Here is a 62,504-nt window from a genome sequence, read left to right as displayed (position 1 = left end):
TTCAAGATTTTCATAGATTTGCTCGATCGATACTATTTTTAAAGCTTTAAATTTTATTATTAAAGATGAAAATATAAGCTATTACAAAGATTTCTAATATTGAAACCACACTTTTCACTACTATTTGAAGGTGTGATTTACTTTGATTGTTTAGAGCCTCGACTCTATACAAACTGCACTTTTTATCGAAAGAAATTGTATACAATGAGACCATTTACCTTTGGTATAGGGAGGGATGTCACAATTACTTATAATTATTCGATGTGAAATCTAATAGTTTGAAAAAATTTACTCTGAACTTTGAACTTGGTTAATAAGACAAATACAGCCATCTAATTTCACATCCAATGGTCAAGATCAATTGTGACCACCTTGTATCGAAAGTAAATAGTTCCATTATATACTTTCCCACGGTATAAATGCAACTTTATAGTAGCCTCATCTCAAAATTTGTTTTATGTTGTCTTATGGTGCTTCTATGGGGCTTGTGTATGAGTTGACCGGATTTGTTTAGATAAAAGAGTCATTAAGTCTGGCTCTAGCTAATCTGGTCCTACTCAAGCAAAACTCAACTAGGCCGTCGAGCGAGGCATGGCTCTATTGGGCTAATTGGCAAACACTATTAATACAATCCAGTCCCACTGAACCACTAATCTGATCAAGAAACAGAAGCTGGAAAATGCATTTTTCCGCGGCCTTCAATATTTTTGGATTCCATAATAAGATACCGTTCGGGCACCATGAAATCTTGCCCTCTAGGTGGACACTGAGGGCGTGTTTGACAACTGAAACATTTTGGAAGTGGAAGGTCTTAGTTTCGCCAACTATGCACTCGTGTTTGTTGCGCGAGACTAGAAATTTAAGCCTAGAAAGGTAGCTTTCTATGCTCATTAAAAATAACATTAATTGTGGAAGCTGCCCCTTCCATGCTACATGATGTAAGGCGTAGCTTCCACTTTTGCAAAGGGCAGAGTCCAAATTTTGGCCCTCGCGTCAAGAGGACACCGGCTCCATGGTTTGAAATGGAAGGAGCAGCTTCCTAAAAATGACTGACAGAAGAACTTGCTTTTAGGAAACGTGGAAGCCGGGCTTCCATCTTGTATTTTCCATCCATTCGTAACAAACATGTGGTACTATTTGGTAACTTGGGTCTCCCACAACCCAAAAATTCCACAAAAACAAACATGTTATTGGTGGACATGCTAAAATGTCTCCTCTCTCATCTCTGTAGTGATAAAGGAGCTCGCTTTGCACACAATTTCTATGTCAGCCTTTCATCCACAACATGTAACCCTTCCGAAGGTTCAGAATAAATACGCACTTGATTCATTTTTTAAAAATATTATATTATACAATTTTTAGGGTATAAATTAATTTTTTAAATAAATAATTTTTTTTTAAAATAAATAAATTATTTAAAAATATTGTGAATAAAATAATCAAAATACCCTTAAATGTATTTTTGTCAGTATTTTTTGTTAAAAATATTTTTTTATTGTTTTAGTTTACCACCCTCTACCCACCCCAACTTTTAGATAAATATAAGTGAAAAAACATAGAAAATCAAATAAAAATTATTTTGTAGCACTTGGATAAAGCTAAGTTCAATTTGAACAATTAAGAGGTGTTTGTGCATCTTTCAAGTGTCCATGGGACGTATACCATCCCATATCCTTTTTATGGTATTTTAATTATTTATATTACTATTTATATTACTATTATTTAAACTAAAAGTTAAGAACACCGGCCTTTTTATCAATAGGGGACCCATCTTAGGCCATTTAAGTGCCAAATTTGAGTATTCCAGGCCTTTTGCAATATTTACAAGATGTGAAACACTGCCTTTCTATAATTCGAACCCTAATTTTCTTTATTTTTGGAATTTGGAAGATTTCGAAATTGGGATGTTCAGCCCAAAAAGTGAAAGATATACGTCTGACTTCTTATTGTTCGAGGCCCAGTTTGGGTAATTTCGGAACCAAATTTGAGCCTTCTACAAGGTTTTATGAGATCTACAAGATCTAAAACAATTTATTTCAAAACAAAACCCCAAATTTTTTAAAGAAAAATATTTCAAAATTGTTTTTTGTGCGCCTTCTCAAGTTTCATTGATGAACGTACTATTCTAATAAACTTCTTTCACAAACTAATATATTTGCATTTACACGATTTTTCACCCTTTGTTTCCTGATCATTTTGTGTAGAGGATAAAAATTAAGATTTAGGCAAAAATAAAGGGAAAAATATATGTACAAAATAAAAGAGCAAAGCCCAAAAATTTACATGGCTCACAATTGCCTAAATCACGGTGCAGCAAAATTTTCCTCCACAACCACTACTGTGATGTATGAGTTGCATCATTTCTCTTTAATTGATAAAAAAGTTTGAAAGAATAGGTAATATTTCTCCTAGCGGCCAATATGCAGGTAATATTTCCCCTGACAGCCATTATGTGAAATCTGCACCGTCCAAATCAATGAACAACACATGGTGCAAATGTGTGCAGACTTGTATTCTTTGTATTATAACCACCTTAGTCATATAACTTGTCTACATGGAATGAAGGAGATGATGTAAATGTTATGGAGAAATCAATACGTACCGTTCATTGAGTTGTAGTGTGGCTCGAACCAGCTGTCATCACCGTTCAATCCATAACCACTAGGTTGATGAGCCTCAATAGACTATCTTGGTCATATTATAGTCAGCTCCATTGCTCCAACTATACTGCCTCGGTCATTTTAAAAAAAGTGTAGGGTACTTTAGGTACCTTATCGTCTAACCTCTATAAAATGGAACGAGTGTTTAGGGTTTTACCTCTGAGGCTCTGCAACCGAGTACCAGTAGAGAGAGAGGGAGAGCTTCATACGTAAAAATGGCGGTTCCTCTCCTAAACAAGAAGATCGTGAAGAAGAGGGTCAAGAAGTTTAAGAGGCCCCAGAGCGACCGCAAGATCTCTGTCAAGGTAAGCTCTGTTCTCCATTTTGTTCCCATCAACCTAGGGTTCTATGGTTTTCAGATTTAGGTCTTATGGTATTTCAGATGAAGGGTTTCATCATATTGTTACGTAGGGTTACAGCTACGGAGAACTGATATGTATGATCTCTATGGTTTTTAATTTCCTAGAACAGAGATTAGATTTTCGTGATTTTTCACTGAATGTGGAAAGCTATGTTTCTCTGAGTAGATGGTTATTTACAGGCGAAGTTGGTGAATTGATATATTAGGGCAGGGTTAGCTGGCTAGCTAAGTCGTTCAAGTGATTATCATGGGTGTTCTAATGTTTAATGTGTGAGCATGTGATTCTGCATAATTTTATTTTGGGAAACTAATAAATCTAGCTTTTGAACAATCTACATTATAATTATAGTTCCTATGATAATTTCTGGTGATCGTTTATTAGCTAAAATGACAAGGAGATTTCACATTTGAGAAGAAAACTAGGCCAAAGCTTCGATGACAAGAATAGCTAAGAAGAAAAGTTCAATTTCAGAATAAATTTCATGAGAGTTCAGAATAAATGTCATGAGAGTGCTGATTGGTTTAGGCATTTCCTCAAAAAATTTGGTGTAATTTCTCAGTGTTCTCTATTGAGAATATGTGAAATAGTGAATTTTGGCCAGATTTCTGATTACATCCAGATCTGTGAAAAATTGTGAGCAAACTTGTAAATTTGAATTGGGTAATTGTTTTCATTTGAGATGCTTATTGCTTGAAGTGATTTTTCCAGAAAAAGTGTAATTCTTCTGTGCAAAAGTTACTTGAGAGGATGGAAATAACTTGTCAATTTGATGTTTTGGTGACTTTTGAAGCTCACGGTTTTGCCTGTGAATTTAGAAAATGGTTTTGGTTTCATGCCTAATGATTGAGATGGATCTTTTGCTCTTGTCTGGAATTGCATTTTAAGATGGATTATAGAGGATGCAAATAGCTAAATAGGTAAGGAAAGCATTGGAGTCCTTTGATTCATTGGGATGATAACAAAGAAAACCTTCTGTTGAATCCATTTTGATGTGCAATGACAAATTGAATATTTAATTTTTTAATGTTGTGTCAATTAAAACAAAGCAAGAAAAGGAGACTCAAAAGTGAAAATTTTGGATTCTTCCATGGAACATTATTCGGCATGTAAAATTAATTCTATGCTATCATTGGCTTTTGAAAGACTTTCCTTGCACCTCCTCAATCATCTGTTCTTAACAATGGATGGTAGGGATGTGTGGTTCATTTGAGAGACTCTTAGCTGACTTCCATTGTCGGTATTGGATGCTTTGAAACCCAAATGATAGGACATGATATTTTCCCAGATATTTTTCTACATTTGGTTATATAACTTAAAAATTTTAGTTATGAGAGATTCGGCAATGTTGGGCATCAGTTTCTTATGAATCAGAATCCTATTTCCATTTTGTACTTGATGTTCTAATTTCTATGGTTGGAAATCCTGCGAACAGCTCCGCTTATATATATATTTGCATTTGTAACTTGTTTTCGCATTAGCAATATATATTTTGATTTTTCTTCCAAATATATGCATCCTAGCTTCTATTTTGCATTGCATGAATTTTAGGAAATTGTGAATGTTGAATTTAAGGGTCAAGTAAAATTGTCTGGTACTTTTTTAAAACCTATAAAAATGTTAGGTCAGCTTGCGTTTTTTTATGAACTCCAAGGTTGATCCTTGACCTCCCCCTAAGTAACCAGGGTTCTATGCTACTAGGCTAAATCCTAAGTGACGTGCATGGTTTATTCTACATTTAAATGCTTATTCTCCATTCGCTTAATCCTCTCTTAGGTATGTATTAAAGTAAGTCATAAGAACGCAAACCAGATGACCCATGATACTTGGGCCTGGAAATTGGCACGGCATCATCATCATTTTAGCCTTTTCCCAATTAATTGGGGTCGGCTAGGAAACTAGCACTGCAAATCTTTAAATTTGTACAATCGATCCTTTGGGGATGTAACTAAGTCTTTTAGTCAGTGTCTGTGACAACTGGATGAAGAGCAAAATCTAGGACCGTAAAGGCTTCTAAGATTTGTTTCTGTGATGATAAGGTTCACATGCTAAGCTGGGGCTCATGTATCTTTTATCTGGCCTTTGAACAATGTACCTTTCTTCTCCTGTGTTATTATATCATTGCATATTGATGCTTGTGCAACAAATAGTTTAATTTTTTTTCGGCCACTTGTTGCACTATAAGTTGTTCCAAGAAGGAGCCCATAGATTTGGGGTTTTAGTTGAGTATATTGTTACTTTTATGCCCTTTGTATGATGCGGTTTTTTATTTTTTTTGTGAAGTTTGTCCTTTTTTTTTTTAAACAAATTTGTTTTTGTTCACTTACATTCTGGACTACCTCTTATGGAATTCTGGCTGCTACCTGGTATTGTATTTTTATTTCTGTTTTCTAGATGGTAGATGTGAGTGCGTCATACAATTTACTTGCTCTCATCTTGAGCAGAAAGTCTTTTGATTTGCCTCGCATTTTATCTCTATATGTGAGTCGGCCATGTGATGTGTTGGCATGTGTTTCTTTATTTCTTTTATGAGTTGGAGTTTGAGCAACCTTTTCACTGCGAATGATTTTTAGGATACATCTTCAGCTAGTTCACCTTTTCTCTGAGATTGAAAAAGGTTCATTTATCTGGATAAGATAACCTTACATGGGAATTATTAAAAAAAAAAAAGAAGTGAACCTTAACATGGTATTGGGTCCTACAGGTAAAATTTTCATTGATCATATTGATTCACACATGAGCTGGAACCTTATGACCAGTATGATTTTGCTTGGGGATATAGCTTTAGCACATAGGCTTCTGGCTTATGCTGTATCCCTTCCCCTTTGAATTTCTAGCACGAATATTTTTGCATGTCCTCTTCTTTCCTTGGGAACTGGCTCGTGATGTATGACGTTCCTCTAATTTCTGGCAAGAATCTGTATTCATAGCTTCTTCTTTCCTTGGGAAACTACGAAAATGCTTGGGGCTCTAACATGGGGTTCTTCTTATATTGTTTGAGGTATGCTCATATCTTCTTGTCACATGCCTCTATGTCATTTTGGTCTTATAAGAGGCTTCAGCATCATATCTATGGACTATGAGTGGACTTTCTTAGTAGATCTTTTTGTGATATCATCACTCTCGAATATGAGAGGACTTTAACGCTTGAAATCACATACCCAATAGGACATTTTTCTTCTTCGAGGGCTCCATAATATATCCTGTTATTCGTGGTCCAGTTTGTGTGGTTGTCATAAAGGATCTCATGGCATTCTTATACCGCAATGTTAGATCTTGATATTATTTCTCGAAAATGAGAATTTCTGTCCTTTCTTGTGAATTGGAGATGTTGGTAACTGGAGGGTGAGATCTAATTTTGTTCTTCGACATTTGGATTTAACCTTCTATGTTTGGTGCAGTATTCACCAATAATGGCACTATAATTTGCAGATTTGCATGTGCCCCCTAAGCCTTGGTTACTATAATTTGCAGATTTGAATCTTCTATGGAATTTTTAGATCGATCTGTCAGAAGAGGTTGTTTGTGTCTTTTATGTGGAGTTGATTCTATAATGGATAAACTGAAAATATTTGCATAGTTTTTTAATATTTTATGTGCATTTGGAAGTGTTGAACTTCAACGTGTACGCATGCATTTTGTTCTGATAGGTTGCTTTTTGTTGCTATAGGAAAACTGGCGAAGGCCTAAGGGTATAGACTCTCGTGTCAGGAGGAAGTTCAAGGGAGTCACATTGATGCCGAACATTGGATACGGCTCAAACAAGAAGACAAGGCATTACCTTCCCAATGGTTTCAAGAAATTTGTGGTGCACAATGCCAATGAACTCGACCTCCTGTTGATGCATAACAGGTGCTTTGCTCTATTATTTATCTGGATAAAGATGTTTAGGTTTTGCTTTAGTGGAGAATCAACACAATAGACAGTTCGATCTGTTACTTATCTAAATAAAAATATTAGGGTTTGTTTTGTTTGTGAGTTGAGAGAGAGAGAGAGAGAGAGAGAGAGAGAGATTATATGCAGTTGTGTCTACAATTTTCTTCAACACCCTGCCCTGCGCACATGCCTAAACACAGAAGGATTTTTGCTTTTCTTATGTACTAATGCTTATGATTATGTTCAGGACTTTTTGTGCGGAGATTGCTCACAATGTGTCCACTTTAAAGAGGAAATCCATTGTGGAGAGGGCTGCTCAACTCGACATTGCAGTTACTAACAAGTTGGCAAGGTTGCGCAGCCAAGAAGACGAGTAGACGTGGTTTAGTCTCTTTCTTCTTGTTTTATTAGAGATTAGTTTTTTAATCCAACCAGATAGGCTTTTTGGGATAAGCTTTCCATTTTTTATAACTGAGACTTCTGGGAACTTTGAATTGTGTTGGGGATCTTGTGTTTGTTTTGTGTTTAATATTTCTGTTCATCATAAATTTACAAGTTTGAGGTTCCTTAATTATGAATGTGGATCTCTTAGCTTCATGCGCTTTATTTGTTATATCATCATGGATTTTCCTTGAGAGACTTTCAGGTATGTGAGTTATTACGGTTGGACCTACCACCAAATTGGTAAGGGCTTTGGTCTAGTGAAATCGGTGAAACACAATGGGTTGACCGGTTGGATTGGATTTTAAAAAAAAAGGAAAAGACAAATGAACATAGTAGTTTAACAATATAAAATGTATTGTAATTTTTTGTAACTTTATTTAATTGATTGAATCGTAACTCTATTTAATTAATTGAATCAGTTAAATCCGATTTGTCAAAATTGGTTAAATATTAATGTTTACTCTTACCGTATTGATTAAGGCATTGGTATGCTTTTCGATCGGTTGGACCTTTTGGTATGGTTTTGATAATTATGATGCGAAATATGCGATAGTTTTCAAGATGAAAGTGGACTATGTGGTCCGATTTGTTAGGTTTTTGTTAAAGTGTCTTGACAAAAATTAGATAAATTTGTGTTTGATATGTTTTAATAAGTCGGATTGATGTGGTTTTGTCCGGTTTGATGGGTTAAACAAATTTGAGAAATTGTTGCAGTAAATTTTTATGTTTTTAAATTTGTGTTATTATTAGTTATAAATTTTTTGAAATATGGTCCATTGACTATTAGTCCAATCTGTTGTAAGTGAACTTTAAATTGAACCCTTCACCCATTTGAAGGTCGATTCAGTGCCGATTAACATATTTATGGATTCTGCACTGTATGCTCATTCATAAATAAATGAAACAAATTAGACAGATGCAAATAAAAAATAAAAGTGATTGGTGGAAAACTTGTACTTGTGCATGTTCCTTTCAAGATTTCTGAAAACCATGCTCATGGATGGATCCCAAGTTTTTTCCTTCCGAGTATTAGCAGTTTTTCCTTCCCATTGACTATTAGTCCAATCGGTTGTAAGTGAACTTTAATTGAACCCTTCACCCATTTGAAGGTCGATTCAGTGCCGATTAACATATTTATGGATTCTGCACTGTATGCTCATTCATAAATAAATGAAACAAATTAGACAGATGCAAATAAAAAATAAAAGTGATTGGTGGAAAACTTGTACTTGTGCATGTTCCTTTCAAGATTTCTGAAAACCATGCCCATGGATGGATCCCAAGTTTTTCCTTCCGAGTATTAGCAGTTTTCTCGTTTATTTTGAAAAAGCTTGGTATTATTATTTCTGCAAAAAATGGATTTTGAGTCCTTAGAAATTCATGGAAATACTGTATCTTATAACTTACTATTAAGACATTCGTTTTCAATTGTTTATGGATATATAAGATTTGTATCAACTGGAGTTTCAAATCTGAGTCATAGGTTTTCGGTTTCCGGGCTTCATATGTACCACTGGAGTTTGGGCTTTTAAAATGCGATTCTATTTTTTGGGTTAGTAACTTATTATGATGGGGTAGACTTGCAGGTTTTTTAGGTTTTTAAAAAGTGGTTTATTATGGCGGGAAAGCACCTATCCAACACTACATTGAGACAAAAGAAATGGACTGTTGGGATCTAGGGAGATAAGGGGCCTTACCAGAGATAGGCAAGCTTTGTATACTTCCCCTACGGTATATAAATTATATATATTTTTTATCCAATAATTTGATCTGAATGAATGGTTGAGATGGACTCAATTACAAAGTCATGTACATTGTTTTATTTTTTATTTTTTCTATAAAAACTTTGATACCAAATTTTGAGCTTCCACTCCTCTTTCAAACTCGCACCTGCAAAAATATAAAAAAATTATTTTTGATAAAATAAAATGATCAAAATACCCTTGAAATGTGTAGGGGTATTTTGGTCATTTTATTTTAATAGGGATAATTTTTTTAGTATTTTTTAAGTGTGCCCCATTAAGAGTATAGCACATGCTAAATTTCATATTCATATGATTTGTAGAAAAAATTAAAAATAAAATACTCTAAAACATCAGATCTAGATCTAAATCAAATGGTCAATGGTTCACTTTCTCTAAATTGGATGGCTGGATGCGTGGGGAGTAAAACACTTATATACAATAGGGAAGTACATAAATCTTTCCCTTTAGAGATGGGTTAGTTGTAGATTTTTGGACGTGACAATCAAAATATTAAAGGTTTGTTTTTTAAAACCTCCTATGGTTATATCCAACTCAGGTCAGATCTGCAATTGACTTGGATTCTTGGGTCAGGGCTGGATGGATCTGGCTCTTGCATGCCCCAACGGGTTTGGATCTGGGTCCAGTGATCTTGAACCCAGCCAGGTATGGGTTTCGGTCTAGGTCCAAGTCTGGGTCCTCATCGACCGCATATACCATTCCCAATTCTATATAGATCCAATTATTGAGGAGGAAATAAAGAGAAGGTCAGAGGAGGAGATAAAAAGAAGGTCAAAAGGCGTGCAGGGGGATCACTTCTGTCAATAACCCACTTTCAAGTAAGTGGAGAAGGCTAAAAGCTTATATCTTTTGAAAGGAAAATGGTTTGAAAGGATTGCACTCATGATTAATCTAAAATTGGAATTTAAGCATCGCAAAATATTTTCATGATTATCTTGACTTAAACATTATGTTTGTAAAAAAATATATATTTAAAACTCTAAAAATAGTATATCATCTATTTCGCTATCTTCCATATATATATACTTATTTTTTAAATTTTCAATTTTATTTATAATATTAGAAATTGATTTTAAAGCCCTCGTGAGGATTTGGACCGCCAAAAGTGCTCTCCAGTCAAGAATTTATGGTGCGGCTTCATTTTGTTTTCATAAAGGCCAGGCCTCCTAGAAACTTAGATCCTTTTGAAATGGTTCTCTCCCCTATGTGGGCTCAGATTCCAAGTTTCCGACTCTCCCACTATAAACATTCCAAAAGTAGATGCTTTTGCAGGAGTAAATTGTCCATTTAGTCCCTTTCCGATGTAGGAACTCAAATTTTAATCTCATCCTTGAAACCATTCATGTATTTAGAGATCTACTTGAATCATTATTAGAGTTTAAAATTTTAAAATTAGAAATAAAAATATATTTCCAGACCATTTTAATAATTTTTGATATCAAAACTACATTTGCAACCTCATGCAAACCACACCTTTTAACAATCATAAAGTTGAACGAAATTCTCAGATCGAACGGTCGTAGAATTGTATGTATAGCTCTTTGGCATGTAAAAGTAAATATACAATCTGATCCCGCAGGCGTAATCTGTTGGCCCTCGAAAGAATCTATGGTTGCGTTTGTGACTTTGTGGTCTGGTCACTGGTGCCATTGTTCCTTCCCCTCTCTCCCCAGATGTGAATTGCTTGTCTGGAACGCGAACGCACACCTGTGCTACGAAAACCCATTTGCTCAATGTTTAGAGAGAGAGAAACCCAATTGCTCAATGTATTCATTTTAGAGAGAGAGAGATAGAGCATTATCTGTAAAGAGGAGGAGAAGCCATTTGAAGAAAGAGTTGGCAAAAATGAAGAGGAGGGTGGCGTTTGTTTTGGTAGATGGGATTGGTGATGTTTCATTGCCTCAATTTGGGCACAAAACTCCATTGCAAGCCGCACATTTACCCAATTTGGATGCAATATCTTCAGCAGGGGTTAATGGACTCATGGACCCTGTTGAACCAGGTCTTGCTTGTGGCAGTGACACTGCTCATCTCTCTCTTTTGGGTTATGACCCAAGAATCTATTACAGGGGTCGTGGAGCGTTCGAGTCCATGGGTGCTGGCTTGGCCATGTCACCTGGAGATATTGCCTTCAAGGTCAGCATCTTTCTCTCTCTCTCTCTCTCTCTCTCCTTTTAATTTGCTGTTAGTGCTTATAAAAGTGGCGCCTTTTTCTTCTCTGGTATGATTTAGGGGCCTTGTGTAAAATATCCATTATGAGTTGAAGTTGTGGTGCATAGGATGGAATTTCTGGAATTTAGTGAGTTGAAGATTTTGGGTTTGCTATTGTCTCTGTATTGCATTTACTCTCGATCTGTATGTTTATGCATACTTGGTTTTGATCCTACGCTTGCCATTTTCTTTCTCTCTCTCTCTCATTAGCTTATTAAAATGTCTATTTGCTTTTCTGTCACCTCTTCATCTTTGCGTATTTGCTTCTGTCACCTCTTCATCTATGCGTATTTGCTTTTCTGTCACCTCTTCATCTTGGGCTTGGTTAATACCGGTGAAATGGATATTTGTTTGTGATCCAAAAGAAAATGGAGGTTTTATTATTGTTATTCTTGTGGTTAGTTTCACTTTCTTAATAAAATCTTTTTTACTTATAAAAAAACAAATAATTATTGCTCTTGTTGCCTAGGTATGTGGGGGCATATGGAAAGAAGATCATTCATCAAATTTTTAGAAACAGGGAATTTGGAAGGAGATCGATGAATTATTACCCATTATATTCTAGTTTTGAGGAGAAATGTGGAGATCTTCTCAACTTGGACTAAAGGATAAATTTTTAGATAAAACTGAAGACTAAATAATTTTTCATGGATGGAAGCATTATATTGTTAATGTGCACAGCCATAAAGAAGTAATAAATGAATGGATTTAAGTTTCACGGGTGTCTTGTTCCTTTAAACTTAACTATCTCAATTTCTTTCTTTTCTTTATTGGCTATGGGTACTCTTGCTTCTATAAAGTTGATGAATAGCAAGCATAACTGGTCTTAAATATTAAACCCATTGGATGGACTGGATTGGTTAAATTTGGAGAATATCATTTGAGCAAGGTTTGTGCAACCTTTTCTCAAAGGTGCACTTAATAGATCAAAGTGACCACCACAAGTGCCATCATCCAGCCCGATTTTCCTTTTGGACTTCCAACTCTATCCATAAAACTTATCAGGCTTCTAACAATTTCATCATAAGCCACAATAAACTTCATAATCATACTCTTAAAACCATGGTTCTCCGTGTAGCCTCTAGGGCCTCTGATATCTAAGCTTTCTTTAAGAACACAAGGACAAGCCACTCCCTCTCTCTATATAGGTGATAGCATCTGCTTGAACTATCTCACCATTCACTAGGGCAATAAATTGCCCAATATTTTTGGTCCTATTTAACTAAACATGGAGCCTTTGAACTGTCCTTATAAGGTCACTAATAGTACAAAGATGGATCATTGTAGGTCACCTTTTAAGAAAGGCATCTTTCAATTCATCTATGATGACAGTCTGCCCTTTTTCATCTCCATTTTTCAAGGAGGCTTTAGAACAAGCAGTCTCTTTCCTATGTGAGCTCCCCCTCAACTTCCAATGATTCAATTGATTTATCTGTCGTACATACACAATTTATTCAACACCTCAAGTTCTCATCTCGTGTCATTGCTTCAATGGTCTGAGCAGCCAAAGAGTGATATATATCAGTTAGTTACTTGCCATTCCATATCAGTTTTGTATGCGTGCATGTGATTATATATTGGGTGCATAAGTATTTACTCTTGGTACCTAGTTGGAGAAACTTTAATTTGACCATAAGGATTGAATTCTTTTTCTTTATTATTTTAGAACCACTCTTCTTGCTAGTAGTACCGTTTTTTACTTCGGACCATTTTACCAAGAGGCTTCCAAGTTGTTATCCTCACTCTAACTCCATATATATCTGAAGCATAGTTTCAAAAAGCACTAGGTGGGTCCTGGGCGACCTGGGCGCCCAGCGCCTAGAACCTGGGCGGCCTGGGCCCCAGCGCCTAGAACCTGGGCGGCCTAGTTGAATCCAAATAATGATTCTGGCATTCTGTAGTTATGTCAGTATCAGTTATATGTATTGCAGTACATAATTCAAATTATACTATATATTATTTAGTATTTAGCACATACTCCATAAGCATAACCATAATCCATAAGTCGGTTCATACTCCATATCCAATTAAAACTTAAAATTTTCAAACTTACTTTGAGTTTGATTGCTCAATCTTCAAACTTCCAGCTCAAAGATGCTTCTAAATACTCAAAATCTTCTAAAAAAACCCCTAATAACTTTGCAAAACATCAAAAAGTAAATATCATACCAATGGGTGATGTTTTGATCAATTTTTGTTAACTTTGAGTAACCCTTCGATCCTAAAAAATTCACCACAATCTACTTTTTTGGGGGCTTTCTCTCTAAATTTGGCTCCAACAAGTTTTAGCTTTCAAATGAACCTAAAACCCTAATTTTTGACCCTTAAAAACAAAAAAAAAAAGATCGAAAATGCCCTCACCGAATGGTTTTTCCGCCCCTGGGCGGGGGCAGGCCTTGGGCGGCCGCCCAGGGATCGACCGCCCAGATTGGCCGCCTAGGCTTGGGCGATGTGCCCAGGCCTTCTTGACCGCCTAGGCAGCTGCCTAGGCGCTGGGCTGTCCGCTTTTTGAATCATTGATCCAAAGCCATTACTTATTTTTATATTCTGAATTTCCTATGTTAAGTAAATTCTTTATTTGTTTTAATCTTCTATTTCAAGTCATCGTTTTGGTAGTTTATATTGTGCCAAGCCCTTGCCATTTTATGGAAATCTTCTTATATGTATGTGTGTTACACGTGCACACACATAGATGGGATTCTAACCTGTTGATACCAGATATGAACTTTCATGTCCATTCTTCTTCTTCTTCTTTTTAATGTTTCTATAATGCATGGTGTGAACTTTGTATGTGAAGTTGTTCTTAGTGGGAGATTATTTGTTCATTTGCACCTAGTGATTAAAAAATTGCCGATCTTGATCCGGAATCACTGATGATCGTGCCGGTTGGCAATTAAATAGTTTATAATATATCATGTACACATTTTATAATATAGAGATGGAATGGCCTAGTTGGCTAGACATGTAGGCATTGAGTCATTGTGGCAAGTTTGAACCCCTAGCATCCCTATTTTCTTTGATGTACCTTCAACCTTTTCTTATTTTAACATTAACTTCCACATTTTTTTTATTAGCATACAACAAAGGAAGTGTGGCAGGAGGATTTGCACCTCCATAGTTTGGGCCGCAATCAGACTCTCTAGCCCCCACGGCAAGCACTTTAAAACACATATATTATATATTATATTATTATTTATTTGTTTTTTTGGTCTTTTTTTTGTCGGATCTCAAATCTGGACGATCTTGATTGGAATCGGTGGGTGGACGATCCACCTTTCTGTTTTTTAAACCACTGTTTACACCTAATAACACTATGATTATGTAGTTCTGTCATCATCTACACAGGAATGAAGTGGTACCTTGGTAATTTCTGGCCCATGCAAATAGTTGTGGAAACATTTTCATGGATCAATCATCTATGTTACAAATGCTGGTGCTATCGCACTGATATTACTAAAAATTTTGTTGGGTGGAATGACCAATTTGCCATATCTAAACGCAACTTGATATAGTGAGGGTGGGACGCCTTTGGTCTCGCAAACATATTTTTTATTTGCCATTCACAATTTATAGCAGTCGTTGCGTCTTATGTATGATGGAACATGTTTCATGTCCTAATTTTATTTAACCCTCCGTACATTTTGCACTGCAGTCAAATTTTGCTACTTTGGATGAGACCACGGACATCGTGACAAGTAGACGAGCAGATAGACATTTTGAGGAAGAGGGACCAGTACTTTGTGCAGCCTTGGATGGAATGAAGTTACCATCTTTTACTGAATATGAAATCCGAGTCAGGTACAGAATGAGCATTTGTCATATTTCAATTTGGCATTTCCTGACGTTGGTTTTTTTGGCTCCAATATTTATGTAAGTTCTATTTGTAAGAAATTAAATGTTTTTTTTTATAAAAAAAAATGAATATTTGGAGGTGCTATTTGTAAGAAATTAAAGGTTTTTTTTTTAAAAAAAATGAATATTTGGAGGTGCTATTTGTAAGAAATTAAAGGTTTTTTTTTTTTTAAAAAATGAATATTTGAAGGTGCTATACTGATTTTCTGCTCTTTTTTAATAATACATAATCATGGACATCAGTAAGATGGTCCAAAAGCTTTATTTCTAGAATACGATGAGAGATTAACAAAATTTATCCATGATTGCAGATATGCCACAGAACATAGATGTGGAGTGGTTGTTAAAGGGCCCAAATTGAGTGGAAATATATCTGGCACTGATCCCTTAAAGGACAACCGGTTGTTATTAAAAGTGACTCCTCTGGACGACACACAGGAAGCAAAGAATACTGCTGCTGTTGTCAATGAACTATCCCAGGAGATATCACGTATTTTGGTTTCTCACCCACTGAATGCAAAACGGGCCTCAGAAGGAAAGAGCATCGCAAATGTAGTCCTCTTACGTGGTTGTGGAATTCGAATTGAGGTCAATATATTTTGGCTTTTCTGAAACTTTAATGTCGAGATTTTCTGCAGGTTTTCAAATGGTACATAATCCATACCTTTGAATGTTATACATAACGGGCACTTACCAAGTATTCAAATGTTTGCTTTTGCCTGTTTACAAATGGTCATTCCCCTGACCATCTTTGGATTAGGACACATGGGGATCCCGAGTTTTTTATAGGTCCCAGTGTGTAGTGTTCCAAAACACCCATCTATTTAAAAAGGAAGAGGCACCTACCACTGATTCTTTTCAATGAATTCTTGCCAAGGAAAGGCTTTGTTGGAGTTGGTGTAAGTTATTTGTTATTCTGGATGGTCCTTTCAATATATTTATTTCTATAGTGATATTTTCCAAAATGTTGTCAAAGTGCCATGTTTCTTGGAAATTTTGCATTTATACCTGTCATTCTTGTTTGTAGTGGTCATTATTTTCATTTTCTATGCACTGAGGTTTGGTTGTAACATAGTAAGATGTCATTATATAGCCTCCAATTACGAAAAGTCTGAATTATATTAGAACTTTTCTGAATGAACCTTTTGAATATGTGGCAAACTGCTGGGGATCCTTTATTGTTGCCATAAAGCAATGTCAAGATAGGAACAAAAAGTTCTAATCCATAGTTTTGAAACAAAATCAAACTCCTAAATTTTTATCCAACTAGACATGGTTGTAACCCCTGTGGAATACTCACATTATGTAATTGGGAAATGGTTGATAGAATGTGGTTTATCCATATTTAACAAATACTGTGAGCTCCTATGCAAGGTGTTCCTCATCATGTTGATCGTTTACCTGCATAGTTCATTGATAGCCTTTAGAGGAAATCGTAAACCATAGTTACTGCTTATTAGTACTGATATATGCCATAGAGGGTGGGAGACATATATTGTTTTGGAAATTGATTGGATGAAATTTCTCAAAAATAGGGAGACCTTGATAAATTTTCCCTGCTTCATGAGGAACAATGCATGCCTAGAAACTCCTTCCTTTTTGTGGGAAACTTGTCTTGGAAAGAAGGTTAAGCATAGCTACGGGTGTGGCTACCTGTCAGTTTATACTGCAGATATGTGCTTGTCCCTAACCAATATGAAACAAATACATAATGCAAAATGCAAACACCCACCTCTCCATTCTCCTCCCAAAGGTTGCCCCTCAATGTGGTTAAAAATCAAATAGAAACAAGAAAGTAATAAGTGTAGGAAAATCATTAAAGAAGATACTAACAAAATAATCATTAAAGGAGATAAAATCATAAAATATTGTTAAAGTCATAATACACATATGGATACAATACTTGCACAGAGATAATATATTATGTTATATTGTGTGCCTAGTTTTTTTTTTTTAATGTTCATTATGTTACCACAAAAATTTGGATGTGAAATCCATGAATTGTAAACACCTAATCTTAAACAAGAAATGTCTGAAAACTTAATAAAATTTGAAAAGAAGTCATGAAAGGTAGAGAAATAAATTATAAATATGAAAAAAGGTAAAGATTGATTATTATTATACATGTGCGGCCTTGCGTGCATACTTGCATGAACTCTCATGCATGTGTAGAAAAAAAAAGATTAAGAGCTTTAGCATTACTGATTGCCAGGAAAAGAACTTTACACTAAGATGGTCGAAAAAGAAAAGAAAATTCAAATTAAAAAGCAAATAATTTGTGGTATACATATGAGATTATCTATGAAAACAAAATGCATACATATGAAATTTGTATACTGCCCCAGAAAAACGATTGCCTCACCCTGCAGGGAAGTTTGAGAGGTTTATCTTTTGTTTGTAGACACTTTATCTTCCAGTTAATTAATTTATGTTTTTCAATTATTCTTCTTTCCCTATAATTTGTAGTTTAGTCTAAGAAGGGTGAGGACCTTAAACTTTCTCTTAACCTGTCTCATGCCCGAGTAAAGGGGCTAGGTTGTGTTAGGTAGGCAGCCAACGTAAAACTTTGCCAAAACTTATCATGAATCCTGAACACTATAATTTGTGGTTATTTCCTTCTTTTTGCTGCCTAGTTTGATGTGATATTATTCTGATTGATTGAATCGTTGAACTGCTGATTCGCTAAGTTCGTGGGATCGGATGCAAAATTCACCTCTGTAAATCTCTTTGAAAAAAGATTTTGCCTGATTGATTGCACCGCAACTATCTTTAGTTTGTTTCTCTAACAAATTAATGTGATGATAAATTATGAATTGATGATATTGTCATGTTAATGAAAATATGTTTTTGACAAATGGTAATCAGCTTATTAGATAATATAAAATTACTTAATTTTGATAGATAAACAATGTATCTTATAGCCTTTTGGCCGAACGCTAAATCAATCTACCAAGCAGTAAGCACTCGGCCTTTCCTAGAGCTTGAAGACTTGCTTACCACGTCAGAATCAAGACCTCCGAGTTGGCGGGATATCCCTGTAAAGCACCCCCCCTGATGGATTAGACTGAAGATTTTTCCAATGGTATAATAGATATATAATAATAATAAAAAAGATGATGAAAATATGATAAGGGGGGTCATCTCTTGACAGAATTAGCTTGAAACAACTATAATAGAGTCCCAATCACTTCCAGTTTTGGCAACCCAGCCGATCTCAGAATTGGCTTCCTGATGTTTATGTGAGAAGGAACCACGATGTTCTCACAAATCTCAAAGATCTCCATCATAATATGTGCCACTTTCGAAGTGGCTGGCGCTTGAGGCCCATCTGATCTGATCACATTGACGTTGTCCCCTTCCACCAATAAAGGAGACCAACCATTTTGTTCCATGATGCAAAACCCTGTAAGAATGGCGTCTGCCTTCACCATAGTGGAATTGCTTCTGCCTTCACCATGGTAGAATCAGAGAAAAGGCCATGAAAATGTCAATATTGTCCTCCATAGTGATCCCTAAAGAGTCCTCTAGTGCTTGAATGACACCCTTAGAAAACCATCAAATTTCAGCTTTTCAGCTTTTGGTTGTCTTGTCTGTCTTTCTCCCTGGCTAGACTTCACCGATAGGATGAGATTACTTTCCTCCAACGACTTAATGAGTTGTCTTTTTAAGAATGTTGACATCTGAGCAAATCAGTGGCCATGAAATAGCCATTTGACATGGTGTTTTTTCAGGGCATCAAAAGAGGACTTTCATCCCTAGAAGCTTGGTTTTTTCATCTCCCTACTTCCAAAAACTGGCTAAGGAGGAGAGCATGGGAAGAGTCCTACCTCTCTTGGGAAGAGGAAGAAAGCTCCATTTTCATTTGAATCCAGCCACTGATTGAGGCCTTACCCATTGAAATCAGAAAGGCCCGACAGCCAAAGCACTTGCCACGGGGTGGATGGAGAGGTGGTCACTGACTCCTCATTTTCCTTGACATATGTGACATCTATTGAGAATATATACTTGCTGGTTTTGAAGGTGATCGATGGTTAGCAGAGAGATTTGTCAAAATTTTAGAGCTATTATTATTATTATTATTTATTTTTCTTAGGAATAGGAATTGCTTTAGGATAACTTAGGTGGGAGGATTTTTGTGCATGAGTTTTAGCAGGGGCCTGAGTTGTTACCCAGGAATGCCTATCTTTTGGTTTAGGAAATATCCTGTCTTTTAAGATAGGGTGCGGTTTGTATAAAAGCCTAGGCTCTAAGCAATCAAATTAGAGCCTACCTTCAAATAGTGTTGAGAAATGTGGTTTCAATATTGGAATGAAAATCTTTGTGATAGCCTTAAAATATATTTTCATCTTTATTTATAAAGTTTAAAGCTTCAAAAATAGTGTAGATAGACAATCTATGAAACTTGAAAATTGACAGTCCAAAAAAGCATTATAAAATACACTATTTTCAAAACTTGAAATTCATTTTTTTCTCATGGTCATGCATCTTGATATCGAGATGATCAATTTGAGGATATTTGGGCATCAAAACAACCTCTTCTATTGAAATTTTTTAGGTAGGCTCTTATTTGATTGTTTAGAGCCTCAGCTCTATATAAACTTTTCCCTTCAAGATAGGTAGGAATTATCTTTTAGAAAGAGAAGATAATATGAGATGTGGAGAGATAGATGGAGATAGAGACTTACGTGGGAGTTAGAGAGAAAGAGATAAGAGAGAGTTTATTTTTTGTGGGTTATTTTATTTATTTATTTATTTTCTTGTAAGTGTATCTAAAGAGAAGTAGTCCCTCGTTGTAGAAGCAGAGATTGGATTTGAGTAAAGAGTTGGTCTTGTGAAAAGATCTTTTTTTGGGGTGGATTCCCTTGTAGGCTTTGAGAGAAGGTGTATTAACTCAACCCTTTTTATTTTATATTTCTATTTTTCTGGTTTATTATTTCTTCCTGCATCAGTTAGCAAATATTTAAGCATGCTGGCTATTGAAATGCTAATGCTCATGAGCTGGGGCAGGGTCATATTTTGGTAATTGCCGTGTAGAAAGACCAAACTAAAAATCTTCCATTACTCCCCCATATCCAAGCCTTATGTTCCTCATTTGTTCTAGGAAAAGAAAACCCCTCAAGGATGCGTGTGAAGGACTGGTTCCGATCTGCGAGATCCGGATCACAATTTGTATCGATTAAACAAATCGTCGGAATACCCAAAGTGAGGCATTCTCTAATAGCCGTATATTCTTCTTGGTGATCAACGATGATTACAATATCGGGTAACCCCATCATATATTTGATCGCGCCCAGATATGTTTGCAAGTGAGATAATTGTCTGTTCAACATTGCTGATCTCTTTTCGGGAGATGATTAAATCGACCCATCTTTTGTTCTGCTCTCAAGTCCCTGAACTTATGAAGTCCTGTTTCTGTAGTGGACCAATTCTTTGACATACCACCAAGCCATTTTTTATTTACATAATGACACCGAGCCCTTGCAGCTGATGCTACTGAATCAGCTGCTTTATCTTTCGTACCTACTATTAAGAAGTGCTTTCCTATACTTGCTGCATCAAAAAATCAATCGCAGGCTTCTGATAAAGAACGAGCAGTTCTAGTAAGATTTGTAATATGAATACCTTTACGCTTTCCAGAGATATAAGGTGCCATTCTAGGATTCCATTTCCTAGTGCCATGGCCAAAATGAACCCCTGCTTCCATCATCTCTTCCCAATTGATGTCCCAAGAATAATCGTTAAAGTCACTTCTAAATATGTGGCAGTAGACGACGCTAATACCCACCTTTGAGAAGTACTCACAAGCTGGAGCGTGGGGTTGGGAGCCTTTGGAGCACACTAATAAATGATGTTACATTTATTTGTACTAGCTAATGGCCCGCGCATTGCGTGGTGCATGTCCATGTGTCAATTTTTCATTAGTGAAGCATGAAGTGTGTGAATGTCAAACGATTTACATATTACTTTTAATGGATTACTTTATATAGTTCAACAGTTGAACACTTACCTAAAGAAAAAGTTATTTTATGTTCTCTAATAACTTTTATTTAATCTGTAAATTTACTAATAACTTTTATTTAATCTGTAAATTTACTTAAAAATAATTTATTGATTGAAAAGGTTTCACTCCTCATTCCCTGTTGCCTCAGACATTTGAAGTCCATCTCATTTATCTTTGTAAATGAAGCTTAGCATTTTCATTGATCATAACAGTTGCCGTTAGTTGTTTTCTTGACATGGGGCGAACTTCATTCATAGCACTGCATAAGTAGAAAATTATGTTTCCACGGTAAGTTAATCTCATCAATATTTGTTTTTTGTCATGATTTCGCTTAGATGCATGTTGCAGGTTCCAGCATTTGAAGAGAAGCACGGGCTGTGGCCTTGCATGGTAGCCCCAACTAAAATCATTGCAGGGTTAGGGCTGTCTCTAGGAATCGATATTTTGGAAGCACCTGGAGCAACAGGAGATTATCGAACTCTCTTGACTTCAAAAGCTGTAGCTATTGCCAAAGCACTTACTGCTCCTTTGCAATCTCCCCCTCTTGTTTTTGTCCCAGGAGAGGATGATCATAAACCAGGTCGAGCCGATGGCTATGATTTCGGCTTCCTCCACATCAAGGTATTCCTTTTGATTCAAACTCTCTTCCCTCTCTCTCTGTCTCTCACTCAGACACACACACATATTTTCACAAGGGAAATTTGTCAAAAACCCGTAAGAGATGAAGTATTTAACATCTTTCCCAATTGCAACTATTCCAACTCAAGGCCATGTGTTTTTTTTATGGGTGTTTTGAAATTAAATCAAAAGACATGGGTAACGTGTTAAATTGCTCATCTCTTGTGAGGAATTTGCCCTTTTCCCAATCTCGAGTTTTTCCCCCATGTGCCTTTCATATGTTTCGTGCTCAATTCCTTTAGTGTTCTCCTTGCTATTCTTAGTGACACTTGAGTGGACCACTTGCTATTTCATTCGAGTGAATTGTCATACATAATGTCGGGTCCTTCTGTAGAATAAGAAGCATAAATGACCTCCCTAAATCGCTTTTATATCACTAAATATGACAATCAAAGTATCCTCCACTGTATTCAAGGATCTATGCTCTGTTATCAACCAAATGTAAACCACTTTGTATTCTTGTTCTTTGAGAACCTTCGTGATTTAGCGACCACCTTTCTGACCACTAGATCATCCATAGAAAGCCAATAACATTGTAGATCCGTACTGGACTTCCTCAGTAGGTTCCAATGCCGGAAGACATTCAGTTATAATAAGATCCAGTTTTATATGCACACTATTGGTCGAACAAGACATAATATTTTCATATTTGCCACTGAATGTGGAACGTTTTCATAGTCCACTCATCTGTTGTAGAAGAAATAAACTCCCACAAGGTATTCATAATGAGAGGGAACGATTTTGTTCATTTCTTCTTAATTCAATGAGACATGATTTCTCGAATTGTGCTGAGTTCTTACTGGAAACTATGAGGTGGCATGTTGCAGTACAAGGATTGACTGCATGACAATGGTTAAATCAATTCTCCCTACAGTTGCTACCTTCCGGCTTCCTCTGGTAGTATAGTTCATGAATACTGTCCTTGGTCTCCTTGGTTAGGAAATACTGTTTGTTATGAATATGTGAGATTTCCTTGTTTTCACTCTATAGTCCAACTGTGCAGGCGATAGACGACGCAGGCCATGACAAGGCAAGCCAGTTCAAGGCTCGAGCCATGGAAGTGGTCGACAAAGCCATTGGTCAGCTTGTCCGTCTTCTTTGGGAAGCCCAAAGAAAGGGTCACTGTTCATACTCTCTGTGTGTAACCGGTGACCACTCCACACCAGTTGAGTATGGAGACCACAGCTTCGAGCCTGTGCCCTTCTCTCTATGCAAGCTTGAGGATTTTGTGGATGCAAGGGGTGGTGAGGCTGTAGTTATGGGAGCTTCACTTGACCCATTTCCTCTCCCTTCAGTTGAAAGCTGTGTAGGTGGTAGGGAGAGAGAGTTCACTGTGGAGAAGAGAGAGAATGAGGTCAGGGCTTATGGGGGTGATTCTGTCAGTGAGTTTAGTGAGATTGCAGCAGCTAGGGGGTGTTTGGGACGTTTTCATGGGAGTGAGATGATGGGGATCATAAAGAGGCACCTCCAACATTGATACGTGTGTGTGTGAGAGAGAGAGAGAGAGAGAGAGAGTTGAAAAGAAAATAGGCGCTTTGAGGGGGAGAGACCAATTTCGAGAGGGAGATACTAATTGTATGTCCTTGCTTTGGTTAATGATATGAGAAATCGTTAAGCGGTAGTAGCTTTGCTACAGTGTACTCATGCGGAGTAAATCGCAAGGTCCCTCGAGGAAAACACCTCCTAAGAGGATTTGATCGGAAATTTAGGAATCACTTTGAGATACCATATGAGTAATTTCAAAAAAGAAAAATGATTAAAATTTTTAGTTCCTAAAAGATCATCCAAAGCCTGGATTATTTGTGCTCATTTCTCAGGGTGAATTTTTCTTTGCTTTTTGAAAGTAAGCAACTGATGACTTATTCACAAGAATAGATTCTCCTATAGGTTGAGGTTTGTATAAGGTGCCCACACTATGCTATGCAAGTAAGTTTTAAATTTTGTCAGAATATGTAGTTCTGATATTGGAAACTATATGGTGATAAAAAAAATGTATGGTCATCCTTAATTATGGAATTTATAATTTTAAATATAGTATAGATCAAGTAGATCAATAATCACTTGAAAATCTTAAAAGTAAACGGTCCAAATAAGTTACAAGATATATTATTATGGGGTTGCAATTTTTTTTTTTTTTTTTTTTTCAATATCTACAGGTTGAGATAATCAATAGCAAGATTTTCCAACTTCTTATAATAATAAAAAAAAAAAAACAGATTTTCCAACTTCTGAACGCTCTTTTCTATTGGATTCTTGTGATGCACTTTACTACTATAAGACTGCAACTTGCCACCTTATATAATAATTTTCCTTTCATGATCCTACATTCACTTTACTACCATAAGGCTGCAACTTGCCACCTTATATAATAATTTTCCTTTCATGATCCTACATTTTCCTGTATGGTCTTCTTGCATGTAGAAGCCCATGTGTGTATTTTAAAATCAATTTCTAGGATGCTCTTTCTTGGAAATGTACAATGCTTAATGATTTCTAGCAATGGATACTCAAATTGGGGAGAAATCCTTGTGCCATCCCCGACCTGAATAGTATTGATATTTAAATATTAAATAAATATAAATATATATCTTTAGTTATAATATTTAAATAAGGCAAAATTTTATATAGAGCTGAGGCTCTAACCAATCAAATTAGAGCCTACCTAAAAATTTTTGACATCAAGATGCATGGATGTAAGAAAAAAATGGATTTTAAGATTTAGAAATAGTGTATTTTGTAATGTATTTTTTGGACCGTCAATTTTCAAGATTTTCAAATTGTCATAGATTTGTCGATCGACACTATTTTTGAAGCTTAAACTTTATAAATAAAGATGAAAATATATTTTAAGGCTTTCACAAAGATTTCCAGTGTTGAAACCACATTTCTGAACACCATTTGAAGGTAGGCTCTAATTGATTGTTTAGAGCCTAGGCTCTATACAAACCACACCCTTTAATTAATGCATGTATATATTTAAAATATTTATGAAATATATTTAAATATTTGATTTTTGGATCCAGTCCGGTTCCGAACACAAACCCCGACTCAACATGTTGCCACTCCTATAGAGCTGGCACCGAGTTGGGCTCGAGCTAGGCTACCCTTAGCCTAAGCTTGCCCAGCCTAAACTAGGGCAATGGGGCCCCGGCCCCAACCAAATTGGGCCAGGCAGGATAGGACATGGCCGAATACATTCTTTTAAAAAAAGTTAAAAACTAATTGGAAAAACCAGAATAGGCAAGCCGGCCATGGTCCTGGCCCAAGCTTGTCTCGGCCCTTGTGGCCCAAGACCTTGTTTTATGGGGCTGAGGTGAACCGGTAGGGCTTCGCCACACAGGCCTTTGCCAGCTCAACCGCTATTGGTAGTATTTTGTTGATAACCAAGATCATGTTATTAAAATTATGGCAGTGAATAATGACGTATCAAGTTGGCACACCACTTCTTCAAGCACAAATAGAAAGGAATTTATTCCCACACTTGAAAAAGTGGCCATCCAAACATGGCCTATACTTCCCTTAATTTTTTGGGGTGTGTTTGTATAAGGCGGAGGCCCTAAACAATCAAAGTAATGTGCATCTTCAAATAGTGTCAAAAGTTGTTTTGGTACTAGAAATGTTTGTGATGGCTTGAAAATTTATTTTTATATTTAATCATAAAATTTAAAGCTCTAAAAATACTGTAGATCGAAAATATCTATGAACACTTGAAAATCTTAAAAATTGACGGTCTAGAAAATGCATTACAACATGCATATTTCCAAGAGTTGAAATCTATTTTTTCTCATGTCCATACATCTTGATGTCGAGATGATCGATTTCAGAATTTTTGGGCATTGAAACAACCTCTCCTAATGAATTTTTTGGGTACACCTTAATTCCCTTATATAAACTTTTTTCTGTCTTTTTACATAAGGCCATAAGGTTGGAAAAAGTATACAATGAGATAATTTACTTTTAAAACTAGATAATCACAATTAATCTTGACCATTGAATGTAAAATTACATGGCTTTATTTATTCTTTTAATGAAGTTCAAATTCAAAATATAATTTTTTGAACTTTGTGACACACATACTATCTGATTTCACATTAGATGGTTATAACTTATTTGTAACAAAGATAAATAATCTCACTAGTGTCAACGTGAGTGATACTTAACCGTATGGAAAAGAAGGCACGATTATCATACGAAACACATAGCAATCAAACAGAAATGGTGACGATAACCATCCAAAAGTTTAAAAATAAAGCAAAACGGAGGCAAAAAAATGACAAAATCACCCCATATAAAAGCATGGGAAAGGGAATTTAAAGGGCCGTTACTTGGCAAAATTGTTCCATAGGATTCCTTTTTCAACTGTTTCGAACAGATAGTAGTGCGAAATGAGAAAAAGAGTGTATGAAGATAGAAAGGAGGAAGGTGGTGGTGCTTTACCCTTTTCAAGGGTTTCCTACATTGGGGGAAAAAGCATTCACATAGAGAGAGGTATGATACTAGGGGAATACATCCCAATAATAAGAGAGAGAGGTATGGTAATAGTTGGGGTGGCAATGGATCCGGACTCGACCTAGGGATCCTACGGATATACTCGACAAGGGTTCAGGTATGGGTCTAAAACTTGGACCCGAACACTATTCGGGTTTGGGTCCGGGTCCGGTTGGACCTGACCCATATCCGTAAACTATTGGAGATAAAATACTTCAAGCCCTATTCATTTGGGTATATTAAGGATCAAATACAATAAGAATTCGTAGTCATCTTTAGCTATTAAGCGACAAATTAGATGACTTGAAATCTAATGGTAGGTGATTGTGACTTTGTTGCCAATAATATGAGTATATGATAGTTAAAAAAGAACACAAAAAAAAAAAAAAAAAAGGCTCAAAGTGATGGTGGCAATGGACCCAATCTGGGACCCAACGGGTACCGGTATGAGTCCAACTTTTGGAATGAAATACATTCGGGTATGGGTCCGGTCCAGCCAGATCGAACAGTACCCGACCTGTTGCCACCTAGGTAATAGGTAAACACATCCTAATGATGTTAGAGAGAGAGAGGGGTATGGTAATGGGTAAATAAATCCCAATAATCGTAGATAAAGAAAGAGAGTAGAGAGAGTCGATAGAGAAAGAGAGGTGTCGTAACAGGGGAGTATATCCGATGGGGTTTCTATAAAGCCTAGGCTTTATGAAAAAAAAAAAAAAAGTTTCATCTCAAATCTTTGTTCGGAAAGCACTTTCAGCAAAAGAAATCTCTATTATGGCTTTAAAATCAATTTCCAACACCAACAATAAAATTCGAAACTAAAAAAATAGTGCAGATCTTGCGGATTTGTGAACGCTTATTTTTAGGGCAAAATAGACTGTCTAGAAATTTTTTTACAATATACACTATTTTTAGAGATTAAAATCCTCTTTTTTTTTCCACAATCATAATGTTCAAACCAAGATGATTGATGAAAAGGTTTTCTAATGCTTTAATTCTAATTTTCAATGAATTATGAGACGAAGATTTATTTATTTTTGTGTAATTCAGTGGGAAAGACAAACCCCTCCCTTTTTTTTCAAGTAGATTAGGAGTTAGCTTTTTTGAAGGTGTTAGATGAAAGAAAGACCTATGTAATCTTTTGCTTGGGAAATACAATTTTTTTTTTTCTAAATAATAATCACCCCTTATAATTTTGGCAACAAGATCACTTGCAGATGATATTTTTATAAATAATAGAAATTCCAAAAATTAAATAACACATCAATAAAATAAATCTCAACTACTTGATGTCAATCATATAACCTAATACTATGCTTGATAATATAAAATAAAAAAACAAACAATTAAAAGAAAAGATGCTGGAGATTACCTTAACCGGGCTTTTTACACCCCACACCGAGTCACTACATCTAATGGTGTGGGATCAGCGGTCTAGCTTTAATCTCGAACCGAAAAAGCTAGTTTCGGCCAAACTAGGTAACCACCTTTAAATCTCTATAAAACCATAACTTCAAAATAATAAGGCTCAAACCCTAATTTTCTCGAACCTTAGATTAGATCTTGAGAGAGAGAGAATCTCTATGTTGGGGCGTGCACCGTAGGGTCTTGTTAGGAGAGAGAGAGTAGAGAGAGAAAATAAGAGAGTAGAGAGAGAGGGGCGTGGCCCCTAAGAGAGAGAGAGTTTATGGGAGAGAGAGGTATGTAAAGATGGGGGAGAGCACCCCTATTTATAGTGAATTTTAGGTCTAGGGTTTCTTTAGGGTTTCCTATAGTTTGTCTCTTTCTTGAGATCGAATATAGACCATTGATCAAGGTGACTTGTGAGGTGAGAGATCCGAGTCATCTATTCTATAGATGGACCATCAATATTATGGAAGGTGCATGAACCATTATCCTCATTTTCTTAATCCATTTTCCCATCAATATATTTAAATAAATTAAATTCATTAAAGATATAGTGCATACCATAAATTGCATATTCCATCTCATATTTTTTATAAAAATATTTCAATAATATCAAGTCAAGATATTTCTTCAATAATCAAGATAAGATATGGTCAATATTTCCTAATCAATATTTGGTCACATGCTACAAGATATAGTTACCATATTTAATAAACTTGAAGACAAAGCAACAAGACAAGGTATCTAAGGGTGGGGCGTGCTACCCATGTATGGTATGTGGGGCCCCACTTAATACCCACATGTTGGGCCCATGTCTACTATGGTCCCCTATATTTTTTTTTTAATAAATATTTTAAAATTAAACAAAATGAATTTTAAAACATTATAACTTTGTAAATTAATAAATTCATTTTTATAAGTCCAAAAATAAGAAATAAAATATCATATAATTTATAAAAATTCAAATAATAAATCTAAAATAATTTCATAATAAAATGAACACAATTAAATTAATATGATGGGAAGTGGATCCATATGGTTCAAGAATTCAATCAACAATTGCAGGGTATTCCACCTTCAATTGTGGACTACAGACCACACTTGTTTTATTGAACCGATCCAGTGTTTTTCATGACCTACAGTTCAAGCAGGGGCTCATTAACGGGTCACCAAAGTCTGGTCGATGAGCCAAAGAGTCGCAATCGCAGTCTGTGGATTACAGGTCCTCCGTTAGAGACAAGTCAAGATCACCACAATTTGATGCGACCACAGCTCTATGACGCATAGGAGTATCTCTCGCACATGCATATGCTTCACCCAAAGATGGATATCTAGCTTTCCAGAATGATCTATCTATATGCATGCCGTGTGATGGAATATGGATGAGGTTTTGGCCCCCTTCTCTGTAGGCCTACTATCACACACAAGGGTCACACAGTCCCTCGGCTTACTCATCTAGGCATAAGCTCCGACCTCATCAAGGGCTAACCAAAAACCCTTGGTTTATTTTTATGCCCAGGTACCTTGGATTTTCCAACTGACTAATCTAGATCGTCAAGCACAGTCCGGTATTTGTAAATATCATTTGCTTAGTATTGTCTTCAAGAGACCACACTCCCACTGAGTTTATGTTCCACTATAATAAATGTTTTTCATTACACACTCAAAAGGCCTTTAAAAGCCACATAAACCCAACATCTCCCACTTTGCCTTTGAAGGCCTTACATTCTCTCTTCCTCACTTTTTTTCATCCACATCTCCCTCACATGTTTTACAAAAACATTAGGGACAACTCCCTTAGTCAGAGGGTCTGCAATCATCAAATATGTAGATATGTAGCTGATCGTGATCTCTTTCAATTTCACCTCATTTCTCATGTGATAGAAGTCTGGCGTGATATGGTTATAATTCTTGTGAAACCGAGGCTCCTTAGAGACACAAATAGCCACCGTGTTGTCGCAGAAAATTCGTACCGCCTCACAACGTATAGGATGGAAATTAAGTTGATTAAGAAACTTCTTAATCCACACAGCCTTCCTGGTTGCTAGACCGCATGCTACATACTTGGATTCCATCCTTGTTTATTTGACTTCCAAGAGACCGCACCCCCTCCAAGCATAAACACATACCCAGATGTATACTTCGCATCATCTGGATCCTCGAGATAGCTTGCATCTGAATTTCCCTCTATTGCTATTTGAGTTCTTCCTTTATATGTAAGCGCATAGTTCATTGTCCCTTTTAAATATCTGAGAATTCTTTTTACTGCTTTCCAATGCTCCTCTCCTTGATTTCTTTGGAAACGGCTCACCAGACTCATGATGAAGGACAAGTCAGGCTTTGTTCACATCATGACGTACATAAGGGACTCAATTGCGCTCCTGTACGGCACTCTCTCCATGGCTCTTATATCCATGTCTTCGATAGGACACATTTTATTACTAAGCTTCGCCTTTTTGTCAATGCGGGTTGACATGGGCATACACATACTCATATCAAACTTTTCAAGTATCATCGTACAGTAGGTTGCCGGGGAAAGTTAGATAGTCTTCTCTCTCCTGTTTCGTATTATCTTGATGCCCAACACATATGAAGCTTCTCCAAGATCCTTCATATCGAAGTGTTGTTCAAGTAAAGGTTCACTTTCTTTAGGGAGTTTAGAAACAGGTTGGGTTGGTGAAGGTTCAGGGTCTCGAACTACATCCTTGTTTTTGACCTCCTCATAACAGTCGGCTTGTTTTCTACTCACCCTTGCTTCAAGGAACTCTTCCTCGAAGAAGTGAGCAGCGCGGCTTTCAATAACCGTACCAGTTTCAAGATTGTAGAATCGATACCCTTTACTATGATCTGAGTAACCAATGAAAATGGATTTGACAGGTTTGGATTGCAATTTGGATCTATTTTGATGTGGGATATGGACATGGGCTGAGCAACCCCAAACTTTCAGGTATTCAAAGAAGGGAGTACGACATGTGAAAATTTCGTGAGGAGTAAGTGGGGTAGCTTTTGTGGGAGTCCGGTTAAGGACGTAACATGCCGTTATTACGGCTTCTCCCCAAAACTCCAATAAGAGATTTGCATACCCCATCATACTCCTTACCATTTCCACTAAGGTCTTATTCATTTTCTCAGCTACACCATTTTGTTCAGGAGTATATGGCATGGTGTACTGATGGATGATCACATTTTCAATGCACAATTCTTTGAAAATGTCAGATGAATATTCTCCCCCTCTATCGGTTCTAAAGACTTTAATTTTTAGGTAGGTTTGATTCTCTACTTGGGCCTTCTATTCTTTGAATTTTTTTAGGGCTTCTGACTTTGCATGAATAAGGTACACATGGCCATATCACAAATAGTCATCTATAAAAAAGATAAAATACCTTTTTCCACTTTTGGTGGTCACATTCATAGGTCCACAAATGTCACTATGAATGATTTCCAATACGCTAGTAGCTCTTTTTGCCTTGGTGGTATTTTCCCTTATTAGTTTTTCTTACACATAAGACTCGCACACTTTCGATAAATCTCCCTTATAATTATGAAGAATCCTGTCAGTTTTTAATCTTTCCATTCGTTTGAAATTAATGCGTCTTAACCTCATATGCAATAGGGTAGCATCTAATTTATTAGGAGACGAGACATAAGCAACGTTATCTTTTATATCAATAGTAAATAGCCCGTCTACAAGTCGTTCAGTCATGGTCACATCTTTTCCCTTTTTAACCATCACTTTCTCCCCAATGAAAGTGGTTATGAATCCAGCCATATACATCTTATGAAGCGAAACCAAACACTTCATCGTATCAGGAGCATAAAGTACTTGTTTTAGGATCAAGGTGCTCCCACTATTTAAATACATCGGTCTTCTGATTTCCTCCCATATAAATATGTTGTTGTCCTAGCCCCATGGGAGTGAAAGAACCACAACCTTCCTTAGTGTATGTGACATGGGCCGTAGCCCCCAAGTGAAGACACCAATAAGTTTCGTTGGGGTTAGCTAGCATGGACTCGAAAACCACACATGCCAATTCCTTGTTAGTTTCACCAGATTTGTTGAACCGACAACTATTGGCTATGTGACCCACCTTCTTGCAAATAAAACAAGTTCGACGTTTTCTCCTTTCTCCCTTATTTCTAAAATCTATTCTTTTGAAATATTTTTTTTTCTCAAAAGTATTTATTCCCTTTTCTTTCTTAAATTTAAAAGATGGCTCAGATTTTACCATATGCACAGCATCCCTTGGAGTTTGCCTTGAACTCCTCATTTCTTCTTCAGATTTGATAGTCGTGATGAGTTCTTCCAATTTTGGTACCTTTCTTTTAGCAGAGATGAAAGATATGAAAGCCTCCCGTGAATTAGGAAGAGAATTTATTAAATGAATCACTTGCATGGATTCATTGGGCTTCATGCATGTATCTTCCAAATCTTTTACTAGCGTACGAAACACGTGCACATGATCTGCAAACTTGGTACCTTCTACCATTTTTAAATCATTGTACATTTTCATAGTCATAGTTTGCTTAATGAGAGAGGGTTCAACATACTCTCTTTCAAGTTTATCAAAAGTCTCATTTGCAGTATATATTGACTCGTACTCAGAAGCATACGAGTCAGTCATGACACATAAAAGAATGTGATTGCATCTCAAGTTCCTCCTCTTCTAGTTAGCGCACTCATCGTTGATTATTTGAGATGAGTCGTCAAATGGACGATGAGGTCGGTCCTCAAAGAGTACCTCATGCAAGTTTCCTTTATATAACACAAATTTGATTTTTTTTATCCATGAAGTAAAATTGGTCCCATTAAACCTTTCGATTTTCAGGATCTTAGAGATGAAGGTACGCGCAGCCATTATATTTTATATTCTCAAGCAAAAATAAGAAAAAATTTCTAATGGCAATCAAGTAAAACTAGCTCTGATACCAATGAAAGAAAGACATCTGTAATCTTTTGTCGGGGAAATACAATTTTTTTTTTTTAATAAATAATAATCACCCCTTATAATTTTGGCAACAAGATCACTCACAGATGGTTTTTTTACAAATAATAGAAATTCTAAAAAGTAAATAATACATTAATAAAATAAATCTCAACTACTTGATGCCATTCATACAACCTAATACTGTGCTTCAACCTAATACTGTGCTTGAGAATATAAAATTAAAGAACAAACAATTAAAAGAAAAGATGTCGGAGATTACCTCAACCGTGCTTTTTACACCCTACACCGAGTCACTACATCCAATGACGCGGGATCAGCGGTCTAGCTTCAATCTCGAATCGAGAAAGCTAATTTCGGTTAAACTAGGTAACCACTCTTAAATCTCTACAAAACCCTAATTCCTAAATAATAATGCTCAAACCCTAATTTTCTCAACCCTTAAATTAGATCTTGAGAGAGAGAGAGAGTCTCTATATTAGGGCGCCCCCTGGGGTCTTTTTAGGAGAGAGAGAGAGAGAGTAGAGAGAGAGGAGCGTGGCCCCTAAGAGAGAGAGAGGGGCGTGGCCCCTAAGAGAGAGAGAGAGAGTTTATGGGAGAGAGAGGTGTGTAGAGATATGGGAGAGCACCCTTAGTTAAAGTGAATTTTCGGTCTAGAGATATGGGAGAGCCCCCATGTATTTTTTTCAATAAATATTTTAAAATTAAACAAAATAAAATTTAAAACATTATAACTTCGTAAATTAATAACTTCATTTTTATAAGTCCAAAAATAAGAAATAAAATATCAAATGATTTACAAAAATTCAATTAATAAATCTAAAATAATTTAATAATCAAATGAATACAATTAAATTAATATGATGAGAAGTAGATCCATATAGTTCAGGAATTCAATCAACGATCACGAGGTACTCCACCTTCAATTGTGGAATACAGACCACACTTGCTTTATCGAACCGGCCCAATGTTTCCCATGACCCACAGTCCAAGCAGGGGCTCATTAGCGGGTCACAAAGGTCTGGTCGATAAGCCAAGGAGTCGCAATCCCAGTTTGTGGATTACAGGTCCTCCCCTAGAGACAAGTCAAGGTCACCACGATCTGATGCGACCACAGCTCTATGGCGCATAGGGGTATCTCTTGCACATGCATGTGCTTCACCCAAAGGTGGGTATCGAGCTTTTCCGAACAATCTATCTGTATGCATGCCGTGTGATGGAGCATGGATGAGTTTTTGGCCCCCGTCTCTGTAAGCTTACCATCACACACAAAGGTCACACAGTTCATCGGCTTACTCATCTAGGCATAAGCTCCTTAGAACTATTTGATGTGAAATTTAATAGCTTAAGTGTGGCACAAAGTTTGAGAAAATTTCTTTTGAAGTTTGAGCGTGGTCAATGGAATAATTGTAGCCACCCAATTTCACATCCAATAGTCAAGATTAATGTGACCACATTGTATCAAAAGTAAATTGTCTCATTCTATATTTTCCATTTTTCTAACATGTATATAAAGAAAAAGTATATAATGATACCATTTACCTTTGATACAAGTGGTCACAATTAATCTTAACCATTAAATGTGAAATTAGGCAGCTATATTTATTTCATTGACCAAGCTCAAAGGTCAAAAAACAATTTCTCGAACTTTGTGATAAACCCAAGCTGGTGTGAGAGAGAAAGACAGAGAGAGCAAAGGTTTTTCACTTCAGAGGTCATTTGGATACTTGAAAATATATTGTCTGTAAAATATATTACTGGCGTAATACATTACCTGCAAATAGATTCTTACTGTTTGAGTAGTATTTAGATGCAACCTAGGAAATACATTGCTACTATTTGGTTATGTCTGGAAGAAATATGAGAAATGTATTACCAATATTTTACCAGCACTTGTTTATAAACTATCATTTCTTTCTTTCTTGTGACAAAATTCTACTGAAATGCGGAATTAAAATCATTACACCATTCCAAAAATATTTTCTAATAATAACATCATCACCATTCCAAAAATATTTTCTAATAATAAGTGGTATCATTCTAAAGTCATCATGACACCATTTCCTAATTATTTTGCATGCCTTTTGCACTAACATATAATCACATGTCTTCTACCATGATTAGACTTTGGTTTCGTTAGAATAATATGATTTGTATTGTGATAAGCTTTATTTTTATTTATTTATTATAGAAATCTTTCAAATGTCTCTCTATATAATTTCAAATAAACAATAAATTAATGATACCAAATTCAAAATCTTTACGGTATAAGTTAAAAAATGGAAAGAAGTTTGATTAGTAAAGTAATTAAAGTAAAAAATTTTGAGGCATTGAGGAGACTAAAGATATATCTTATTTCAATTGAGCTTTTAATAATGGATTATGAGAATTATGTTGTATGAAATTTTTTATTATGATTGTATTGTGTAATTTCTCATTGATTACTAATTATTATTTTTATTATTTTTGTTTTTAAATGAGAGCTGATGACTTCATATGAAAAGTACAACCCAAATTGGGATAGAGGGATGTAGAAATGGATGTGACCAAGAGAATATAGAAATGGAATAAATAGAGTTTAGAGAGAAAATAGAAATGAATATCGCAGGAGAGAGGGAGAATGGATGGGCACAAGAGAGAGAGAAAATGACGGGGGAGAGAACAGGGCGGGAGAGATAGTTTTTCTTTGGGTCAAAGAAGGATGTAGTTAGATTACACTGTACAGTTAGATTACCTGTTAACCACATAATAGATCAGAGGCGGAATTGTAGGAGATAAAGTATTTTTTTGGGTAAGAGACTCATGTAGTTAAATTAACTGTTAACAAGTATTCTGCATGTAATAGATTTCATTCTTGTGTAATTTATTTCCATTTTCAGATATTCTATGCGTAATTGATTTCATGTATACCCAAACATAGTAAATTTTATATTTCATTATAATATGTTTTCCTATAATAGATTTTCTAACCCAAACCGCCACTTAGAGTTAATGAATAGAGGGAAAAGAACATAGAGCTCCAAACCCTATACAACAGAAGATTTTCTGTTACCCGAACCGCCATTACTGAATGGAGGGAAAAGAACATACAGCTCCAAACCCTACACAACATGATTTTGCTTAAAGTGGCCATCCTTGTCCATCTCCTTTATGGCGTAAGCATGTAACTAACTATTTTCTTTTACACAACTTCGACGCACATAGCGTGTTCTTCATGCACACATGCGCTAAACAACCCCTCAAAACACGAAGCAACACAACCGTTTGAAATTAATTCAAATGCTATATACATAAATAAGGGCCCATGTAGAGAGAGGAGCAAAAACCAGAGAGAGAGAGAGAGGCTCTCTAGCTCTGCCTTAGGCCCATTACTCCTAGTGTTTGTTGCCCACAAGGAACCTTGAAGGTTAGTACAGGCATTTAATATAGGGTGCTCAATTTCATCTATATAAACCTCATTCCATTCCATTCCATCAAATCCTCGAAACCCAAGTCTCAAGGTGCTTTCTCTCTCTAGTTTTCACCTTGTTTAAGCTGTTTGCTAGTGAGAGAGAGAGAATGGGGAAGTGGGTCTTGTTGGGTTTGTTCTTGTGTGTGATAGTAACACTGGGGGATGCATTCAGCTTTGAGGAGAGAGATTTGGAGAGTGAAGAGAATTTGTGGGATCTTTATGAGAGGTGGAGGAGCCACCACACTGTGTCAAGGGACTTGGGAGAGAAGCAAAAGAGGTTCAATGTGTTCAAGGAGAATGTGAAGTTTATTCACGAGTTCAACAAGCGTGACAAGCCTTATAAACTTGGGCTCAACAAGTATGGTGACATGACCAACCAAGAGTTCAGGGAGAGGAGATCTGGCTCGAAGGTGGCACACCACAGGTCCCGACGAGGTAGCCCTCATGGAACCACGGGCGGTTTCAAGTATGAGGGGGCCGTGGACCTGCCGCCCTCAGTTGACTGGAGGAAGAAGGGTGCCGTTACTCCTGTTAAGGATCAGGGCCAGTGCGGTAAAGCTAGAGAAACACACACATTCTCTCTCTTTCTCCATATCCACCACCCCTGCTCTATAAAAACACTCTTTCCACTCCCACCACCCCTTACCTTATCTCTACCAATTCTGCTCTATCTCTCTCATGAAAATGTCCATTTGCAGGGAGTTGTTGGGCATTCTCAACTGTGGTTGCAGTGGAGGGCATCAACCAGATAAAGACCAAGCAGCTCATCTCACTATCAGAGCAAGAGCTCATAGACTGTGATAACCAGGATAACCAGGGATGCAACGGTGGTCTCATGGATTATGCCTTCGACTACATCAAGAAAAATGGTGGGCTCACCACTGAGGAGAACTATCCATATGTCGCAGAAGATGGCACCTGTGATGCTAATAAGGTGCTCTCTCTCTCTCTCTCTCTCTCTCTCTCTCTCATGTAAAGCATTTTTTGATGTGCATGTGTGATGTGATTACAGGAAAACTCTCACGTGGTGGTCATCGATGGCCATGAGAATGTGCCAGTCAACAATGAAGATGCTCTCTTGAAAGCCACCGCCCATCAGCCTGTCTCTGTTGCCATAGATGCCGGCGGTGAAGCCTTCCAGTTTTACTCCGATGTCCGATTCTCACTCCCTAAAACAATTCTAGAAAACCAGCCAATTCCTCTCTCTCACACACACACCATACAACTACTAACAATTATCAACCACTGCTAACAATTATTAAACAAAAAAAATAGAAACTACTAATAAGTTCAGAAAAAGAATGTGCGTGCGGCGCTTTGGACTTAGACAATCTATGCTGCTGATTGCAGGGAGTGTTCGATGGTAATTGTGGAACAGAGTTAGACCACGGGGTAGCTGTTGTGGGCTATGGCACGACAGTTGATGGAACCAAGTACTGGATTGTGAAGAACTCGTGGGGCCCTGAATGGGGAGAGAAAGGTTACATTCGCATGAAGCGCGGGGTCTCTGCTCAAGAGGGTCTCTGTGGCATTGCCATGGAAGCCTCCTACCCTATCAAATCATCTCCAAATCCCCCCAAGAGAACCAACTTCAAGGATGAACTTTAAATTACCATGGGGAACCCACCCCAAATGTAGTGTCCCTCTACCATAAAAGTGCATGGTTTGTCCAGCACATCTCTGCTCTATTTGTTATTTACCATTGAAGAACTCCAACTTCAGTAACTACTATAAAGCAAGTTGTTCTCCTGCTTCCTTTTACTATATAATTTAAATACAATGCTTCAGTGATTTCCTCAACGAGGACATGCATGCATGCATTTGATGTGAGGGCATGGTGTCAGCCATGCTCACTGACCTACTGATCGAGAAAGAGAGTGAGAGAGAGAGAAAGGGAGACTGATTTCCTCCATGAAAGCACCCCATGAGCACACACCAACCTGCATGAGCATAAGACAATGTGCATTCTTTACTAGTGGACATCACAAGGCAACTACAAAATATACCATTCGCGTAGCCGTGTCAAGAATCAAAAGCAAAAAAGGTGATATAATAGAATCCTATATAGACAAGCCATGCACTGGAATGCTGCATTTCATATTTTTGAAGTCATTGTTTATATTTCTATATGACGGATGATACAAACCTGATTATTGATCAAAAGAGAAAAAAAGAGACTCGTACAAAGTTTTTTTTTTTTGAGGAAGTTAACCTTTAATTAGAGGATGAAATGAGTGCAACCAAATATGAGAGAATAGGCTATCCACAAGGCGGAAAGCTCTATGTACAAAGAGACATATACAAAGTTGAGGATCCAAATTTGCCAGAAGCCAAGTCACATCTCTCTCTCTCTCTCTCTCTCTCTCTCTCTCGATTAAGTCACAGTAGTTAGCTAGCATCTCTCTTCCTCATCACATGTCCTTTCATTTCCTCAGCTTCTTTTCTAAGTTTCAGAAGTTATCAGAACACTTTCTATGGCGCTTTGCTGTTCTCTGACTTATCACTTTCTCCATTGAAGGCCTGAGTCTTCTCACTAGAGTCATCCTCATCTTGAGCAAGTTTGCCAGGGTGTGGGTGTTCAGTTTTAGAAAGTCGGTCTCGGAGATCCCGAAGCTTCATTTTTTTAGAGTTCAGAACTGCAACAAACTACATACAAAAGCAAAAACAGAAACTTTAAGCAAGAAAAACTTTAAGCAAGAAAAGGAGGGAGGGGGATGAGGGAGAGAGAGTGCACAATATTCATTATTAAGGAGAACCCAAAGTATGCCTTTATTCCTATCTACCCCTCCCAAGTCCCATATCTCTGAAATTAAGCCCACTATAGACAGATCGGTAAAATTTCCAGAGTTTATCCAAGGTATCAATCCTGATTCTACCTTTAAAAGACGAATACTGCATGATCTTTTCAAATGGATGCAGAATAAGTTCTGTTACTTTGAGAAACATATATAATCACAAGAAATTCTTGTCAAAAGCGTGTCCAAAGGTATATGTTCATGCAGTACGAAACCAGCACACCTATGCTTTTTAAAACATAAAACACTGGGAATATGACATGTTGCATGGCTGTAAAGGAAGCCAATTGGCTGAAAATGTATGTAACGAATAAGAGTCAAAGGGAAGTAGAACCCGTTTCTCCTAAAAAGTACAATAAAAATAAAAATAGAAGGACAAGGTGGATTTTGGATTTCAGATCACAACAAATTATATTGAAAGAAACAAGCTCGCAACATACGGCCATTGAGAGATTGTGAGATTTCCCAGTGTATGAACATGAATATGTAATTTATTTCCATTCATAAAATTCTGAAACTAATGAAAAGCGTTTTCAAGTATTTCTTTTTAAAATAAATCAAAACTGAGTACTCTCTGTACTTTTCATGATATCAGAGACAGAAGTTACACTTAACAATCCACAAGTTTGGAATGTATGCCTCCAATTCAATAATGAAATGAATATTTTGGGAATTATGGAAGCAATCATCTTTCTAAACCATGTTAAGTGCATGCACCTTTGCATATGCAGCAGATTCAAATTCAGCCTTATCAATGTTGAACCTCTCACTCTGTGCCAAACATTTTTCAGCCTCAACTTTCATTCTTTCAAATGATCTGGTATTTCTAACAACTTCATCCTGCAAGTTACCACAAAACAAAGAAAAAAGTCCATACCTGGCCGAAGCAGTTTCAAAACTATCAATACACTTAAATCTTTTTCAATAGTAATACACTCCTAAATTTTGATCCTCAATTACTCCTTTTTTTAAAATAATACACTCTCAAATTAATATGTTTAAGTTTCAATTCTCATTTACGTAATCCATTCCAATGGCATCATCAAAACTGATAAGAAGCGAGAAAAAAGTTCTTAGTATGATGCAACGTGCACAGCTGCGAGAGCTCATTTCCAATTATGTTAGATGGAGCTCCCTAGGGGGGCATGCCCCAGGCCTCTAGTAGGATTTGGAAAAACTTGAATTTCCTGAAAAAAGGAAAGATGAGATATTCCTACTTTGACCTAAAGAAACCCTCACTTAACTTCATTAACCCAAAAACCAAACATATAACGCTTCCTTTCAGATTAGGGGTAGAGATTTATACAGGGATTAGCGCTTGCCAACACATAAGCCCCCAGATTGATACCCTGGAACTCAAGGTAAAGTAACTTTGTTTAAGATCAACAACTGTTATGACTTGACAAATTTATAACAATTACAACTAGTTTGCCACAACACTTGCTAGCCTATCTCATATACCATACTGTGCACATGGCTTTCTGTCATCTGAGGTATAAGCATATATAAATATGGCAGTATTCCATGTTTTAGAACCCAATCCCTTCAAAACATATGAAGCCAAACAACTAAATACCCATGAACAACCAACGAGACAATCTGGAGGTCAAGAGTGATATCACACCAACAATTCATGAAAAAACAGCAAACAAGAAGTCACGGAGCATTATGGTAACTGCCAACCATTGATAAACATGCCCGCATGAATAATTGAGATATTATAAGAAAACCCTGAAGTCTGAACAATTAAAGTAGGGTTCTAACTTCTAATAAATCAGTGTCTATTCAATCCAAGACCCATAATGGCCAAATATACTTTTACTGGAGTCCTATTGGGGCTGCTAGTTTGCACATTTATGTATAATGGGAGGTCAATCCCACGTAGGAATTCTAGTTCAACTAAAAAGAGGATGTGATTGATAGGCCGTACAGGGGTGTAACTAGAAGAACCCCAGTTTGGATAGTTCTGATATGCCGCAAATCAATTGCATGACCACTAAATGACTCCCAAATCCCTAACTGGATCAGTCAATATGAGAGTCTTATGTGAGTGTAAGAGCGGATAGAAGGTTTCTGGATAATACAAGAGCTTAACTGTTGAACAACCAAGGCCAATAAGTGATCATCATCATCAGAGACTTTTCCCAACTAATTGGGGTAATGTTACACGAATCCCGGTCCGCCTTCAGGATTTATGGAAAAGATTTGGCAAAGTTTTTCGTTGGCTGCCTACCTAACACAACCCACTTCCTTTACTTGGGCTTGGAACGGGTTAAGGAAAATTTTAACATCCCACCCTTCTTAGGCCAGGCGAGATGCACAAAAGGCATAAAAAATTATGGAGCCACAATATAGCTCCCATGGTAACCCATACAGTTTGGACTAATCTATTCATAAAATAACATCAAATGCATTTAACTAAATCCACTGTCAATCAACTATTCCTTAGTCGACCATGAACCCCCATAAAATGCTTATAAATCAAATTTTTACAAACAAATTTAATAAAATGAAATGCTGACTGACCTTGGAAACCAGCCACATGGATCTTTGTCGGGGAGTAACTGCCATGTTCTGAGTTAAAACTCTTGCCAGATTCTTCAGGCTTCTTAAATTCTTCGGAGTTATAGCATCATCCTGACTATTATGATGGCCCATGACATCAGTCTGCTTAGTATGCAGCTCTTCTAGGCATTCTGAACTGAGAGATTTTTACGAGCCTTATCTGAAGAGGTGTGCAAGCGTGTATCTCCTGAGATCTGATTCTCTTCCGATAAGTGATATTGGAAGGAATTTTTTAGACTACTATTTCTTTACTAGGCTAGGCATTCCAAACAAAAGGTGTCACGGAATTAGTACATGAAACTCTACAGGAATGAAGAGAGGTACGTTCACTTGAGGGCTACTTGATTTGCTGAAGTTGAGATGAATTCGTTCATTTGTTGTGGTAGTTCTGTTTCCTTCTAGTGTCCCTCTAAATCTCTGTGATAACCTCTCATATTCTAAGCCCTTGAAATCAGTTCCAACTTTGAAGAAATGGACTTGAAGCACCTAAGACAGTGCAAGTCTGAGTGGTCTGCCCATCCATTGAAATGGATGGTCCAGATAGCAAGTTGAGACACAATCAAGGTGGATCATTTTTAAGTCTCCCGATCCTTTTTTTTTTTTTTTTCCATTCATGATGTTGCTCTTGGGGTTCAAGAGGATAGATTTGCAGTTCGGGTCCAAAATATGGAGAAATGAGGTGTCTCACAAATTTTCAGCTGATGCCCCCATCACACCAATTACTTTTCCTTTTGAGAATCATGCTTCCTTTTTATAAGTTTAAGGAATCATGTTGCGGATTTTTGGGCAAAAGGCCTCACACTGACAACTAATCAGAGAAGTTACCCACCAAGTTTATGGCAATAATATCTTTTTCTTTTTTTTGGCCAAGTCAAAACATCAAATTCAGGAAGTGAAATCTACCGGTGCGAACGTGCCCAGATGCATGCATGCATATTATCTAGGCTAAAAATTTAGTTGAGAGTTGATATTATAACTAGAACTCAAATTGAGCGTAAATAAGAACCGGCAAAAGTATTACAAAAGAAGAAAAATTTATATGGACAATGTTCATGGACTTTTACATGTTAAATTAGAAAACAACTAAATTTAGTCAACTAGCGAACATCACTCACAATAATGATCCGAGTCAGCATTCAATTTCAGTTCACATGGACAACAAATGTTATTTAGGTTCACATGGGCAGTATTACAGAAATCAGTGTTCAACAACAGTGCTCAGGTAAGGTACTCGGCCCCTGCTAGATCTGAGTTACTCAGGTAAGTTGCTCAGATTCAAATAAGTCATGCCCGAGCCGAGGCAAGGAACAAAATGCCCCCAAAAGATAGGGAACAATGCCAAAAAATTTCAAAAAAAAAAGAAAATAGTAAACATCTAAAAGATATACAAAACTAAAAATATATATAAACCATGAAATATGAAAACTTGATATTATTGGCTTGAAAAATAATTGAAAAAATCCAAAAATATGGAAAATAAAAAATAGAAAAATAAAAATAAGGATATAAAGTACTTAGTTACGTAGAAACTAATTATAAATCAATTATAATTAACTAAGAAAAAATCAAATATACGAAATTTAAAATTGAAAAAATGAAATTTACCCAAAAGTTTGAGACCCATCTCCCAATCTTCGTTCTCAGTGCGACTTAATGCCTCTAATCCTTATGAAATATTCCTTATACCACTCAAATCAAAGACCCATCCCAAACCAAGGTTTCGAGTTTCGATATAGGAAATCTGAGCTCTTGAAAATTCCAATGAATAGTAAGTCTAAATCCAATTATAAATCTATCAGTGCAGTCATGAAATTAAAAAATAGAAAAAAATACAAAAGAACGGGTCTGATCTAGTGATTTGACTAGATGGTTCACTAGTTCGAGGCCAATACAATAGCCATTCTTTTCAGGCATTCGGGTCCCTGACCTGAATGGCCACTGGTTCACTGCTTCCTCGTTCAGACTAGCCGATCCAATCCAGTTCAGACAACATTGCTTTAAATAAAATTTTATTCAATCATAATTCATAGTAACTTTTGGTTTTGGTATTAAGAGGGGTTTGTTCACAATTAGAAAGTCCAATATTGTAGCAGCATCTAGATAGGGGTTCTTTCACAATGAACCACTGGAAAATTAAGAACACAGAATCTGATTCATGCATAAATTCAGCAAAAACGTTTCATATCTGTTAGAAGTATGAGGAGCACTAAAGAAATGGAGTGGAGTGCAAGATGTTACACTTAATCTTGTGTTTGCCTCCATAAGGAAGTCCAGTATTGATGCAGTGACTTTCTTATCATCTGATGACTTTTCACACTTCCAACGCCATTCTAGCTTAGTTCCTTGCTTCTCATATGCCCATGACAGCTGCACAGTAAAGAAAAGTATACTATAAGCCAATCGTCTATGGAATGTAGGGGGTAATGTCATGTTCTGGTGGGCTCCACTCTCTCTTTCACCATCCATCATTTAAATTAATGGTGATTTTCTATAGTAGAAAAACCATTGGCACCAACATCAAGCTGTAATCAAAGTCTCTCCATAGAATATTTTTTCAGCTGGTTAGCTGGGTTCAAACTCATAATCCTGAACATTACAAGATCAAGTTCCTTCCAGTTTAGCTGTGAACATGAACCGATAGATTGATAATCAATTTAACAAATAACACATACAAAAAACACACAAATAGGACGAGCTTTCATATCAGTAAGTGATAAGGTAAGTGATAAGGCCTCCAGCATAATACAGGAAAGAATACCTTGGTAACAACCAGTTTGCAGCAACATGTGTACAACTAAACAAACCATACTTACAGGCCAAGAGTTGAAAACCGCTTTCATCAAGTACCTCAGTTTGCCATGCATCATAAAGTACTCAAGTTTACTCAATGTTTGTTCTATCTTCCATCTTTGGACATTGTGTACCAATGACGATGGAAGTCGTAACTTCATCATTTGTATCTTTGTTTATTCTTTGACGAAAATAACTCTATTGTGTATCTTGGACTGATTTCTATGACATTAGAACCTTGTTCCTTTACATTGGATAAGATAAAAAGAATCATAAGATAGAAAGTCATGGGAATCATAAACCATAGTTTTAACAAATTTTACTACATTTTAAGCCCTTTCTCATTATTTCATAATAAAACATTCATTATAATGAGCAAATGCAATCCGTGGCCAAATGTGCTATAAAGTAGATTTTATTTTATTTTCTTTTGTTGGGGGTGGAGGTGATTTCTAATACTGTTTCCAAATTAATTAAATTTCCTTGCTCAATTTTATATCTTAGCCATGAGGTTCGGACCAACCAAGGGGGGGGGGGGGGGGGGGGTTTCTACTACTGTTTCCAAATTTATTAAATTTCCTTGCTCAGTTTTATATCTTAGCCATGAGGTTCGGACCAACCAGATAATGTAGCTATGAGCAGAGCAATCACAGCCACAAGTTTTCAGGTTGAGTATAGCTCCTTTGAATCTCAACCACATCAGTTTAAGGATTCGCTGGGCTTCATTTTGAAAGGCAGTGAAAATAAAATAACTCCCCCCAATTATCAGTTTATAGTGCACCTCTGGAGGGTCATCCATATCTTTTACGCCCATTTCATAACACCTCTGATATAGTGTCTAGGCCAGTTCAAATCACCCACCAAAGCTGCTCTCAATAAAGACTCTCTCAGAGCTGAAGTCTTTCCCAGTCAGGATTGTAAGTTTGCCATCCAAAACCGAGGTTTTTATCAGAGGTTGAATGGGGCTTAAGGTTTCGGGCCAAGAAAATCCATTGTGTATAAATCTGTGTTGGATGTGGCCTTTCACGAGGTGAGGTAGGTTCGGGAATTTTTGGTGGCTGTGTGTTATTACTGTAGTTATGAATCTGCTTCTGAGACAGCAGGAGTGTCAGGCTGAAGCATGGAGTGAAATACAGGCAGAGGGGTGAATGTTTTAGTGGTACGTGAAGAAAGTTTAAAAATGAGGTTGGTTTTTTTTTGGTATATTTCCAGGGAAAATTTGCTCTTGCTCTCAATATTGAAACTTCCAAATGTTCCTGATATAACTACATCACAATCCAAAGTTCATGCAACCCTAGGAACAGAACATCAACGGCAACATATTCAAGTCTTAAAATTCAACCAATTACTACACCTAAACCACAGTAGCATTAAAAATTATTCATAAATAAACAAGAGAGACAATTAGACAACCCCATATTTGAGGACCAGCTAAGCTCAGTTTCAGTGCCACCAAAACAAAAAGAGAAATCCAGATTCCATAAAATAAAAAAGGTCAGTTAACAAGGAAATGGTTCAAAGAGTTTTCTACCAACCCATCTTTCATTTTCTATTTTCCAAGCGCAGTCTCAGCTATCAAACTCTAAAAAATGACACATCAAGATTCATGAAAGTATGACGCGTGTGATCTAGCCGGAGTATATAATAATTTTTTTCCTTTCTTTTTCGATTCTTTTTCTTTTCTTCACGGTCTAGATCACTTACAAGTAGTCCTTTTACAATATAATAAATTCAAATAAAATAAAAGAAAAAAACAATAGGATCTCAAGAACTTGAAACCCTTCAAAACCTTTCTTTCAATAACAAAGAAAAGACACAACCTATGCTTGGGAAGAAAAGACACAATAAATATAGAAGAAACAAAAGAGTGTGCCGGAGATTACCTCAACCAGGTTTAGTACACCCCACACCGAGTCTCCTCCTTCCGATGGTGCTCGGGATCTTTGATCGGTCTCTTGATTTCTCCGTCTTATGACAAAACCCAAACAATACACATGGATCCCAATCTAGAACCACCCATCAATGCTTAGGTCTAATTCAAGCCCCTTGGCTTGATTCTTATGAGAGATAAAAATCAAAAAAGGAGGGAGAAAACTATTAGCTAGGGATGGTCCATTTGCTGCCCACAAAATCACATAACCAAAACCTAGCATGATTTAGAACCCATGACAGAGATTCAAGCTTAAGGTGGGGCTCGGCCCCTTATATTTCTTGAAGAGAGAGAGAGTAACCTATGTCGGGCATGCCCCTTAGAGAGGGTAGAGAGATAGAGATTTTATTTTAAAGAGAGAAAAGAGAGAAAGTAAGAGGTGTAGAGACAAGGGAGGAGAATGATCCCTTTTTATAGATTTTTTATGCATTAGGGTGCAATAAAATCGTTGGAACAAATCTTGACCGTCGATCTAAAGAGATTTGTGGGGTGAGAGATATGAGCCATCCATTCCCTAAATCCACCATCAAGAAGCTAAGGAAAGTACTAGAACCTTATCCTCCCTTTCCTAAACTTATTCCTATCAAATAAGTTAAATAAGAAAATTCTCTCTTTACTTTCTCTATTGGTAAATATTCATTCTTTATTTTTTAAATCAAACTTCTTGATTAACAAGATATTTTAAAATTCAATTTTATCATTTTTTAATGCAAGTACACTTCTCTCCAAAATGGAAAGCCAACTAGCATGGGATGCCTCTCACCATATTTAGCAAGAAAAAGGCAAAATACCCTATGGGTGGGGCGTGCCACCCTTTCGTGGCCACTCATGGGCCCCACCCAATTGTCCCATGTGATTTAAATGGGTCTTCAATAATTATGGAGGATCCTACATATTTTAGAAACAATAAAAATTGATTTTTAGATTTTTCAAACCTCTTAGTTTATTTAGAACTTTATAAATGAATTTATCTTGATTTATAAATCCAAATGACAAAATTAAAATATCAAAAGATTCATAAAAATTCAAATAAACATCCTAAAAATCAAATAACATAAAAATAATTAAATTAAATTAATTTTGATGGGAATTGGATCCGAACAGATCTAGGATTTAATCAACACATAGGAGCACTCCACCTTCAACTGTAGACCACGATCCACACTAGCTTTCTCAAACTGACTTTGCAGTTTCCATGACCCACAGTCCACTGCAAGGGCTCATGATTGGACCGTCAAAGTCAATCAATGGACTAGGGAACGTAATCCCAGTATGTAGATTTCAGGTTCTCCTCTAGAGACAAACTATGATCCGTTAAACCATGATGCAACCATGACTGTATGATTACTATCTCAGTACGACTATCTATGTACATGTCATGATGATACAACGAGGAGATTTTAGTTTTGTCGCTATAGACTATTCATCAAACACAAGGGTGACACAATTCTTCAGCTCTCATCGGGGTATACTCCAACTTCATCAAATTCTTCAGCTCTCATCGGGGTATACTCCAACTTCATCAAGGGCTAACCCACTAAACCTTCCTCGGTTTCATCTCTATGCCCAGGTACCTTGGGTTTTTCAACTCGGTTGGCCTAGTAAGTCAAGCCTAGTCCTGAGTATTTGCAAATTGTATTTGCCTAGTATGGTCATAAGAGAACCACACTTCCACAGAGTTTATGTTCACTATATACAATGCTCAAACTCATAAGCTCAAACTCATAAGGCCATCATGTAATGGAGCTTCAAATCTCATTGAAAATCCCCAATACAAAAAAGGAAATTGTATAGAAGCAGGTAAGAAGATGAGAAGAAGAATGAAACTATAACCAGTAGAAAAACGGACCAAAAATCACAAGAATTTTCTCTTTAGCATCTGAATTCACTACAAATTCCAAGAAAACCCACTAAATGTATTCCAACATTAAGAAAAGATGAAAACCGAAACTATATTCAGTAAAAATCCTAAAAATCCAAAAGAAATTCAATCGAAAAAGGCAAACGATAAATTCACACTCACCCTCCTGTTTTCATCACCAGCTGGAGTAAAAGCATAAACCGAACCAGGTTGTTGAAACCCCAGGTAATGCTCAGCTGTTTCAAGATATTCGGACACCAATTGATCCCACTGGTTCGCCCTATTTTCCACTTCCTCCTCTGAAGCTGTAAAATACTTATCCCTCATAGTTAGGGCTTCAAAAAAACAAAAGTATTGGAAATGGAGAAATGGGTTACGATTAGAGCACAGGCTTAATGCAATTGCAAATTGAGAAATGGGTTTTTCTTTTTTACCATTGCAGGTCCAGGTCCGAAGGCCGTCTGTTATTGAAAGGCTGAAACGGGAAGGAAGCCATGTCCCCATGATGTAAAAGACGCCGTCTTTGCTGCCAAGGTCCAGTCTCATACATGAATGCTTTATGGAGTCTTCCATCCTCTCTTTCTCTCTCTCTCCCTTGAAATTGGACAGTAGAACTCTGAGCTTGAATTGTTTCCCGCTATGGGAAGTTGCAGGGCAAGATGCAGGGAGGACGTAATGGAATCTAACAGGGAAGAAATCAGCGTGGCGGCAAGCGGTTTCTCAGTTCACTCTCAAATCATGATCCATATATGAAGTTTATGATTATAGCTGCATTCTTACCGTCCAATCGTTGATTGCATGGTGATAGAGAAAGAATGCACCTTGGATCAGTTTCATGTTTTATTAATCTTTGGTTATCCAGAGGCCAGACTAAAGCAAAAGCCCCATTCCGTTGAAAACCGGTCAAAGGGGGACTGACTACAAAGAACCATTTTATTTTATTTTTTGTATATTGAGTACACGATCATTCGTGGTCGTTAAATTTCAAAATGCACAGTTCCAAAAAAAAAAATTTACACTTCATCCGAAGCTATCCAATTTAATATCTAATGAATTTGAAAGATTGAGACCTCCATTTACAAAAGACAAATAATCTCTTTATATAGACAAGGGTGCTGTTTTTTTAGAGCCTAGGCTCTAAACCATCAAATTAGAGCCTACGATCAAATGTTGTCGAGAAATATGGTTTCAATACTGTAAATCTTTGTGGCAACATTAAAATATATTTTTATAGTTATTTGTAAAGTTACAAGCTTCAAAAATAGTGCAGATCGACAGAGCTATGAAAATTTGAAAATCTTAAAAATTGACGGTCCAAAATTCGTTACAAAATACATTATTTCTAAAACTTGAAATCTATTTTTTTCTCATATCCATGCATCTTGATGTTGAGATGATCAATTTGAGGATATTTGGACATCAAAACAACTTCTTCTATTGAAAATTTTGAAGTAGGCTCTAATTTTATTGTTCAGAGCCTCAGCTCTATATAGACAATCCCTATATATTTATATTTTTCAATTATTATTCCTCGTGTTTTTAGAAATTTGGTTCAACTAGTTTGATCAACATCAAACTGATTTTGATTGGATCGGACCTCTTGTTGATTTAATGATTGGTCTCATCCTAATAACAATGATATTAAGTACAAAGTGGTCACAATTAATTTTGACTATTAGATGTGAAATTGGACGGCTGCATTCATTCTATTGACTAAGCCCAAAGTTTCAAAAAAAAAAAATTCTAACTTTGAAATACACCCAATCTATCAGATTTCACATCGGATAGTTATCAATACTTATGACCTCATTATACTAAAGATAAATGGTCTTATTGTATACAGTCTTCCCATTTATTCATGATTTCTTCTTTCTCTTTAGGACAGGAATCCAAATCTTCTCAGGTAAAAAGAAGTTTACCATATAGGGTGTACGCCAGTTGTAACAAATAGCCCGTTCGACTTGGAACTGCACAAGTCGAACTGCAACCCAACTGGGAACTTGTGTAAGGACATACCCCATGCTTCACAATTAGAATGGAAAAGTATAGAAATAGACTATTTACCATTCATATAATGAGGTCATAATTATTCTTTTCTGTTGAATATCAAATCATGTAATTATAAAAAGTGTCATTCAGACTCAAAATTGAAAATAAAATTTTTAAAAAATTGTAACACATTTCAAGCCATCCAATTTCCTATCTAATGACTATAAATAATTATGACCCCTTGCATCTTATCATTTATGATCCTTTAAAAACAATTCCAAAGCAAATATTACAACCTATTTTTTGCATCTTTTAGTCTGTAATCAAAGCCTGTAATCAACGCCCCTCGGTAGATTATAGTACCAATTACTCTTTCTTAGCCCTTATTCAATAGCATTTTTGTTTTTTTTTTTTTCGGATATGGGATATATATTTTTGTGAAAACGCAAAGTTCCATGAGCCTAAAAACCTATTATGCCATTGTTTGCATGTTCTCTCTAAAATCTCAACTAAATCCTCTAAAAATGTGTATCAATTTGCCGGTCTTTAATCTCATATCAAATGAGATAAAAAAATGTAAACTAAAAACGATCAAGTCTAAATTTTTGGATTTTTTTTAAAACAAAATTGAAAAAAAATTGATTTTTCTCTTAATATTTAACCGAGTCTCTTCAAATTTGTCCCTAAGTATTTTTATGACCTTGTATTTTCAATCAAAACCAAAAAACTTTAAGATCAACTTTTTGTTTAACTTTTCTGTCATTTTTTTTCCTAATTATTTCTGATGCAGATAAAGATTAGTGTTGTTTTTTTAGTTTCTTAGTGTTAAACTTTTTCTTACGGATAGGAAGTGCGTTGGGATATGAGAGGGAAGATTTGATTTGTGAGTCATTTTGGGAAGCCTTATCTTTAAATCGTGAAAAATAATGGAATAGTTAAAGGTAAACTTCAAAATTCTTATTTTTATGAGATTTAGTTAAATATTTATGGGAAAAATGAAGAGATTGAAAGAGATCAAGCTATGGAAAAGATGAAGGGCGGAAAATAGGGCATGGAGAGAGAGTTTTAGGGCGTGGGAGAGAGAGAGTTTTAGATAGAGAAATAGAGTTTTATTTTTTGGATTTCTTTTTCTATTTATTTATTTTATTATTTTTAAATGTAAAGTTGATATTGCGAAGAGATGTTTTTGGGGTGGATTTCCTTCCAGACTTTGAGATATAGTTTTTTACTCAAACTTTTATTTTATTTTTATTTTTTGGCTTATTGTTATTTCTCCTTGCATCAAATAGTATGCAAGTAAGATTCATCAATTACCCACCGAAACCTACTCTTACGATCGAGGATCTATTGCTGCAACTCATTGATTATGTGGGTCAGCAAATTAAGGAGAGCTTGAACACAACCTTGCAGGGTGTCCGACGCGACATAAGTGAAACCAATCTGGGAGTGCAACAGTTGGAGGACGCCATTCATCGAGAAGATGGTACTCGCAACCACATGGACTTTGCGCCAAATCTTATTATAAAGACGAATCGAGTTCCCAAACTGACCCGGACTACTGATCCAGAACGTCAAGAACAAATTTGTAAACAAGATCCACATCCTATAGAGTGCCTACGAGATTTATTTCATAGATTGCAATTGGAGGAAGAATAATATGAAGCGGTAGATCTCGTTGCAAAAACGATCTTGACTGCCCAAATGTGCAAGAAATTTCAAAAATCAATTGTGGAGAAATCAATATTCATTCTGGTATTCTAGAGTTTGTTGTCTCAAACTTCCACTACAAATCGTATTGGATATATTGTTTACTAATAAATAAAAAAAAGTGTCGAGACGCATGGTGGGACTGCATTACCTTCTTTTGAGAAGACCTCCAAAATATTTGAGTTCAATAAATACGAGGTTAAGCTTCTCCCAATCCGGAGAGAATGATACAAATGAATTATTATTTTTTAGTTTTTTAGTATTATTGTTATTTTTAGTTTTTCTTAGGGATAGGAAGTGCGTCGGGATACAGGAGGGAATATTGGGTGGATGAATCATTTTGGGAATCCTTATCTTTAAACTATAAAAAATCGAATAGGTAGCAGTAATCTTCGAAGTTCTATTTTCATGTACTTACGAGATTTAGTTAGAAATTTAACGGGATCATGGGGGAAGAATGAGAAGAGATTTAGTTAGATATTTAGGCGGATCATGTGGGAAGAATGATAGATTTAAAGAGATCTAGATATGGAAAAAGATTGGCGACAAAGATTTGAGGAAAATAGGGGTGGAGACAGAGAGAGTTTTAGGGCATAGGAGAGAAAAATATAGTTTTATTTTTTGGGTTCTTTTTTTTATTTACTTATTTTATTATTTTTAAATGTATTTAAAGTGAAGAAATCCATCTTCAGAAACCTTTTTTTAGTAGATTCTCTTGCAGTCTTTGAGAGATGGTACATTTTTCCAAACTTTTACCTTATTATCATTTTATGGTTTATTATTTATAGGGAAAAATAGTATCAAGAATGATTAAAATAAAAAAAGTTAGGGTTTCAAAGAATATATCATTTTGCAAAGTAATCCATCCAAAAAGATCTTTCACCACTTTACTATGAGGGACTTCTTCTAATCAAATAAACTTTAGAAAAAAAAAAAAAAAAAATTAAACTATTGTTTTATCTCTCGCCCTAAAACTCTCTCTCTCTCACGCCCTATTTTCCTCCATCTTTATTCCTTATCTTTTCTGATAGATCTATTTAAAGCTCTCCTTTTTTTCCATGATGCGCCTAAATCTCCTAACTCTATCACAATAAGAATTTCGAAAATTACCCCTACCTATCCCATTATTTTCTATACTTTAAACAGAAGGCTTCTCAAAACCTCTCATGCACCAAATATTCCCTCCCATATCCCACCGCACTTTCTATCCCTAAAAAGAACTAAAACAATAATGCTAAAAAACTAAAAAATAATTACATTGATCATCATCTGCATCAGTTTCTTTATTTAAACTCTTTAGTTTTGATTTTCATTTGTACATCAATTATTTGATTTTGAGTATTTGAGTTTATTTTTTGTTTTTTTATGAAATTTTTCGCCCTTTCTTTAACACTGGCCAAGTCGATTGCAAAGTCGATCATCTCGACTCAGACCCGCCAGGCGACCGATTTAGGTCCCTTAGTCGGGATTTTTAAACACTGGTGTACATAATGCTAATCGGTCGTCGGGATTTTTAAACACTGGTGTACATAATGCTGCAAAAACGAATCCGCCTGCCAAAACCATTACTAGATGGAGTAACCTAGTATCAGCTGATCCGACCATGTCAATTAACAAAGAAAGTCATGAAATAAAAAACCAATTGGAATTGGACGATATGGGGCTCTCAAGAAATAGATCACCCACCTGTCAGTTCTAATCTTGATCGGTAAATTATGATTTGGATTAGTGCCGTCTTCAACAAATGTTTTAAAACATGGATAAACTGTCTGAATTGGTCCCTTGCTTTCCCAATCCGGATCATTAATTCTTTATTGAATCGACTGATCCGGTCCAAAAAATCAAATGAGAAATGGAGCAAAAGTAATTATCTATACTCAAATCAAGGAAGGCAAATTCTGAATTTACTTTCTCTTAATTGGGTGAAAACAACATAAAATTTAGAATTGAAAACGATCAGGATCCAACCACACTATGGTTTGCAGTTTAGATATTTATAATTTCTTTCTAGCAGTGCCGGTTGGATCTCGTTCATTGAATTCAATAATTTCTTGAAATAAAAGAAATTAAGCAAATTTTCTATTTACATTGAATTCAAAAATTAAAAGGTGAGGCCTGTATAAGGTGTCAACCTTATACTATTGAAGTAAGGTGCACCTTAAAACTGTGCCGAAAATGCAATTTTGGTGCTGCAAAGCCTTGCGATGAAATGAAAATCTATCGTTGCCCCCAATTATAAAATTTAAAGTTCTAGAAATTGTGACAATCAAGCAGATTTATAAAGACTTAAAAATCTTTAAAATAGACGGTCCAAATAACGAGTCAGAAGATGAACCATTTTTTAGACTAGAAATCCTATTTGTTTCATGTCTAAGAATCTTGAGGTCGAGATGAATGATTTGAGGGTTTTCCAACATAAAAACATCCTTCTCTAGTAGGCTCTTTAGGTGGGTGCACCTGACTTGTATAGTATAAGGTTGGCGCCTTGTATAAATTTTGTCCAAAATAAAAATCGAGCGGATCACAATCAGGATTGGCAACTTGCCGACTCTAACCGGTTTCCTGGAGACCGAGGTCACTTGACCATGTTCAAACACTTGGATATCCGAGAAAACGTACGCTCGAGAGAATCTTGATTTGTTAGAGTTGTTAGCTTACAACCCAACACAATAATGGAACTAAGTCGTCTTGATTACAATAATTATTTCTAAAAACGGGTAGAGGCATCTATTCCCCACTAATATACCAAAAAAAAAAAAGTCGTTTTGATTATAGCCACAATTGTATGGGAACATTTTCCTTTAATAATACGAACAAGTAGTCTTTCAAACCCAGCAATTTCCAGTCTGTATATGGCCAAGACCGAATTGATTCAAGAAAGGTATTGTACCGGCTTAGGCCCTCCTTAAAACAAACACCCCCCTTTATATTTTTTTTCCCTTTTTTTTTAACTTCTCTAATATTTCCTTGTCTCCCCGAAAACACCCCACACAAATCACTATTTAACTTTTTTTTTTTAAATAATTTTCTTGATGACCTGTCCTGTCCGGTCCAGATTTGCTATCCAAAAACCCAACATGGATATGTGGGGTGGAGCATCGACCTTATCCCTCTAAATGGATCGTGTTCAACACAAATGTTAGAGCAAAAAAAAAAAAGCAATTTGCTTCCAAATCATCATCGATTTGATGAGAAAAACGAAGCAATTCAATTTCGGCCCATTCTGGGGAAGATTTAGGATTTTTTCATTTAACATAAATAAATTTGATATTTATGTATAAAAATAATATGTAAATTAAAAATAAAAATAAAAAATAATGCAAAAATAGTTTTATATTATTTCTTTGCTTAGGTCGTATCGGTTTGAAGCGGACTGAGCTTCGGCCGAATCAACTCAAAACTACAATGCTAGGCTTCGCTTTGATCAAGGCCTAAAATCCAAAGGCGTCGCCTCTTCAGCCAAAATAAAGCGAATTCGACAACGTTGGAAAAACAAGCCAAGCGCCTAAAAGTCGTCCAACTTCTTACACTTTTTCTTCTATTGCTCTTCAATGCTATATCACGTCCAAAAGTTTTTTTATGATTACGAGTGAAAGTAGATTTGGAAGCTATCACGAGGGATTCTACTTCCCAGTGTTTGACAACCCGGCCGGATTGAACTGACGCCGGTTGGGTTGCCGGCCACTAGCCATGGCTGGTTAGGTCGGTCAATAAGCTTGACCATCTTAACTTAAAAAAAAAAAATTAAAAAAAAAAAAGAATTTCTGTACTCGTTTTTTTATGCCATTTTGTTTTGGAAAGATTGAGAAGTATTTAAGCCAAAAATATTTATTTTTACTTTTTCCTTTTACCTATCTTTGTTAGATCATTTCTAAAATATCCTTGGCACAAATTGTTTTTTCAAAATCCATTTTTTCCCTACCATATAAATCTCATTTGGATGTATTTTAATTAATCATGTTTTTTTTTTTTTGGTAGATCAGTGGGAAAGACAGGCCCCCACCTATTTTTAAAAATAGCTAGTGGTTTTTTATTGTGTCAGTAGGAATGGAAACATAAACAGCTAGCAGAGGCTCATGTGGTGTTACCACTACGACCTCGACCCCATTCCCGTATATTCATATTTTTTTGAGATTTTTTGAAAATTCTTTTTAGATTTTTTAACTTTTTTTCAGCCCTATCCAGACCTTGGACCACGAGTTTTTTCAAGAAGGAAAAAAAAAACTAAATTAAATTCTTAAATACTTAGAACACCATCCAAAAATTGGACAACCAATTTTAAAGATAATATCTTCGTACTTAAAGACAATAATAATAGGATGTGGGTTTGAACAAGGTTACAACCTTAAACAATCCAATTAAAGCGCACCTCCAAATTTTATAATAAAAACCAAAACTAAGGAGGGAGATATTGTCCAATGATATTTTATGGTGGGGTTTATGATTCCCATACTTAGGGGGGCCAGGCCCGGGCCCGGGCCAGCCCTAAAAAACTACCAAAATGTGACTTGAGGTCAGAGCCAGGGCCAGGCAACCACGCCCCAAAAACTCAATACTGTCATTCAATCATTTAGGAAGAGCCACAATAATGCCGTACAAATTAGCAAACGGCCATCCGTCTACCCCCAATGATACCAGAGGCAAAGAGGGGAACCCAGTGTAATTTCTCAATTCTCTGCAGCCTCACGCCCAACCCCTCAAATCCACTTAAAGCCACTGGTGTGGTCATAAATCTCCAATCTTCACAGCCGAAATTTCGCCGAAATGTACTGTATAATAAACCATAGAGGGCAAAGGACCCCGAGAAGAATAAACGCCTTTCTCCATTTCTTTTCCAGAAAAAGAAACGGGAGAATATTCAGAACTTTTGCACATAAAATATAACAAAAATAATCAAATAAAAATTTTAAAAAAAGGAGTATTTATGGTCAACGAAGCATCATTGACACAGAAAATACGAGGTTGTGCGCCATAAAACCAGCACTTCTGAAGGCAGGCCAGTACCATGACGTGTCAAATCCCTATTGGTAAATATCCAAGCCCCATCACATCACCGTGCTGAGTAGGAGAAAGAAAGGAGCTGCATTAAATTGATGGAGATGACGTGGCGAAGAGAGAGAGAGAGAATATCATGTGATGCGAGACGTGGCACTTTTGGTCAAAGTCTACGTTCTCAGGATTCTGCCACGTAATAAACAATTCAACGTGGCACAATCGGATATCATGACATCGAGCGCGTTCTGATTCGTTCAGGCTTTCGGCTATTTTAAATCCATTTTTGATGCTTCACGGTGGAGAACAAAGATACGGGGTGGGGCACCATTTGGACCGACGTATAAAAAGAAGCAGAGATGGGTTTTAGCATGTTTTCGAAGCAAACAAAAATAAAGAACTGCTGTTGCCTCTAAATTTATCCATAAATATGCCTAGAGAGACAATAATTGTAGGGAGATAGGAGAGAGAAACGTGTGGCCGCTTTCTAAGCCGGCGATTCGTACTGCAATTAACACAAAGAGACGCCATTTCTGGAAAGAAAATGCAATACAGACAAGTAATAATAGTAAAAGTAAAGGAAGTTTTAAATGGGATTTGGTAAAAGTCTTGACTCAAGGGGAGGGGAGGGGAGGGGAGGGGAGGGGAGGGGAGGAGAGAGAGAGAGAAGAGAGTGACGGGGGAGGGTAAAAAAAGTAAAAGAAAAGGAGGTAATTCTTCACGTATAATTTTGATCACGATACAACAGTTGAATTCTTCTGATGTCGTAGAAAATAAAAACGAAGTAAACCCAACCATCTATCACTGACTGATGAATGCTACATAAGACACGTCTAGAGAGAGAAAGAGTAGATACAAATGATGCAGCGCACAAAGCTCCGCGGAGAGAGGAGGGCTGGAAATAGATAGAAACAGATAAAATGCGAGGGGAGAAATAAAATGAGAGGGAGAACACATGGACATACAACGACAAACAGAGAGAGAGAGGTCCCTGATGCAGATTTGGAGCACCCATCAGCTTACCTGCGCGCAACTCCGAGGGCGAGGAGCGTGCTGTTGGTCATTTCCCGGCGAGCAAGTGACCACGGAGGAGGTAGTGGTGTTGCCAAATTGTCCACTGTCTCCCTCTTCCCCAATCTTAACAAGATGACTCGAAGTGGTGGGGGAGAGCATGACTTCCGAAGTGGGAAGAAAGTCCTCGGCCTCCCCTTCCTCTTCCTCATCAGCACATGACCCACTATCTCTTGCTCTTCTCCCCATGTCATTCTCCTCTTCAGAGGAAGATGAGGCGGCGGTAGAGGGAGGAGGAGGTGGCGATGGGCGGCGGATCTTGTGACCGCAGATAGGGAGGGGCGGGGTCAAGGATTTGCCGTCACGAGGGGGGGAGAAGACGACGGGGAGATATTCATCGATGTCGCATGCGAACTTCGAGTTCCTGAAGTGTTCCTTCAACGCCTCCAAGCCCTGGATGCCATGATCACGTCCAATTACATTCAGGCCCCACGTATAATAAAGAAACGAGTAGAAGTAGAGAGAGAAATACCTCAAAAATAAGAAAATAAGAGAGAGACCTGGAGATAGAAGTTGAGTTGACGTGACCATAGAGGTAAAAAGGACTGGGGATTGAGGGAGGGGGAAAGAGAATGAGAGGATGGGAGTGAAAGAGAAGGACATTGAGGTGACGAGAGATGGAATGCGAAAAAGTCATGAGGAGAGATAAGATGAGGTGACGACTGATGAGAGAGAAAGAGTGAGAAGGTGGGTCGATCACTTGACGTGACAGTATGAGAGATAATCAACATTTAACATAGTCGCTAGACTTTAGAGTGAGAAGTGGTATATCAATAACATTGTAGATGAATGATGAAATAGGGAGAGAGTATGCAAACATTTCAAGAGGACTAAAATAAAATACTCCCGCGAGAACACGGTGTACAATCACTTTTGCTTATGAGATATTTTTGTTCAGGTTATAAGTAGAGCTTTTCAGTTGGGCGCGTTACGTTAGGCGGGGATTAACACACGGGAGTGCATTGAAAATAAATATGCTCCGGCGGGGGAGCTAAGTAATTTGTCAAATATCGTGAGGGTCAAAGATGTTGAACAGTTGAGGGCGAAGTGGATGACAACGAGACTGGACGGGGTTAGTACACATGCACGAAGAGAAAATCAAGATGGCGAAAGTTTAGAGAGAGAAAATCAAGATGAAGAAAGTTTAGAGAGAGAAGAAGATCGAGATGAAGAGAGTTTAGAGAAAAAAAAATCACGATGAAAAAAATTTGGAGACATAAAATCAAGATGAAGAAAGATTAGAGAGAGAAAATCAAGATGAAGAAAGTTGAGAGAGAGTAAGTAGAGAAACCTGGAGTCGGGCATAGGTGACTTGGCATATTTTGCGAGAGTTGAAAGCCTCCCATCGTTGCTCGTTGAAGGCCTTGTAGAGCTTCCATGTGGCCTTGGGCGATGTAAAATTCACGAACCCATACCCCACGTTGCACTTGTTCCTATATAACTCGAACAACATACCCATCATCTCTCTTTCTCTCTCTAGAAACTCGCCTCCCCCAGGCCTATTCTCTCTCTAGAGAAAGTACTCGAAACGGAAAATTGAAGAGCGAGAGAGAGAGGGAACTCACTTGAAATCAATGGGCAAATAGACGAAATCATATGCGGATAATGGCTCGTCACCAGTGGCATTCTCGTTGCAGTTGATGCAGTGCTGGTCCAGCATGTTCAGCAAAAGCTTCTGACTGCGAAAAAGCACGCCATAAAACACAGGTAAGTGCGTTAGAGAGAGAAACACTTTGCAGGAAAAAGATGGCAAATCCCCCCCCACACAGTGCCCAAAACACAGCACAACAACTATTAAGAAAAAGGTAGCTACAGAGAAAAAGAGCTTGCACATACAACAAAAGATGCTCAAAGATGGTATAAAAACCAACTTCCGTGATCAAAAGGAAAAACTCCCAAACATCCAAGGGATTCAAAAAAAATGGGACAAAAAAAAACCCACAGATACCAAAGGAAAGAACTGGAAACCTAGAGAGAGAAACAATAGGGAAGAAAGTCTATTGCATTGCCATAAACAAAAACAAGACATGACCCAAAACCCAAAACCTAGAGAAAGAAACCACGCAAAAGCTTTACCAATCACTAAAAAGAAATCCCACAAACCCAGGCAAAACCCAAAATCTAGAGAGAGAGGGGGAAAAGACCCCAACCTATACTTATTGGGGATGTTCTTTATCATCAACGTTGTCCTCGCATCACTGGAGTTCGACTCGGCCGTAGCCTCGTCGAACCTAAACCGTGATTCCCCTTTGGCCTGAGCTGCGCCCCTTCCTCCGCCAAGAAACTTGGGCCCATGGTGGTGTCGCTCAGTGGTGGTGGTGGCGCCTCCTTGAACACCAAAACTGCTGCCATCTCCCCTCCCTCTCTTCCCCATATTAAAATTATTATTATCACCAGTTCTAAAACCACTTCTGGAGCTAGAAGAACCAGCGGTAAACTTGGCGGAGCCACCACTTGAAAAGGCGGAGGCAGCACCATTTCGCCTGGAAACTGGCCGGAATCCGCCACTCCTTGAAGGAAACCCACTGCCACATGAGACAGGAGGCCCTGTGTTTTGCCATAATGGTCTTTCAGGACGGTTGATAACGCACCGAGGAGGGGAAGGGTGAGGGTATATGGGTCGATTTTGTGGAAAACATGTAGGTGTAAAATGGGCATTTTGTGTTGAAGGGACGGTGGCGTCGCCACCATGGGGGAGGATCCCAGCTGCTGGATGTCGTTTGGCATGGCCACCGGGGCGGCTGAACTCAATCTTGAGGCGCTTTCCAGCAATTTCTTTGCCGTTCATCTGGGTCAGGGCCTTGGCCGCATCTCTTATGTCGAAGAACTCGACAAAGCGGTGCTGGCGCTTCGCTGGAGTTTCTCTAAGCTCTTTCACGGGACCTGAGAAGACCAAAGACACAGAAAAGCAATTTCTTTGAAGAGAAAGAACAACAAATAAAATAGTAAAGATCATCTAAAATTTTAGAAGAGAGAGGGACTCATTAAACAACCCCAGAAAAAAAAAGAAAAACTTTCATGAAAAAACTTCAAAGACAAACCCAAATTGGAGAGAGAGCGAGCGAGCGATAGAAACACAGAAAAAAAAAAACATCACATGCAAATGCAACTCCTTACAATTTCTTAAAGAACCTAACGAAGAAAAGATATTCATAATAGAAATAATATCAACCTAAATTGAGAGAGAGGGAGGACAATACATGGACTAGAAGAAAAACCTGAACAAATTTTATGAGTAATTGAAGTAAAAAATAAATTTTGATGAAAGGGATGCTTAGTTGTCGTGCAGTAGTGCAGGAGGGCCATAAATGTGGGGGGAAAATAACAAGTCACAGACAACAAAGGAGAGCAAGGTTAGAGAGAGAAGGAGAGAGAGGGGACAACAAATACGGGCTATATTTAACAAAGGACCACGAAAAATCAGCCGAACAGATGCAGCACCAGGTGCAATATGCACAGTAGATGAGGAATTCAAATGGAGATGGAGGCTCTCTCTCTTTAACGCGCACAGCTAACTCAGAATAGCAGGCAACCTCAACCTCTCTCTTCTGTCTCATCCACCCCACTCACAGGGACCACAGAAGTTACACAGCCAATTCTCTCTCTCTCTCTCTAAAACCAAACGTCGCCTAGAACACTAGGCGAATCTAGGACGACACAGAAGAAATAAGAAACCAATCAATCCGTGGAGACCGTGTAATCGAATTCACAAGGAATCTGAAATATGACTCCTTCTCCCAACCTCAATGGATTCTCCATTCTTCTCTCTCTTGAAAGCCAACATGCAGGAAAAACACTCAGAATCGCCAATTGGCATCATAAAGCAACAAAAGCTAAAGCAACCACTGAGCCAGATAATTAAGCAAGAAAATTAAAGAGGCTCTCTCTCTCTCTAAACAACAAGCACAAAACTAATCCCCCATGTCTCTCTCTCTCTCTCTCTCTAAACAATCACAAAACCAATCCTCTCTCTCTTACCAAAAGCCTCGAAAATCTCCTTGAGGTTCCCCATGGTGACCTCCTCCGCCAAATTGAATACCACCAGCGTCCCCTGATTCTCCCCCTCTCTGCCGCCTCCCCACCCCGCCCCCACATACTGGGCCCACACTCCCCTCCAAAATATCACCCCATGCCCCTGACCCTGGCCAACCCCATGCCCAAGCCCTTGCCCCGCCACAGTCGCCCTATGCCACATAGCAATGCGTGCCTGGTGAGCCACATGCTGGGCCTGTATCTCTGCTAGAGCGCGCTGAGCGTGCCGTAGATCGTAGTAATGCACAACCACCAAACCCTCCCTCACCCTCTCCATATGCAGCGCCCTCAGCGGCCCATAAACCTCCAATTCCCGCCTCAAAGCTCCCTCACTTCCATCTACAGGCACCGAGCTAAGCAGCAGGGTGCGTGTCGCTCCTTCCCTTGCCAAATGACCGCCGCCACCGCCGGCCTGCCCGTAACCATAGACAGGCATGACAGAACTGTAGGGATAGGAGTAGTAAATCGGCTGCTGCACTATTGCCATGACCCCTGGAGCTTGGGAATGGGCCAGGACTTGGGCCTGGTGGGCTTGAGCTTGGTGCGCATGCTGGGAATGATGAGCTTGACCTTGATGGGATTCTCGGACTTGTATGGATTGGGGTTGGAGATTTGGGGGCAAGGTAGGTCGGAACTCTT

The 62,504-nt window shown here is 37.2% G+C and overlaps 5 protein-coding genes across 8 annotated transcripts in view; 3 read left to right on the top strand and 2 right to left on the bottom strand.

The window, feature by feature from the left end:
- The first annotated feature begins 2,821 nt into the window (after window positions 1–2,821).
- On the top strand, window positions 2,822–7,492 carry LOC105421239 (large ribosomal subunit protein eL32z). Its single transcript, XM_011627859.3, has 3 exons — window positions 2,822–2,965; window positions 6,690–6,871; window positions 7,143–7,492. The coding sequence occupies exons 1-3, from the start codon at window positions 2,876–2,878 to the stop codon at window positions 7,270–7,272; spliced, it is 402 nt and encodes a 133-aa protein (XP_011626161.1). The 5' UTR covers window positions 2,822–2,875; the 3' UTR covers window positions 7,273–7,492.
- A 3,313-nt stretch (window positions 7,493–10,805) lies between these two features.
- LOC18441928 (uncharacterized) lies at window positions 10,806–23,465 on the top strand. The gene is made up of 5 exons (XM_006852153.4): window positions 10,806–11,238; window positions 14,966–15,111; window positions 15,477–15,753; window positions 21,515–21,787; window positions 22,848–23,465. Exons 1-5 carry the CDS (start codon window positions 10,948–10,950, stop codon window positions 23,319–23,321), a joined length of 1,461 nt encoding a protein of 486 aa, XP_006852215.1. The 5' UTR covers window positions 10,806–10,947; the 3' UTR covers window positions 23,322–23,465.
- Window positions 23,466–36,162: 12,697 nt separating this feature from the next.
- CEP1 (Cysteine proteinases superfamily protein) lies at window positions 36,163–37,933 on the top strand. The gene is made up of 4 exons (XM_006852154.4): window positions 36,163–36,685; window positions 36,832–37,067; window positions 37,146–37,286; window positions 37,484–37,933. The coding sequence occupies exons 1-4, from the start codon at window positions 36,241–36,243 to the stop codon at window positions 37,739–37,741; spliced, it is 1,080 nt and encodes a 359-aa protein (XP_006852216.1). The 5' UTR covers window positions 36,163–36,240; the 3' UTR covers window positions 37,742–37,933.
- Window positions 37,934–38,209: 276 nt separating this feature from the next.
- Window positions 38,210–48,812, bottom strand: LOC18441930 (DNA repair protein XRCC4). Of its 4 annotated transcripts, XR_016057019.1 has the most exons (6): window positions 48,509–48,812; window positions 48,237–48,379; window positions 43,732–43,860; window positions 41,455–41,687; window positions 39,646–39,768; window positions 38,210–38,779 (listed from the first exon to the last, which is right to left on the bottom strand). XR_016057019.1 is itself a non-coding variant. In XM_006852155.4 (5 exons), the coding sequence occupies exons 1-5, from the start codon at window positions 48,645–48,647 to the stop codon at window positions 38,606–38,608; spliced, it is 708 nt and encodes a 235-aa protein (XP_006852217.1). In that variant the 5' UTR covers window positions 48,648–48,812; the 3' UTR covers window positions 38,210–38,605. The 4 variants fall into 4 exon arrangements, 3 of the variants coding, with proteins under 3 accessions (XP_006852217.1, XP_088725048.1, XP_088725047.1); XM_006852155.4 differs by lacking the exon at window positions 41,455–41,687; XM_088868922.1 differs by lacking the exon at window positions 41,455–41,687 and having other exon boundaries at window positions 46,167–48,379; window positions 48,509–48,707.
- Window positions 48,813–57,458: 8,646 nt separating this feature from the next.
- LOC18441931 (protein terminal ear1) overlaps window positions 57,459–62,504 on the bottom strand; it is a 5,699-nt gene continuing 653 nt past the window's right edge. Inside the window, exons 1-5 of the mRNA XM_020671913.2 lie at window positions 61,812–62,504; window positions 59,984–60,716; window positions 59,399–59,512; window positions 59,125–59,266; window positions 57,459–58,226 (exon numbers count right to left, since the gene is read on the bottom strand). The exon at window positions 61,812–62,504 is cut by the window's right edge and continues 653 nt beyond it. Coding sequence (XP_020527572.2) covers window positions 57,777–58,226; window positions 59,125–59,266; window positions 59,399–59,512; window positions 59,984–60,716; window positions 61,812–62,504 — 2,132 coding nt within the window. The 3' untranslated portion in view covers window positions 57,459–57,776. The remainder of the gene's footprint in view (window positions 58,227–59,124; window positions 59,267–59,398; window positions 59,513–59,983; window positions 60,717–61,811) is intronic.

Source organism: Amborella trichopoda, chromosome 6 (assembly GCF_054954075.1).
Source record: "Amborella trichopoda isolate Santa Cruz 75 chromosome 6, AtrichopodaSantaCruz75HAP2 v2.0, whole genome shotgun sequence".
NCBI classification, from domain to species: Eukaryota; Viridiplantae; Streptophyta; class Magnoliopsida; order Amborellales; family Amborellaceae; genus Amborella; species Amborella trichopoda.
The sequence above is the reverse complement of the archived record's forward strand: the minus strand, read 5'-3'. Positions and strand labels throughout refer to the sequence as shown.

What these genes read in the sequence shown, in the direction of transcription:
- LOC18441928 (XM_006852153.4), top strand. Translation starts at nt 10,948, where the DNA reads ATGAAGAGGAGGGTGGCGTTTGTTTTGGTAGATGGGATTGGTGATGTT. An exon ending in CTGGAGATATTGCCTTCAAG is followed by an intron (nt 11,239 to 14,965) that starts GTCAGCATCTTT and finishes TTTGCACTGCAG; the next exon opens with TCAAATTTTGCTACTTTGGA. An exon ending in GTTGTGGAATTCGAATTGAG is followed by an intron (nt 15,754 to 21,514) that starts GTCAATATATTT and finishes TGCATGTTGCAG; the next exon opens with GTTCCAGCATTTGAAGAGAA.
- CEP1 (XM_006852154.4), top strand. Translation starts at nt 36,241, where the DNA reads ATGGGGAAGTGGGTCTTGTTGGGTTTGTTCTTGTGTGTGATAGTAACA. An exon ending in TAAGGATCAGGGCCAGTGCG is followed by an intron (nt 36,686 to 36,831) that starts GTAAAGCTAGAG and finishes GTCCATTTGCAG; the next exon opens with GGAGTTGTTGGGCATTCTCA. An exon ending in CCTTCCAGTTTTACTCCGAT is followed by an intron (nt 37,287 to 37,483) that starts GTCCGATTCTCA and finishes TGCTGATTGCAG; the next exon opens with GGAGTGTTCGATGGTAATTG.
- LOC18441930 (XM_006852155.4), bottom strand. Translation starts at nt 48,647, where the DNA reads ATGGAAGACTCCATAAAGCATTCATGTATGAGACTGGACCTTGGCAGC. An exon ending in TCGGACCTGGACCTGCAATG is followed by an intron (nt 48,380 to 48,508) that starts GTAAAAAAGAAA and finishes AGTATTTTACAG; the next exon opens with CTTCAGAGGAGGAAGTGGAA. An exon ending in AGGCAAACACAAGATTAAGT is followed by an intron (nt 39,769 to 43,731) that starts GTAACATCTTGC and finishes GGTAACTTGCAG; the next exon opens with GATGAAGTTGTTAGAAATAC.
- LOC105421239 (XM_011627859.3), top strand. Translation starts at nt 2,876, where the DNA reads ATGGCGGTTCCTCTCCTAAACAAGAAGATCGTGAAGAAGAGGGTCAAG. An exon ending in ACCGCAAGATCTCTGTCAAG is followed by an intron (nt 2,966 to 6,689) that starts GTAAGCTCTGTT and finishes TTGTTGCTATAG; the next exon opens with GAAAACTGGCGAAGGCCTAA. An exon ending in CTCCTGTTGATGCATAACAG is followed by an intron (nt 6,872 to 7,142) that starts GTGCTTTGCTCT and finishes GATTATGTTCAG; the next exon opens with GACTTTTTGTGCGGAGATTG.